The sequence below is a fragment of the Cornus florida genome, unplaced genomic scaffold, assembly GCF_030987335.1.
Source record: "Cornus florida cultivar Cherokee Brave unplaced genomic scaffold, ASM3098733v1 CherokeeBrave_3.0.0_Hap2_Chr03, whole genome shotgun sequence".
NCBI lineage: Eukaryota > Viridiplantae > Streptophyta > Magnoliopsida > Cornales > Cornaceae > Cornus > Cornus florida.
In genome coordinates, this window is record NW_026775573.1 from 56,810,160 (window position 1) to 56,882,248 (window position 72,089).

Below are 72,089 nucleotides of genomic sequence, written 5' to 3' on the forward strand. Positions count from 1 at the left end.
CCTTGGGACGATCCCTACTCACCCTAGCTATATTTAGTAGTTAGAGTTAGTAGTGGCTTTTTATAAATTTAAAACTTGGCCACACTTTATGTTTTGCACAAATTTTTGAGTGTTGCGACGACCGACCACCAATCAGCCGGCTGACAAAGATGGTCAACTGGCTGAAATAACTCCCCAACCATGGTAACTCTCTGGTTTGGCCAAAATGGGCTGTTAGTCAGCTGGTATGAGTCACCAGCCGACTGACACTTCCTGTGAGGTGAAAATTAGTCTATTTCTGGGTATCTAAGGCACCAGATGCCCCCGTGGCATCAAGGGTAACCTCAAACAAGCTCTAAAACTGTCCCAACTCACAACAATCATGATATCAAGTTCCATAATCACCAACATTAATGTAACCATTAAAAAGAGTCAATAATTGTGATACCCCTGGATTTCCAAATGCGGGTTAGCCAGGCCCACGCCTAAATACCCGAGGATATCAAAACAAATCGGCAATAAATGAACACAGAATACAAATATGATAAATAAGAATAATTAAAATGCTGAAAAGAAACTAAAATGATAACCCAATAATTAATCTTCAGAATAAATTTTACAAAAATAATAACATATTCCGATACAACCAATCCTCCAAATTAATACAACTCGAGAATCCATACTATGTGGACCCCTAGAAAATCCCAACTGAACAAGTGACAGTAATAACTGTCTACATTAGAATATGGAAACATTAAGGAAACTCCTATGTAGATAATCCAGAAGAGTGAAGTAGACTGATCCATGCTCAGCACGAACAACCTCTACTCCTGACGAGCACCCGAAAAATAATGGTGGGTCAGGCCCACAAATACGTTTTACTCTACTATAATCCAAACAGAGATCCGATACATGTATACATTCTAATCAATCTAACAATAACTAGTAGTCTGTATATATATATAAATACACATTATAGGAACCTCACTAGACTATAGGGTTGTCTCAACCTGAATATAGGCAACATACAAAACGCACATATAGTGGACATGAGTACTTATACCTACCAGAGTACACAAATACACTATATCTAGCTACACATCCCTGGCGATATACGCACCCTAGCTATGATCCTGAGACTCAAGCTTATATCATGGCATCATAATCATATATATAAAGATCCGTAAGCATAAAACAAATGTCATCCATCTGATACAGTGGTCTGACATGAATAAGGAGTCTTAACTTTATGGTTAATCCATTCTTTTATAGATAAATAGGTATGACTTAACTTATTTGCTTAATCCGTCTCTAGAATGCCACCGTCCAATACTGGTGCATTAAACCATACAGTCTGTCATCCATCTGGTACAGTGGCCTAACACAAATAAGGAGGACTTAACTCTATGATTAATCCAATCCCTTATAAATAAAAGGTAGGACTTAACTTCTTTGGTTAATCCGTCCCTAAAATGCCACCGTCCCATATCGGTGCATTAAACCAAACAGTCCAATAAATGATGCAACAGATAAAATAGTACACCAATTAATCCATATATAGCATGATATAAATCATACAGATAACCATTTGAATTTATTTAAGCAAATACAACAATTTAAATAGCATATACTTAACTTACATTCGAAGTAATTAACCTACATCTCAGATAAATTATATAGAACTTATAATCATATGAATAAAATCATTTAAACATTTATTTCAATCAACTCATTCATTTAAACTACTGCATTTGCATTTATTTAAGCAAATATAACAATTTAAATAGCATGTAGTTAACTTACATTCCATGTAATTAACTTACATATCAGATAAATTATATAAAGGTTCATAATTATGATTAGAAACTTTATAAGCATTTATTTCAATTGTTAAAACAATTTAATAACTAACCATCCATTAAATAATCTATAAAAATTATTTATAAATCAGTATTGTCCAATTCCTTAAGCATATAAAGTGTACTATATATTCTAGAACTTTCCAAAGTCCATTTAACCCATTTAGATTAATTAAAATAGGTTTAAAAAAATTATGGGCAATTAAAACCAAAAATCCAGGTCGTAACCCAACTAAGCAGGCTCAGTTACAACTGAGTCAGCTCGATTGCCAACCGAGTCGGCTCAGTTCCATCTGAGTCGACTCGGATGATGCTGAAGGTCGTCTTCTTCATCAGTTCAGCCTCTGTAAACCCTAAAACTTCATTGTTAAGGCCTCTAAGCTTCAACCTAAGTCCTATACGTCCATATTAAATTATTTTAGATGTTTTAATATGCAAAGATTAGACTTAAACATCAATTATACATAAATAAATAAAAAAATCCAAGAATCATTCAAAACAAGAATATGAAACTAAAATCATACAACCCTCTGTTTTAGTCCAATTAAGCATGCATAATTATTCAGTTTTAATTGTTTAAGTTTCCTGGAATCTCCTTGTGACGACCCAAGTTTTTCAACTCGGTGCGTCAATGATGAACCGAAAGATGACTCTATAACGGATCTGAAATACGGAAGTAAAAGACAAACAACGGTCTCTAGAGATACAACATGACTCTAAGATACCAATGTGACACCCTATGAGGTCACAGAACCCAAAGGAAACAAATGCGGAAACAACGTTTCCAAAACGGATAAGAATGTACCTAGGGGCAAAAATGTCATTTTTAGCTTAAAAGTGGGTACTACCGAGCACACCACTGGAAAGACAACGAAAAATCAATGAACTTAGACTCAAAAATCACTTAATTCGGAGTCCGGATGAAGAAGATATGGCTAACGGAAGAAATAGGGGCAAAACGGTCAAAAAATACCAACTCAAGAACATCTAACCAGTTAGATGACCTATCTAACCGGTTAGAAGGCCAAAAAACACGACCAAGACACTGCCCCAAGTCATCTAACCATTTAGATAACCCCTTCTAACCGGTTAGATGTGAAGAGGGCAGTAAGATGCAACCCAAAAACCTGGCAGCTGGGGTTTTTCGGGAAAAAATAGATTTTTGAAAGCCTAGATGACATTTTCTGGAAAAACACAAAGAAGAAAACCCCCTCAAAATTGAGTTTTCTAATATTAACATAACAGAAATCGAAAAATACTCACAGTGAAATGCCCAAAATGCCCTCCCAAGAAATCTGGTCCAGAGGGTCGAAAAAGCTGCTAAATAGAAAAACAGAAGCTAAACTTCAGAAATGGTTTCCGATGTCAAGACGACATTTTCTAGAAAAACACAAAGAAGAAACCCCCCCTAAAATCACATTTTCTAAGTGACTATATGGAGACCGGAATTTATTTCCCAAAGAAAATTTCCAAAAGAAATTCCCAAAATGCCCTTAAGCAAGATTATGCAACAAAGATGCAAAATGAGTCCGTAGGAAGCTCAAATCACCAAGGATGAGGTTTTTCTTGAAAATGATCATACATGCAAACGTAACTTACCTATTTGGATACGCTACATGGTCCATGGATTAAAAATATCGCCGATACAAAATACAACCCCCCAACGGCTAAAATGACAAAAATGAAGTTTGGAATGAAAACTTGGAATCCAAAATTTTGAAATGACTTCCAAATACCGTTTGGCCTTTGGCCACACCTCATACATGTTAAATGAATTCTAGTTAACGAATTTTATACACAATACACGCTCTGGTGCAAAATAGAATACTAAAACACATGAATTTTCATATAATCTCATTAAAGGCAAAAATCAACATCCATGACATAAATGTGATTCTAAAAGAAGTTTGGCCTTTGGCCTCATGTCATATACATAAAATGAGAATCAAAAGTGTGCTTAGGCACACATTACAAGTTTAGAATCAAATATACACATTTGACAAGTAAGACTATAATTGGCATTCCGAGCCAACCTTCACAAAAATGGAAGTCTCCAAGTCCACAAACCATCCAAGTATAATGAAAACCTCAACTTTGATTCTTGTACCTAAAAAATTTCCCCACTACGTGGGTGAGTAACATAAAGCTACTCCTAGGAAATGAGCATGCATCGACCTACGTTTTACAAGTTTGCATGATTTAATTATTGTGATTCATTCCACCTAACGTCTATGTCAAAGGTGAGACTCAGGGAGCATCCTATCTACCTAAGATCATTTCTAGCATCAATCACCTCATTCATGCAATTTTAACAACATAGGATGATGCTTACACAAAGCAACAAGATAGGAGCACGCTTACACAAAGCAACAATATAGGAGCATGCTTACACAAAGCAACAGCATAGGCGCATGCTTACACAAAGCAACAACATAGGCACATGCTTACATAAAGCAACAACATAGGAGCATGCTTACACAAAGCAACAACATATAGATTCTCAAGGTTATCAACTTGAAGTCTAAAATACAACATCTACTAAATGTAATAATTTAGCATAATTAGAATATCTAATACCACACATCAAGACATAGATTCTCTAGGTTATCAACTAGAAATTTAAAAGTGTGAAATCAACAAAATATATCAATTTAGTATGGATGTACTTAACAACATCAAATCGCCAATAACCAAAATCACAAGTCACAATTAAACATTGGTTGTCAACCTAGAATTGAATGCGAAATCAAATAGTGGAAGACTTAGACATCACGTCTCGGATTTCCGCTGAGAACAAAATGGTTGTTCCGGGCACTAACCCGCAGGGAAAACCACCCTAAGTGCGCACTATCTTAATTGGGGAGAACTCATACCTCCCGCACTAAAGCTGAACTTTAGTCATATCACATGTAACAACAATGTCCCAATACTCCAAAATAAACCAAATAAGTTCATAACTTACACATATTACTACTACATTGTAACAAGTTAGCAATATAACTCTCAATTGTGCATAATAAGCATTTCATATCCATAATGCTATGAAATCACAGGCCAACAATATATTCAGATTAGAAACATACTCTCATGAATATAAATTTAACAACAATGCTCTTCAATGCATATAACACAATCAAGTGAATACATCACAAGTCTAAATCCATGCTCTTAAAATATAAGCAACTTCTAAAACATGATTACATCTATGGATAAACAAAATAGAATTTAATTACATCAAAATAATTAAACTCTCTAGATTTCAAATCATTTCCAAACGGCCTCAATTTAATATATGATAAAAGACATATCATGGTCATTACATATATTCACACAAAAGCTTAATTAGGCCCATGAAACCAAAAAATAGATTTAAATTAATTCTCTTAATTAAAGTCTCTAGATTTTCAAACTCAACCAAATGCTCTCAAATTAAAGTATGTTAAAAAACATGCCATGACTTAATTTAAAAGCATATTACAACTCAATTTCATGCAAGGTACAGCCATGGACTTTAATCTTTCACAAAAGATAAATATTAATTAAAAAGAGCAATTCTTATTTAATTAATCCCAATTTAATATATGTTAACCAACATATTAAAACAAGAGTTTCTACCATGCCACAATTCAAATCCAAATTTCTCATCATCATGAAAATTAAATCTTATACAAAGAATTAAATATTACTAACTTTCTAGATTTGATACAAGGCATACATATATGTTATATAATCATGGTAAACACACAATACAACACACAAATAATCCTAAAACATTCCCTAGCTCCATTTGAGATGAAATCTCAAATCCCTACCAAAATAAATCGGCTTTGAATCCGACGAAACTTCTTGGTTTTGTCGGGGACAACACCACGAACATTAATCCCAAGGAAGCCCCATCAAAATCACATCTTGACCCCAAACCCGAACTCAAGAAATGGCCAAAACAAGATTCCAATCAGTTGGAATCGAAGGCCTCACCAAGGGGAACAACAAACATAAATGCATTACCACTTTTTAATGAAGGGAAGAAGTCCAAAAGAGGAGAGAGAAGGTGGCAGCCATGGGAGAAGCTTGGACCGGCCATGAGAGAGAGGAGAGAGAAAAATCTAATTTTTCATCTATTAACCCCCTATTTATAGAAAAACTCAAAAAGTGCCCCGAATGGGCCCTGCCGGGTTCGGAAAAGTGAAATTCTAGCAGACGCACTCAAACGGCAAAACTCCATGAATGAAAAAGATTCCAAATGATAAAATATGAATAACGGAAGAAACGGCGTCAAAAACTGAGTCCCGAGCAGAGAGTTATGCCCCAAACAAGTTTGGCGCAAACCGGGGCCAGAAACCCTGAAACTGGAAAACATCGACCAGGAGGAAATTCTAAGAGTCCACGACGCGACGAAATGTGAAAATAAATTCTGTACGAGGATCCAGGCTCAAAACAAAGCATTGAGCAATAACTTTCATTAATTGCACAATGGCCCCTCCAAAAAGTGAAAACTACGAAACTGCCCCAGAATGAAAATATCTTGCAAAAGATATTTTCTTAGATACTCCTGAAATAAAATATCTTCAAAAGATATTTACCAAAAATACCCCAAGAAAAGGAAATGTTTCCAAAGAACAATGCATCCATGCCCCTATGGACACCGGGAGCAACCAGAGTACTTTCTCACGAAAGTAAAGATACGTATCTCATAAAAATCATTGAGAATGAAGATACGTGAAGTCAGAAACCAACTCCGAACACAAGAAGTGTGGTTACGCAAACAAAATGCCAAACGGGAAAAAGACAAAATAGGGAAAAGGACGAAAAGTGAATAGTGTCGAAAAATGAAAAATGTGGAAAGGACTCGGTCCTCAAAGGAAGTTGTTAATCCACAGAAAAGAGTCTCGGAAATCACTCCAGAGCACTCAAGATGACACTAAGCGACATGAAACTGAACTCAGAAAGGAAAAAGATCAACGGAAAAAAAGTATCCATGAAAATCTGAGGAAATGGAAAGGAATGAAAATGACCGGGTCATTACACTCCTAGGCATGTATAAAAACACAGATCAAAGAGAGAGAGTAAGAGAAGAACTTGTCTCTTTAAGGTTTCGGAATGAGAACCTTAAACTTTTTATTCTCAAACTCTCATACGACCTTGGCTACCATCACTGACCTCTGCTGCTCGAGCCCTAGCCACGAACAGACTCTCCTTCTTCCTCGTAAGGTTTGGCCTTTAACCCTAGGCCGCACTTCTCTTCCTTCCTCTCTTTCTTTCTCTCGGTTCTCTCTCTTTTCCCTCTCTGTTCTCACGTCCTCTCTCTGTCTGCTCTAAGGGTTTTCCAACCCTTAGCAGACCCCTCATATATATATATATGTGTGTGTGTGTGTGTGTGTGTGTGTGTGTGTGCGCGCTACACTTAAACCCTAATCCAAATTCCTCTACAATTTATATAGCTTAGGGAAAAAGAAAAAGAAAAAGAAAGAAATAAAAGAAAAGGAAAAATTGTATAATATATAAATATTAAGTCTGTAACTAACGTGGTATACATATATATAATAAATATAACTTATAATTATATACAATATAATAACTATTAACTATTATCACTAATTAATAATAATAGCAATAATTATAATAATATCTTTATATACTTATATACCCATATATATATATATATATATATATATATATATATATATACATATCTATGGGTAATATTTGTACCCATCCAACTCCTATCCAAGTAGTCCATGTGACCCATTGGGTTGGTCCATTACTACTATCTATATCCATTCCTTTTAAAAATAAATAACAGAAACAATTAAACATTTACTTAGCACATAACTACAAATAATTACTTAAACAAACCACATAAATCACATCACATAAATACACACCAATTAATACACACAAAACACATCAAACAATTAAATTAGTGAAACACACATTACATGCACATATCCACATAACCACATAATTAAATAAAATGTAATAAAATAAATAATTAAATTACCTTTATATCCTTTTGAAAACTAGAGGTATTACAATAATCATCACATTCAACCAAAATATAAAATATAAGTCTGTTACATCTTCAATGGCCTTTACAATGCCTTAGGTTTCATCAAAATAATACAAAAGATTAAAATTACAATGACAAGGTCCCAAGTTATAAAGTTTATACATGCCAAGCTAAGTTTATACAAAATGAGTCTTGGTTACAAAAGATTTTAAAATAGCCTTCTAATCCCGTCTAAGTCTGTGGAGGAGTATCGTCTGCCACTTCCTTTCCATGTCCTGAAAATGATAAAAATAAAAGGGGTGAACCAACCGCTCAGTAGGAGGTGCCTAAGATAGACCTCTTATGACCCTGTGAATCCATACAACGAATAGAAAATAAAGAGGATGGGATCATGCCATACCAGGGAAAAGCTCATCAACAAAATCAACAACAACAAATTCAAGTCGTAAACAAGCCATGCCATGCTATGGAATGCAATGTCATGCAATGTCGCTTCCCATTTCCAAAACCTTTTTCCGTCATCATTTCCAAACCGTTAGTGTAACCCGTCCCATGGCAACTCCATGGCGGCACGAGGGAAGGATTGGCTAACTGTCCCTAACCTATTGCAACTCCATGGTGTCATTTGAGACCCAAGTAACTCAATCACGCTAGGGCAGTCTCCCTAGTCCCCTCTAGGTCGCACTAACGCCACGGACCCTAGGCAATTCCTAGGCGACCGGGTTTTTCGTAAACCTTTCATCAAAACTTTTCCCAAAACCGTTTTCCATTGCTTTATAAAACAACTTTTCCCATTTCATGCCCAAGGATGAATGCATGAAATGTCTCATGTTATCCATTGCCATGACAATGTAAAATCGCACACACTTCATCTACCTCATGCTTGCATATATATAAAAATATTTAAGGTAACGCTTTGTACAATTTCAACATCAAATTTCATGGCATATACTATTGTAAAGCACAACCCATTTAAAACTAAGCATGCTTTGTTCCTATAATACAATAAGTCATAATCATAAACTCAACTAACATATAACATACATTTATCACTTCAAATACATGCAAACCCTCATTAATATAGACAAATTTTCATAAATTAAGCATGCTAGGTTCAATTTATAGAGAGTAATTCACCAAAGACAAAGGGAATATGCATTAGAAACCCCTACCTCATTGAAGCTAGGCAAAACAAGCCCTAAGGCCTCCCAAAAATGGAAATTCTTCCAAACCCTAGCAACCATGGTCTCAAAATGTAGCCTTTGACATGCTCTTTAACTTTCCTTTCTTTATCATCACCAAAATCATAGCTTAAACCTTCCAAAAATAGCTTGAAAGTATTATGCAATAAAGATACATATAGATATAGAGAGAGAAAATAAAAACTAGAGAGAAAGAGCTTTGGCCAAATGAAGAGGAAGAGAGTTGGGTTGATTTTTACAATTAATTCCATGACCCTAAAAGTGCCATTTGTCAAGCTTTGAGTAAAACTACTTTTGGTCAATTTACCACCTTGTCCTCACTTAAACAATTCCTTCCATTTAAATCCCATAAAATATCTCAATGTATGCTTACATCTATCTATATGTGTGTGAAATTCTCATAATGCACTTCACTTAAATGAGAAAATCGAGAGAAGTTCTCGAACCCGCAAATCGTCCCGACTTTCCAAAATATTTTAAAATCAATCCCATCGCTTCTAAATGACTTAAAACAATTAAAAATAAATTTCTAAAACCCTCGGCTCGAAAAATGATCGAAACGGCCCTCGGGACCTGCATGGCACATAAAACAAGACGCAAAAATAAATGAAATAAAATAAAATAAAAAATCCAGGACATTACAGTCAACTTTCGGGTCATCATAGATGTACCGGGTTTGTAAAACCAGGACCGTCACATAACAACACTTATATATAACTTAGAATATAAATACAATGTATAACTATAGTACCATTTTAGGTGGCAACTATAAAATACTAATAGTGATGCTTACGTGTATTTATATGTATACCTTCATTACTGATGCATTATTTAATTAAACAGATAAGTTACCTTTGGATATCCTATATTTACCTAATTAAAAATACATACAACGCCTTAATTTTTATTTAATCACTTGAAAATCAATTTTATTTGGATCGTAATTCATGAAATATTGTAATTATGTCTACCACTAAAATTAATATCCATCAACCATTATAGCCAACAATGCACTAATCATATTATGTGTGTGTGTGTACATACACTAATCACACCACAGCCACACATTTAAACACAGTTACATAATTATGCATTAAATAAATATGTACAAAATACAATGGTCCCGAAAAATATTTTCCTTGAACAACAATACTAGTTGTAAGTCTCGCCCGGGACCTCCCGGCCCAAAAAACTGAAAAATGCCGAAATGGCCAATAATGCATTTCTAAGAGTCTTGAACTCGAAGAAATATTCCAACCAACTCTTGGAACTCACCCAGCACACCCTACGGTGTTCGACATGGAAAACGAGGCGAAATAAAAATATCCCCGAAAAAGCGAAAAAAATCCCAGAAAGTAGAAAATTGGAAACATTATAATCTACCCTCCTTAAAGAATAAAGAGGTCCACAACCACCAACCTTCCCAAGAAACACCTCATAAGACCACAAAACTACGAGCTCACCAACCTTATTGCCTTTAACACCAAACGTTAGTAGGCAATCACACACCATTGCCACTAAAACATAATGTTCACCACCCTTTAAGGGTACTAATCTCTTACAACATCATAACACAAGATCGGCTGGTACGTCGTCCACTATACCCGACTCAAAACAGGCATCGATCCACCCCACACTGGTACGAAAGGCTGCAAAACCTGAAAGAAAAACGGTCACTAGACCACCGAACATGACGACATCCATTCACGACTCATCCTTTAAAGGATACACAAAACCCCAGACATGGAACCCCGTCCATCTCACAATCAAGCTCAAACTCAAATCTATACATCTAGTCAGACCAAACACTCGTTATCTACCACATTGCTACACTATCGCATAACTGCACCATCGACTATTACCCGCACTATACAACAATTATCATACTAAACAACTTCAGGATAACTAAATAGATCTCCCAACGACTACATAATCATTAGTCACCAAAATAATAAAATGTACTATCTTGTACCTAGGACACAAATCCCAAAAACAAGATATTCAATAATCAATTATCGTACCGCAAACCCTTTATTTTACATATAGACAAGTCAAATTGAATAAGATGATAAATATTAGCTAGAATGTGAATGATAAAACTGGTTTAGGATTTATAAAGGACTTATCTAGTAATCAGGGTAAAACAGTCTTTGTGGAACTTGTTAATTTAAACATGTCTGATCATAATTTGGTTGATCCATTTCATTCTAATATGTCTTATGTGCCTAATGTGTTGCATTGCACTTTTTGTGGTATAACTAGACATAGCCAAACATTATTGTTTTCGAAGGAAAAAGAAAAGTTTTTTTGATATTCATTCTCATGGGTTTCATGTTAAGAACAGGATGCATGCTAAGAAGAGTCAAAATTTTGTTTCACCCAAAAATTATAAAGCAAAGAATTGGCATGAGAAAAAGATTAAAATTGAAAAATCCTTTCAAAAGCCGAATGTGAAAACTGTCTAGATCAAGAAAGAAGAGTTAGTCAAGTATGTGCCGGTTGATACTAGGGAACTAGTTTCTAATAGGTCATTGGGTACAAGACCTCCAAACTAACCCTAAGAAGATTTTGTGATCATGGATTGTGATTGTTGAATATCTTGTTACCATTGGATCATTTTTTGATAGTCTAGGGTTTGGTTGTGTTTTGAGAAATTAATGATCATATTTTTCTTAATGGCATATGTGAAAATTCTTTTTGGTGAATTTATGATCTGTTTTTTAATGCAAGTTGGGACACAAGATGATTTGATGAAATAGATTATTTGTTTGTAATCTATACATTGAAAAACATTTTGTTATGTTTATGTGATTTTTAGATTTGAATCTCTTGAGTTCATATCATAATTATTGTGCACTAGTCTATCTCTGAGAAAATTGATTGAAAATCATTGAAAGATTGACTAGGTTGTATTGCTCATAAAAGTTATAAAGGTTATTGTTTTGAAAAAAAAAAAATCAATATGAAAAAAAAAATGCTGAAAATCTTTACTAAGGAAAAGACTATCTATTGTGTTTGGGTCGAAAGCTCCTATTAAACTTTGAAGTTGAGTTATTTAAGTAAAAAGAAAGGTGGAGACAAGTCGAAATAGAGAATTGTTGTTTGCTCTTTAGAGTGAAAGTCGTCTTGCTTAGAAAATTGCTCAAAAATAATCTTATCTTGATATTTTTCGATCCATATGATTTAGACAATGATTTGATAAAATTTGATTGAAATTTAAGGAGATTAGATTCCACACACACATATCAACTTGTTAGATGAATTTTTAATTTTTCTTTAAAAATTGCAAGTTGAATTTCATGCTGTGATTGCCTTATGAGGGTCGAAAATTATTGAAAATTCTGTCATGCATTTGCATTCATGAATATTCATAAACTTTCTGGAAATTTTGGATCGTGTGTTGACTTGAAATTTATGGGATTGATTCTCTCATTATCTTTAAATTTGCTATAAAAAACAAATATGAAAATTTTCAAAAATTCAAAAAGATTTTGTTTTTCTTTAGGGTTTTAGAATGGGTGTTCTATGCTTGAGATGTTCATTAATGAAATTTTGGGAAAATTTCAATAAGTGTTTCACAAATGATTCTAGTCAGGAAAACTTGAACGGTTGAAGTGCACAAGGTTGCAAGTTCAAGTCCCCGCACCTGGGCACTTAAGTCATGACACATGCGCACTAATGGGTCATTGTAACCCTCCCTGGCCGAGACGTGTTTGCTCTCTCTCTCTCTCTCTCTCTCTCTCTCTCTCTCTCTCTCGCATGCATCTCTATATACATATATCTTCATATCATCTTTCTAGCATCAAATCTCTAAGGTAACTCTCATATTCTTCTTACAATTTATGTTTTGATCTTCATATTATTTCATTAAATTGTTTGAAGAAGAAGATTTGGTGTTTGGGTTGAAAATTTGGAGTTTGGGATTGAGTTTTGAAGATTTGATTAATTTATGTTTGAAAATTCTTGATGGAAATGTGATTGAAGACTTTTGTGGTTGTTGACTTGGGAATTGAAGACCTTCATTGTCTTGTTGCCATTACTTTTGGATTGTAGATGATTAAATAAAGTTTGAGTAAAGTACAAGTTGGGGTTGCACACCAAGTGTTCGATAGTTGCTTCAATTTGAAGAAGTTATGATTCAAAATGCCTCATAGGTTGTCTAAGGAAGCAAAGGGAAAAAGGTGTTGGTATCGGAAGGCCTTCAGAGCGTGCTAGTACCAGGATTCAAATCCGGGAACCTTACATGGGTACAAGCACCCCTCCAGTTGCTCCTACACTTCCCGTAGCTTCCAATACTCCTGCACAAGTGGTACCAGCTGGGTATCCATCTGTTTCTGAGACCGGGAAGGTTGAGTTCCATTTGTTTCCATAAATATAACATTTTGCAGATCCTCAGAAGAATCATACTCTCATATGTTCTTTGATTGCAAATTCTCTAAACCTATTTGGAGATTCATTCAGCTCAAAAGAGGATTCCATATTCTACCCTCCTCATGGAATGAGCTTGTGGCCTGGTCATCTCATAATTGGAAAGACAGCTCAAAGGATTGTTCGTTATGGGTGTGCAAGCTATGTCTCACAGCCTGTGTATATGGCTTATGGAGGGAGCGCAACTACAGGTTATATCAGGGGAAGTGCTCTCATGCAAACAAGGTAATGAATTCATTTCTGGACACTATCAAAGGCAAACTTACAATTGTACGATAAAAATCAACGTCGGCGGCTCTTCGAGTTATGAAGGAGTGGGATCTTCCTCAATCCTACATCCGCAATGAACCACCTCCTTCCTCATTACAGATGACTGATGCTCTGGGTCCTAACCAGAGCAACACTCCTCTGTCTTCATGATTTTTTAATGAATTTTTAAGGATGGGTTTGGGTATCTTTTGTTGGGCTGCTTCACTAGCCATGTTTTGTTTGGGCCAACTTTCGGTTGGGCCTTCTTTTCTCTCGTACAGTTGTTCCATCCAATATATTGCTTTGCATTTCAAAAAAAAAAAAAAATTGAAATGTATATATATGGTCATTCTCTATATATAATAATACACAAAAAATTTAAAAAAAAATCATTGATTCAACCTATATATCAACCATAAACTAATAAAATACAAATATAACAATCTTGGCTCTACCATTTGCGCATCACTGGAGAGGATTTGAGGAAGGACTTGAGAAGATGAACAGAAGGAGCGATGAGAGAGAGGGGAACAGGGAAGAGAGACGTGTGATTGAAAAAGAGGTGAAGAGACAAGAGATAATCTGTTGCGCTTGTTTGGTTACAAGAATAAGACTTGTCTTTTGTGAGTTCTAGTTGTAGTTCCATTGAGCCTGTTGTTGCTTCCATTGGGCTGTTTACATTTTGGGCCCTTACTGTGCGTTAACCAACACACATATAATATTTAACCTTTCATAAAATAAAATAAAAATAAGACTTGTAACCTTTGAAAATAAAGGCATTTTTTTTTTTTTTTTTTTTTGTATTTTAATAAACGTTGGGCATACAAACTTTTATATATTTAAAACATGACACGTATGGCGGGTCTAATTTAAATATGTTAAATTTATGAATATAGATGAGAAATTAAGAGAAAAATAATTTCTTTTATATAATTATGAATATATTATTATTTTATTACCGTGTTCGTGTCTATGTCTATGTCTGTGTTCTATTTTTTTGAAATTTATCATATCACCGTTCTATGTCCCTTGTACGTGCTTCATAGGTGGAAAAACATACTACAATTAACTTGAAAAAATAAAAATAATGATGAGGTAAAAAAAAAAAAAAGTAGCCGCAAACAAGAAGAGAATAAAGGAAACCAAAACGGAAAATGGCACATGGGCATGAAGGAATAATATAAATGAAGCTTCTTCTTACTCCAACTCCTTTCTGTGAAAGAGACATCCTTATAATTGCTTGCAGTTCAAGTCTTTGACTTACTTTCCAACTTGCGGCCCTTGCATGTATACTTGAGTGCAAGCATTTTATGCATATCTATTCTTTAATTTCCCTATGTCATAGGTATAATAATAGCTATAGCTTGTCTCTCTATAATTCAGGTATCCTAATAAGTCTCATCTTGGGTTTACAAATACTGAAATTACAATAACAAGACATGAAGAATTTGATTATCATGTACTCAATTATAATAATTAAACTTGGAATAATGGTTGATAATAAATTACATTTAGTAGTTCTCAAATACATTGATTAGAGGAAATCAATAATGATTGTAATATATATATATATATATATATATATATTTTACTTCTTAATTACAGGAAATATATATATATATATATGAAAGAACAATAATATAGTATACTATTCTAAAAAAGAAGAAGAAAGTAATATAGTATAGAATAAGCAAAGATGCTTTTACTCCCAAGGAAGCAAGCTACCATAATAGTAATAAAAGAGCTCCCTTCAAACTCGGCCGACAAATTTATAGATGGCTTCATGAAAAAATCCTTCTATATAGCTTCATATATATATATATATAATATGTGTGTGTATATATCTTTCTTAATGCATAGGTACCCACTTCATCTGCTGGAGCATTATATGTGATGGCGTCGTTTTTTCAAGTCGTCCTTGGTCTCCATCTACTTTGTCTTCTCTTCTCTTCATCTACTGCAGCAAATCAAAAACCACAGGTACACACAAACACACATACATATATATATATACACACACATACCACCACATTTTTATTTTACTGTTCATTGATCCATGAGTAGTTGTTAATTACCGCTTTTTTTTCCTTTTCTTTTCCAAGCAACCAATTAATTATGGAGCTTTGCTTAGATGATGGATTATCATAACCTTCACTTAACACCTTTGCATTAATATATATTTGCGTGTGTGTGTGTGTGTGTGTGTGTTGCGTTGTCTTGCAGCCTTATGTTGTTTATATGGGAAGTTCATCAAATAGTAATTATGGGACTGACCATGAAGATGCAGTGTTTTCTCATTTGCAGTTATTATCAACCATTATTCCAAGGTTATTATAATTGTTGTTGTTGTTGTTGTTGTTGTTATGGTTATTATAAATTCAAGAAGGAATTAAATATAATTTTTTTCAATTCATTTTATTTTATTTTATTTTATTACTCTTTTGTTACAGTCAAGAGAGTGAGAGGATATCTTTGATTCACTGTTATAATCATGCTTTTAAAGGGTTCTCTGCCATGCTTAAAGAGAATGAAGCATCCATTTTATCTGGTAACTCCTCTTTGTGTATTTTCCCTTCTATTATACTTTCAATTTTTCAATTGATATTTGTATTAAATTGTAAATCTCTTGTTGAGTGACCCCTTCACACAAATCGGCTAAAACTTGGACTATGTCCGCAGTCGTGGCCCCTAAAAAATTGATCGTACTTGAAAATATTCGAACCAGAGACTTAATGCATAAGAGAAGTATTTTTGATATAATTATTCAGCTAATTTGATTTGGAAAATTATGAAAATGTTCAAATTGTGGCATTACACAGTAGGGACTACTGATATTACTTAAAATACTTTTACATATATATATATATATATATATATATATATATTTTCTAGCAAACCAAAAGGATATTATTAAATTAAAATTGTATAGTCTTACAATACTTCTCAACCCTGTTTTTGTTTTGTTTTTTCTATTATTATTATTATTATTATTTTGCCATGTGATGTATTATATATGTGGATGGCCAAAAGGGAAGGTACATGTATGAGGCCTGAGCCTCAAAAACACGGTCGTTTGTCCACAAAAATAGAAGGTAGAACATAGCCCAATACCTAACATGGAGCCCAACTGCCAAGCCCAGCAGGTTCAGAGATAGAACTGTGAGCGGAGGGTATTATTTTGTTCTTATATTTTATTTTATATTTAATAATATTAGGTATATATTAAGCAAATTATAGTTTATTCTTTTATAATCACTAAATATTCTTTTGTATTATTTTTATTTGATGTTCAAACAATAATTTAATCTTAAGTTTCAATTGAGAAGTTGAATTTTATTTCTATTCGCATAAGAGAAAAAAAAAAAAATTATAATCATTGTTAAAAATTTGTTTTATTATTTATTTTTGTTAGATTCCTATTACAATTAAAAAAAAAAAAATACTCTACAAAATTCATAGACGTGTTTTTTTGTCCCAAACCGCCCCATTACCATCCCTAAATATAATTTACTGGGAGCTCCTAGTCCATTACAATATATTGACACAAGGGAGTCAGAGAGCTTCACTAATGAAGGGTATTCTCTGATTAATCTGATGATGAGCTCTAGTTTAGAACACAAAATGCAAATGATTGAGTTCAACGTGCAAAAGGCTATATACGCATAGTTGTGTTCCCTCCAAACATAGGAGACAGAGGATGCTAGGCGAGCTTCCAAACCATGATAGCTAGGGGATCAGGGGATTGGGTCTTTCGTTGGTGGGAAGACAAGAGAATCATATCATATGAGTGATGAAGACAGAATGTGGAAATTAAGTCACTAATGGCAAGCATGATTCGTCGTATCGATCAACACGTTACATTTGACTTGTAACTATTTTTTAAGAATATAATATTATTATACATTTTCATAAATTGACTAATTAAATTAATTTATACTTATATTCATTCGAATCCGCTACATTGCAATTACGATTACGAACCATAATAGCAAGGCATGGAAGAGATATAAGGCCGGATAGAAGAGAAATCAGTCTCAGCTGGGAGATGGAATGGAGAAACTGGCAAACTGGGAACCAATAGTCGAACAAGAATCTGATTTTATTGCCATTACCAATTCTGAACCTAATAGGGGGTGAGCTAAATGTCCAAGTTACAACTACTTCGTCTAGTTCCAAGAACGCAAAGGGTTGAGGTATATATTTCGACTTCTTATAAACTTTTACCTCTCAAAAATATATATATATATAATTATTTGTATATACCTAATAACTATATTATTAAGATTCCACGCCTAGAGACGCGGGATCAATAAAGAATAATGAGAAGAGAGCAAAAAAAAAAAGCGACTCCCACTTAATGACGAAACGCGAGAGGACGACTCACTACAACTCACCGATCTCCCTCTCCCTCTCCGATCACTCCATCGCCAATTCTGACTCAGTCCGATCCCGAGTCCCACCATGGCCCACCCGATCCCAGCACTCCATTACCAAACCCGCCAACGACCGATTCATCTCAGCCTTCTGATCTTCCTCCCAAACCCTCATCGGCCTCCTTCGATTATTGGGACAAAGACGAATGTGAAGGTATCCTTGTTGAAACAATCCCCAAAACTACCAAATCTGATGAAAATAATGCCACTTCCGTTTATTCCAATTATGATTCGACAAAAATTTTGAACCACGATTGTATTACAGTGGCAAGTATATCAAATTTTGGCCGTCGATGGCGGCCCCGCCGCCGTAGACCTCGTCTTTATCGCCGCCGGCAAACATGTTGTGGACGTTCAGGGGCTTGAGAGTGTGTGGTTAGGTGGATTGAATGCTGGAGCGACAGAAGCGAGAGGGACATTTCCATCACATGGGCCAATTCCATATTGATTTGGTGTTCCAAATCTCAGCTCAGAGCTTTGGATTCAAATTGTGTAATTGGGATCTTTGGGATTATAATTCAATCCCAAATCTGTCTTAGCTGCTGGTATCCAAACAGCAGATTTGGGTTTGAAACTCCCGATTCCAATTTCAAAGCTTTAGTACGGTGCTGCCAAACATACTCCTTAGTATATTGGCCTAAGATAGCTTTGTCACTAATCTAATATTTGATTTTGTTTCATACACTAGCAGAGAGAGAATGCCAGGCTTATTGCTGGAGATTTTCCTGAAAAGAAAGCAAAGCTTTTACCCTGATTGATTGATAAACCTGATAGGGCTTGAAATTTATCAAGAGCAAATTTTAGGGATGCCTCTTACCTTTGTAGACGCATTTTGAGATGCTGGATCAGAATGTTGGGTTTTAAGAGAAGTGAGGAGTGATTGTGATGTCCGACCTGGGGAAAAGAAACCCCTAACACTTATAAAGGGATGTCTCCTACCTTTTTGGTATATGGATTTTGAAAATTATGAACAAGAAAAGAATGCAAAGTAAAAAATATCTACACGATGCGAACCAAAACCTGACATAGAGGGTATTAGAACTCTGTTGTACTATGTCAGGTATTAGAACTCTGTTGTAGTCCCATGGCAACCACTATCCAACCAAATATTGATATATCAGCACGTTTTTAAAACAAAAAATGTAAGGGTAACCTGATATTTCTTAATTTTCTTGAATGGCAATTATCTTCTTCGTTTTTTTTTTCCATTGAACTTGAAGTTTATACATAGTTCACTTGAAATTTTTTGAATATAAATATTGGAACAGATGATTCACATGCATTGTATAGATCAATTATTATATATAATCTATTTTAATGACATATATAAATCCACTTACTTGATCGAATTGCAGGGCACCATGAGATTGTATCTATCTTTCCCGATCCGGTTCTTCAACTCCATACTACAAGGTCTTGGGACTTTTTGGAAACTGAATCTACCATCAGATCAGGCATACACCAATATCGCCACTTGTCCGGCGATGTCATAATCGGAATGATAGACTCAGGTATGTGACAGCTTTATAGCAGTGTAATGAAAATTAGAAAAATGACAATTTTGTTTTTTGCACATTGGGATAATCACAAAAACATGAAATTTTGGAGGTCAATTCACAAAGCCATTGTGTTTTACAGTCATTGCTTTTTTTTCTGAAAGAGTGGGATGGACATGACAAAATACAGTTTATTTGTCCAAATTATCCATACTATTTCCAAATACTACTTTTATGTATTTAAATATCACTGTTGTGTATTTAAGTACCATGCACAAAAGTAATAGTTAGGTACACAAAAGTGATATCTGAAAATGTCAAGGGTAATTTGGACAAATAAACAATATATTTTTATATCCATTTCATACTTTCAGGAAAATTCGTGACTCAAAAAAAATGTAGACTTTGACTTCTTGACTTTGTAAATTAACATCCAAAACTCTCCATGACAAATACAGCTGGTTGATGTTTTATACTTCCTGGAGTTCATTTGTGCTCACTTTTATTATTTTTATTTGAATTTGTCTTTGATACCAATTAATTACAATTATTTTTTGGATTAAGGACAGCCATATACAAGTTGGCCTATTTTTGGACAATGACATCCCCTCACGTTTGATAAAATTGACAAAAACACCCTAACAATAGTGAATTGACTTTATTGCCCTTCGATATAAAATTGACAAATATAACTCTTTTTATTGACTTAAATACCCTTTTCTCTCTCCTCATTCTCTTCTTCTTTTTGCCCTCTCAAATCCTTACCCAAACAAGCCTAACAGAGTCACAATCTCTGCTATATAGGAATGACAAAACCTTTCTTTCTTTCTTTCTTTCTCTGTATATATATATATAGACACACACACGTAGAGATACAGATTGAGAGAAAAAAGCTTCAAGCCTAAACCGAAGTGACAAATAATTCAAGTGAAGCATTCAGAGACCCAGCAGACTAAAGCTCCAACAACATGGTGACCGACGAGACCCAGAAGCATTGACGACAGTTCAGTCCGGCACACTATAAGCAACATCGATCCTCCTCGGTGTGAAACCCAATTCATATTGATGAACAAACTGCAACTCCGGTGACAGCAAAACTAAGCTCACACCGGCGACACTTTATACAACAGAACAATGAGCTCCGTGTTGCATCGTCCATAGAAGCCAGTGAGCTCTGAGCTTAAATCTTAGGGAATCGGACGAAACGGCGAGGAGATCCTTTTTTTGTGATCGACGGTGTGGGCCCTCAAGCTATCGTTGATTTGGGCGATGAAGCGTAAGTAATCGGAGCGCTCTTCAATAATGACGTCAGCCTCAGAGACGAATAGTGACGATAGTAACTGGCGTTAGGTTAGAACGGATCCGCCAATGGCGTCGTTTTGATTTCTTTGTCTTGGAAGCGAGGGACTGTTCTTCAACCCTTGGAACTGGCCTCAAAATCGACGTCGCTTCTGCTTGACGGTGGTGGTGGTGGTCGCTTCTGAGGGTAGAACCACAAAATAAGATCAAAGGTAGTCCTCCTCTTGGAAGAAAGTAGGGATCGATCCCTACCCCTCATTGCTTCATATTCTCTGGCCTTGTTGCAAAGAACTCCACGAAGGTGCATGCAGCGCATGCAGGGAAGGCAATCTGGATGAAGAAGATGATTGTCGGTGTGTGGAGTTCTCGCAGTGGGCTTTTGCCTCTGATTCGCGGTTCTCTTCTTCATACTCCATTGGTAGTTTTAGATCGATAGGGGTGGTGGGGGGAAATATAGGTGGTGGTGGTGTAGGGAAGATGGGTTGTGGTGGTGGTGGCGGAGTGAACGCCGTATGTATATATATATATATATATATATATATATATATGGAGAGAGAGGGGGGGAAGATGGGTGGTGGTGGTGGTGGCGGCGGCGGCGCAGTGAACGTCGTATATATATATATATATAGAGAGAGAGAGAGAGAGATTGAGAGAAGGGAAGAGGGTGGTGGCGGCGGATTGGAACTATGTAGTTTGTATAGAGAGAGAGAGATGGAAGAGGGTACTTTGGTCATCTAATTATTTTGATACTTTATAATTAAAAGTAATAAAAGAATGAAGGGTAAAGTAGACTTTTCACATGTTTTTAGGCTTTGTTTGGATTGCAAATCTCACAAGGAGGTGTCATTGTCCAAAAATAGGTCAACTTGTATATGACTGTCCTTACTTCAAACCTCGGGGGTGTCATTGTACTTTACCCTATTTTTTTATATAGACTTCACATGTGCTTTCTTGCTTAATGAATACGCATTTGTTTCATTTGTCAAAGTAGAACTTGAGTACAAATTATTATTATTATTTTATAGCTATATGATATTTAATTTATTATAAATGGCTGGGTTAATTTCACTAACACCCTCTCAAGTTTGACCAAATATCATATTGAAACACCTTTTGAAAATTATCACTTAGGTCCAATTTTGGTTTTCGGTCACTGACACCATTAAATTTATGCAAAAAGACAATTTACCACCATTTATTCCAAAATATCAGCTAATTAAAATGACTATTTTACCCCTCATTCATTACTTCCATCTACCACACTCCTCTATTTATCTCTCTTCTGCTGAAGGCACCAATTAGTTTTTTTTTTTTTTTCATCTATCGAATTCATTTTCATCTTTTTCTCTCTCTCCTCTCAAGTTTGGCCAAATATCATATTGAAACTCCTTTTGAAAATTATTATCACTTAGGTCCAATTTTGTTTTTCGGTCACTGACATCGTTAAATTTGTGCAAAAAGACAATTTTACCACCATTTAGTCCAAAATATCAGCTAATTAAAATGACTATTTTACCCCTTATTCATTACTTCCATCTCCTCTATTTCTCTCTCTTATGCTGAAGGCACCAATTAGTGTTTTTTTTTTTTTTTTTCATCTAATTCTTTTTCATCTCTTTCTCTCTCTATCATACACAACAACATATACCTACACACACCTATACACAACCACAATCACCGACGGCACCACCACCATCCCATCACCGCCAACCACCAACCACCACTTTCTCTATACACTTTCTCTCTCCTCTGCAACACTCAAAATACCACCTAAAAGACTCAATTTTTGGAACCACAACCCACCACCACCACCACGGCCAATAACATCCTCAAGCCAATGATCTGATTTGTCTCTTTTGAAGCGGGCATTGACATCACGGGAGAGAGATAATGAAGTTAGGGTTGTTTGTGAGGGAGAATTTTGTGATTAGATTTTTGTTTGTGATAATGATAAGCATATTATTATATTAAGATGTTGTTCTTGCATGGCGGACTTGGAAACTGCACATGATATGCAGACAAAGTTAGATTATACATTCTTTACTATTTTAATCAGCTCTGAAAGGGGTATGTTGACTCTCTTGCACCACGTATATCTTCTTTATTTTTTGCCCAATTTTCTTTATTCATAATCTATTTTTGGCTTTATTAAAGTTCTCAATCAATAAGGAGATGAAGAACAATAAGGGTTTCGCAATAGACGGTCATGCGTGGGTTTCTTATGCAGGTGGTGGTGGTGGTGATGGGTTTGGGTGTGACCACCACCACTACCTCCTATTCCGCCTTGTAACCCTTTTTTACTGCCTTTTGATTTGGTGTTTTCCTCTTCCATTGATCGATACAAGTCACTGCAGCCGAAACCCTCTTCTACTGCCTCACGAGTTGGTGTGTTTGGTTTTCTTTGTCATTCTCTTAAGCTTCTCTCTCTCTTTCTCTCTCTCTCTCTCTCTCTCTATATATATATATATATATAAGTATGTATATATGTTTGTTTATATATGTAATTATATATTTTTCTAATATATGTGATTATATGTGTAATTTTATCTTTTCTAATATGTGTGTGTGTGTGTGTGTGTGTGTGTGTGTGTGATTGGTGGTGGTGGTAAGGGTGATAGTGGTGATTGATGAAAGTGTAGTGTCAATGGGTATTTTAGTCACTAGGGGCAATTTGAAAGCGATAGTGGTTTTTTCGTCTGGTATGAAATCTTTTTTAGAAATTGCAAGGATTCTAAGAGTTACATTTAGAGGGATATGAAGTCAGCAACTCCTCATCGAGGGCCGTCACTTTACATCGACGGGGGCTCTGTCGGAGAAAGAAGAACATGCTTCTTAGTAAAGGGGAAGAAGGGGTGTTGTAGATCCAGCAATGGATAAAGGACAGAAAGGCACAAAGAGCGGTGAAGTTTGTGGGAGGAAGATCAAGATGCAGTCACGCGCCGGTTATGCGCGTTGACGTTAACAAACAGAAAGCTGCATGTGGCGGTCGTTTAGGCCCCATCCAAATCCTTCCTTATCCTTATCTTTAAGGGTTGGTGAATAGAATGGGATGGCCACAAGTCCAAATGGGCTAAGGGAGATATAAGCCGTAAGGTGGTAGGCCAGGCTAAGCGCGAGGCCTTAAGACATCATGGGCCTGTTAAATACAAACTTTTCAATCCTAAACCATTATGAATTTGGATAGATTTGGGCCTTGGACAGCCTACACCAACGAAGGGTTATAAAAAAACAGATCCAACTCCTTATCCATTTCTTTTTTTAATAACCCAAAATCATTATTGGAACAGACTTAAAAGGACAAGCCCAAGCTCAAGTTCAGGCCCAATCCTCTTCTTCTTCACAGCATGGCATACCTCGTTGGTCGCTGACGGAGAAAACAAAGCGGGATTCGACGACTGCATCAGCCGGTCGACAAGGCTCTAGATAGACACGTAAAGAAAAACAGAAGTGGGTAGCACGCTCTACTACCTCTATCCCAGGTTTGAATTCTGTTGCTTTTCCTCAAAGATCTTTCTCTTCTCCTTCTTCATCTGAGGTGTTGAGAAGGGGTGGTAGTGGTGTGGAAGAGAGTATAGATCAATAAAAGGACTGTTCTGGTGACATTGTTCCACGGATGGAAGGGTTACTATCTTCAAAGAACTTGGTTGGCAGTGGAGACTGCTCCAATGGAGTGACCGTATGTGTAGGAAAGGACCTATATTTCAAGCTAACAGACGATTTAGCTATGTCATTGCTCAACGAACTTAGGCTTTTTGTCTCTCTGAAAGGCCTGAATTGTTTACCATCAAAGTGAATAATGTTCTTGATTTACTAACAACTGCCACAGATGAGACTAGAACGGAGATGGACTTACAGTTGAATGCATCTAGGAACAGTGAAGAGAGTGAAGGGGAAGAGTTTGATGTTCAGGTTCCTTCTCAACAAGTTTATCCTCATGGTTTTCACCCTTGGATGGAAATGGATCATTCTGACATTGATATAATGGAACCTTTGGCAATTGTGCACCCTAATTGTTTAGAAACAACTGATGATTTGGGCATGAACTGAGTGAATGACAATATTGATATGGTTAGTGCTGCTTTGGGTGTTTCTTCGGAGGGTGATGATGATCAAACTTAGTCCATTCTTCATGCTATTGTGATAAGAAACGACATTACAGAGACATATCAAAGCACTAAAGTTAGCAAAAATAGATCACATCGGAATGGGGAACAGGAGGTGAAGAACCTTATTCCTATATCAATTATGAGGGGAATGATGGGGTGACTAAAGAAAGGGGAAGGACTAGAGGTGGGAAATGGGGGGGAAGGTAAGGAGATGATCATCTTTGGTTCTTAATGAAGCTAAGAATTATTATATGGAACATCCGTGGTCTAAATGATCCGGATAAAAGAAGGGTGGTTAAGGTTGCTCTGAGGCAGTGGAACGCTCATGTTATATGCTTATAAGAAACTAAGATGACTGCTATGTCTGATAAGGTGGTAAGGAGTATTTGGGGAGGAAGGTTTGTAGAATGGGAAGCTTTAAATGCTTCTGGCACATCAGGCGGAATTCTTATTTTATGGGATCGAAGATGGTTGTCCAGAACAAATATCTGGAAAGGGCACTATTCTTTGTCATGTGTGTTTCAGATGGAGGATGATAATTTCAAATGGGTCTTTTCTGGAGTTTATGGACCTGTTATTGATTGTGATAGACCAGCCTTTTGGGAAGAGCTCAGCTTTGTTAAGGAATTGTAGTTGCTGCCTTGGTGTTTAGGCGGGGACTTTAATTCTGTTAGGTTTCCGTTTGAGAGATCCACCGGGGGTAGGTGGTCTTTGAAGATTACCCAGTTTTCTGATTTCATCGATAGCCACTTCCTTATTGATATGCCATTGGAAGGGGCGGCCTTTACTTGGTCTAATAGCAGAGATCCAATCATTTTTTCAAGGTTGGATCGGTTCCTGATTTTTGGGGATTGGGAAGAGAAGTTCCCTGATGTTACTCAGGCGGCTTTGGTTAGGGTAACGTCTGACTATATACCCTTAGTTCTTGATTGTGGAGGGATGAGATCCAAACGCACGCCTTTTCGCTTTGAAAATATGTGGTTAAGATTTGAGGATTTTCAAGGGAAAGTCCAGTCTTGGTGGGGGGAAGCATCTTTCATAGGTTTTCTGCTATGTCTTAGCTAGGAATTTTTAGGTTCTCAAATCTGAACTCAAGAAGTGGAACAAAAAGGTGTTTGGGAATCTTGAATGGAAGAAGAATAAAGTTTTGGCTGATATTGTTGAACTTGATCGTCTTGACAAGTTGGGGCAAGATGTAGAGTCTTTACGCTCTAGAAGAGCGTCTTATCAGGCGACTTTTGCGGAGATTGCTGTTATGGAGGAGATTTCATGGCGTCAAAAATCTCGGGCACTGTGGCTTAAAGAAGGTGACCGCAATACAAAATTCTTTCACAGACTTGCTAACGCTCATAGAAGATGTAATCACATCGGGCGTATCTGTGTGAATGGTGTAGAGTTGTGGAGAGAAGACGAGGTGCATGGGGGAATTGTTTCTTTTTATCAGCAGCTTTACACTGAGTCCTTGGAATGGAAACCTAAACTTGATGGGTTACATTCAATTCTATTTCTACGCTGGATAGTGACGGGCTTGAGGTTCCTTTCATTGAAGAGGAAGTTCTCAAGGCATTATCAAGTTGTAATGGGGATAAAGCTCCAGGGCCAGATGGATTTACTATGCAGTTTTTTAAGGAGAGTTGGGAGGTGGTACGCAGTGAGGTGATGAGCACTTTTCAGGTATTTCATTCTCATGGCACATTTGAGAAATCATTGAATGCATCTTTTATTGCCCTCATTCCTAAGAAGGGCAACGCCTTTGATATTAAGGACTTTAGATCAATCAGTTTAGTAGGTTGCATTTACAAGCTTATTGCCAAAGTTCTCGTTCTTAAAATGCGGAGTGCATTGGACGGAATTATTTCAGAGTCACAAAACGCTTTTGTTAAGGGACGGCAGATCTTGGATTCCGTTCTTATTGCAGGGGAATGTGTTGACTCTAGGTTGAAGAGTGGTGTTCCTGGCATCTTATACAAACTTGATATTGAGAAAGCCTATGATCGCGTTAATTGGAAGTTTCTTCTTTACTTGCTTCAGAGGATGGGGTTCGAAGATAGGTGGATTAAATGGATAGAAACTTGTATCTCGTCCGTTATGTTCTCAGTGCTTGTGAACGGATCTCTCGCTAGTTTTTTTGCGAGTTTGCCGGTTTGACACAATGAGACCCCCTATCGTCTTTCTTATTTCTTATTATCATGGAGGGGTTGAGTAGATTAATGAAAAGAGCTGGGGATCTGGGTTTTATCAGGGGGGTTCAGAGTTGGTAGAGAAGCTGCTAATTAGATAGAGATTTCCCATTTGTTGTTCGCAGACGATACCTTGGTTTTTTGTGATGCTGACGTCTCTCAACTCAAATACTTGATGTGCATACTTACTTGTTTCCAAGCGGTGTTCGGTCTTAAAATTAATGTTGGAAAGAGTGTGATTGTCCTAGTGGGACATGTTCCAGATATCTCCTCCTTAGCTGCAGTTCTTGGGTACGGAGTGGGCGTTTTTCCACTTCCTTATTTGGGACTGCCTTTGGGAGTTTCGTACAGGAGAGTGGGGAGTTGGGATCCGGTGATCAATAGGTATGAAAAGAGATTGGCAGGATGGAAAAAACAGTATCTCTCGAAGGGGGGGAAGGTCACTCTTATTAAGAGTACCCTCTCGTCCCTTCCCACTTATTTTTTTTTATCTCTGTTTCAAATTCCATGCTCTGTCGCTGAACGGATTGAAAAAATTCAGCATGACTTTCTTTGAGGTGGAAGAGGAGAGGAATTCAAGTATCATCTTATTAATTGGGAGCAAGTTTGCAATCTTTTAAAATTTGGCAGTTTAGGTATTCGGAAGCTAATCCCTTTCAACAGAGCTTTATTGGGTAAGTGGTTATGGAGATTCGGTAAAGAGCGTCATCATCAGTGGGGAAGAGTTGTCTCTTGTCGATTTGGGGAGGAGAGTGGGGGTTGGTGCTCTTATCCTATTTCTGCCACGGGAGGCCTTGGCATATGGAAATTCATTCGGAAGGGTTAGGATGTGTTTTCTACCCACATCAGATTTAAAGGTCGTAATGGTAGACACGCTCGCTTTTGGGAAGACTTGTGGTGTGGTGATCAGCTACTATTTCTTTCCTTTCCTTGCCTTTTCAGTATTGCTGAAAACAAGCATTCTTACGCAGTTGATTGTTATCATCTTGATAGCAGTGAGATTACATGAGATGTGCGTTTTAGGTGCTCTTTTCAAGATTGGGAAATGCTAGAAGTGTGCGCTCTTTTGGACTTGTTGTATAGACAGAAAGATGTTAGCAGAGGTTGTGATGATATTTTGTGGATCCCTTCCTCTCATGGTAGATATGGAGTACAATCCATGTTCATGTGTTTGTCCAACTTTGATGGCCAAGATTTCCCTTGAAAGTCTATTTGACGCTCTAAAGCTCCTCTTAGAGTTGCATTTTTTGTTTGGACTACCACCTAGGAAAGATTTTGACATTGGATAATTTGAGAAAGAGAGGTAATACCATTGTGAACTGGTGTTGCTTATGCAAAACAGATGGTGAGTCCGTGGATCACATTCTTATACATTGTCCTGCCGCGTATGATTGTTGGAATTTTATTTTCAGCATTTTTTGTGTTCAGTGGGTGATGCCTGAACACCTTTCAATTAATTAATGCATGAAGAAGATGCACAGTTAAAGGTCATGCGTGTGCTTTTTGGAGGATTGTCCCACATTGTGTTTGGTGGTGTATCTGGAGAGAGATAAATAACAGAAATTTTGACGGGAAAGAATCAATTGTAGCTAATTTAAAATCTCATATTCTCTGTTCTCTTTTTTGTTATGTTAGAGGAAGTGCTTGCTCCTCGATTGCTGATTTTTTTGACTCCTTAGGATTTTTGTTCTTCTATATTAGGGACGCATTTCCCTTTTTGAACGCTTTTCTAATATATTTTACTTTTCAAAAAAAAAAAAAAAAAAAAAACATGAGTTCTATGGATAGTTAAGTCTTTTTATACATTAAACAATTTTTTAATAAGTCAGCACATAAAGTCAAAGGGAGTAATAACTCATCAAAAAAAGAAGTCAAAGGGGGTAATAATGTCTTTTATATGTAAAAGTAGTCTGACGCATCTGAAAAGTAACTTTTGAAGTGTAAGTGATAAACGGACCAAACATTTGTAATGTGAGTAATATTAATTTTCGAAAGATTTTTCAATGTAATATTTGGTCAAACCTAAGAGAGTGTCAGCAAAAGTAACCCTAAATGGTTATACATTTAGTTTTACTTTCCTTTCCCCTTGCCAACCAACCAAGCAAAATTATATTACCTTATTCATCAATATTTAACAATTAATATTAGTTAATCACTAACTAAAATTTCTTTCCCGTTTGATTATGTTGCATTAGGAATATGGCCGGAGTCTCCAAGTTTCAGAGACGACGGTATGGGAGAAATCCCTTCAAGATGGAAAGGAACATGCATGGAAGGATCTGACTTCAAGAAGTCTAGTTGTAATAGGTGAACATATTTTCTCCATTTTTAATTAAAATCATTTGAAATCGTTAAATTTTTTCAGCTTATATATACAAACCTATCAGGTTGCTCAAAAGATAGGATCTCATAGTTACTATCTTGAAATCTCAAATTCAAATAAAGCAATGCCAAATAATAAAGATTAATTGCATAAAACCTTCTCAATTGTCATAAAAATAGTAATAATAAATAAGTCTCTGAACCATAAGGTTAGTAAATAACGGACAAGATATTGAGTGAACTGAGCATGCCATGTTGTTGGTATACCTACCAATTAACATGTTGATTGGCATGCCCTCCTCACCCAATATCTATTCCAAACAACGATAGTGAAATACCATATCTTTTGCAAACATTGCCTTCCCCAAGTTACATTTTCACACATTCAATAGTTATGGGGATTAGTCTTATTTCAGAGATTAACATGCTAATTTTTAAAAAGTTTTTAATTTATTTTCTTGGTAATCCAAAGGCTAGCTTGTATTGCCCATGCATTCATGGTTATCTATAAGCCCATTATAGTATATTCCCTCCATTCCATATTTGTTGTCTATCTTTCTATTTTTAGTTGTCGCATTTCAAAAACCTAAGGTACACCCTCGTTACCTTGAAAAGTATAAACATTATTATTGTGGACTCCACCAATTTAAAGCAAAAGGTAAATTTGAAAATTCATTCATTACAATGTAATAAAAAAAATATTAAAAATTATCTCTTAAAAAGTTTGACTTTCAAACATGAACATCTAAAATGGGACAGAGACTAATATGTTGTCTTTATTATTTGTTTGCATATCTTTGTACGTATATGTATGTCGTAGGAAGTTGATAGGTGCAAGATTCTACAACACAGAATTCAAATCTGTTTCCAACAATAAGCGGCCAACTCATGGGTCACCAAGGGATACTGTTGGGCATGGGACACACACCACATCTATTGCAGCTGGTGCACCTGTTGCCAATGCTAGTTACTATGGCCTCGCTCGGGGTACAGCGAGGGGTGGCTCACCTTCTGCAAGGATTGCAGCTTACAAGGCATGCTCGCAACAAGGTTGCTCGGGTTCAACCATACTCAAGGCCATCGATGATTCGATTATGGACGGAGTTGATATCATTTCGATTTCCATTGGAATGAACCTCTTTCAACCAGACTTCTTGGATGACCCCATAGCCATTGGAGCCTTCCATGCTCAACAAAGGGGAGTCATGGTAATTTGCTCGGCCGGTAACGATGGACCTGATCCTTTCACCGTTGTTAACACTGCACCATGGATCTTTACTGTTGCAGCTTCTAGCATTGACCGTGATTTCAGGTCGACTATAGTGCTCGGAAATGGAAAAACATTACAAGTAAGATGAAATAATAACTGCATGTCTTATGACATCATATGAAACCCACGTGACTATATTTATTTATTTATTACTCTTAGTTTGTTAATCGGTATTGAATTTTATTTTGCATTCTTATATAGGGATCTGCTATCAATTTCTCAAACCTTACACGCTCAAAAACCTATCCTCTTGCGTTTGGAGAAAGCATTGCTTCTAAGTTTACCCCTGTATCGGATGCTAGGTATTGTTAAGAATTTATTTATTTATTTATATATTTTTGGGTAAAATATATTGTAAAGATGTTGTGCATTATATATTGTAGCATTTTTTTTTTTTTTTATAATTCGATCAACTTTGCACATATACATGATAGCTAGGAGAACAATTATTCTTGGATGTAATTGTAACTCGCATCATACATTCACTTTCTTAATTGAAGACTCTCGATTTTTTATTTTGAAATATGAACAAATACCATTAGGCTACACTTTTCAATAGAAGAATAATTAGTTAGTGTTACACATATGTTACATATTGCTAGTAAATATATATTCTCAAACTACTAAAACTATCTATTCTTCTACAATGAAAAGTAGAAGATTAAAATTTCTCTAATGCTATAAGTGGGAGCACTAAATCGGTGACTTGAATTTGAAAGTGCAAAAAAATTTATTTAAAATTTTGAATTAATTTTTATCATTTTTTCAAATTCAAGACACCAATTATATGCTTTCAAATGCAAAATAAGATCTTTGCCTTGACAATATATATATATATATATATATATATATATATATATATATAAGTATAGATGTGTCCTAAACCATCTTAGTGGAAAAGGGTTGTGAATTGTTTGTTCTAAAATGCAGGAACTGCTTTCCAGGATCACTAGATTCAAAAAAAGTTGCTGGAAAAATAGTTGTTTGTGTCGATACTGACTTCAACGTTGCAACGAGAATCAAGAAGTTAGTTGTTGAAGATTGTAAAGCCAAAGGATTGATTTTGATTGATGACGTGGAGAAAGATGAGCCGTTTGATTCTGGAGTTTTTCCATTTACAGAAGTTGGGAATATTGCTGGGTCCCAAATTCTAGACTACATTAACTCTACCAGGTAAGAAAAAGTACTTTAACAAAATTAATCATCTGTTATGCCTAGAATTGATAATCTAACCGTTACATGAAGTCGATCAAACTGAACTAAACAACTTACTCTTGAACTTTTTTAATTACACCACCAAAAGGTTGCTAATTGTTGAAAAAATCACTATTTTTTACCTTTTTGGGGCTAATTCTCTTTTTGGGGGAACAGATGGTGTCTAAAAAATCACTCTTTTACATTTATAGGTTAATTGTTAGAGATGTCTCTCATTCGATCCGAATGAAAAGTAAATTGGGTATATATGCTTAAGTTTTTGGGTCAAACTACGAAACATTCAGCCCATTACAATTGTTATAAGAGCCAGACTCAATTCTTGATCCGGGCCGGATGCCCCACCCAAATAGGCAGGGTGGCTCAATTGTAACGAGGGCGTTGTGAGTTCGATTATGAGACAATGTTAGAAGTATCCCACATTAGATCAATATGAGTTAAGTGTTAGTACCACCTAATAGCTTAAATTTTTGAATCTGAATGAAAGACAATGTTAGAGGTGTCCACATTGGATTAGTATGAGTTGAGTGTCACTACCTAATAGGTTTAACTTTTGGGTCAGACCGTGAAACACTCAGCCCAAAGACTTAAAACATACTTTTTTTTCTTTTCTTTTCTTTTTTTATACAATTTTTCATATTCACCTCTCAGAAAATAGAAAAACTATACCCAACAGACCATAAGTATCTTAACAAAGCAATTAAGTCTGAATAAGGTTGTGCATTGACTTATTTACTTCTTATATATGATTAATTAAGTCTGAATAAGGTTGTGCATTGACTTATTTACTTCTTATATATGATTGCATTATATTTTCTCATTTCTCAAAAAAGAAGGCTCAACTATATGATATATATTTTTTTTTTTTAAGCAGGAACCCAACTGCAACTATACTTGCAACAAATGAAATTCGAAGGTTTAGACCAGCTCCTGTTGTTGCTTATTTCTCGTCACGAGGTCCTGGAGGGCTTACAGAAAATATTCTTAAGGTGTGTGCATGTGTATTTGTATGTGTATGTGTGCGTGTGTGTATATATATAGTTACCTTTACATCCTGTGATATATATACACAGGTATATATATGTGAAAATTCTATGATCAAGTTCTTATAATAATTAGGCTAAATTAGACATAATCCCCTTGCTATCATTGTTTGGCACGTACCCTTTGAACTATAAAAAAAAATTATTAAAAAAATTGCACATCACCACCCTTGTCGTTAAACTGCCCAACACTTGGATTGGAGTGTTGGGCGTATATATCATTTACTCATGCTATATTGTTAAGGAAATATGTGTGAACAAATCAGGGATCGTGTGTCACAAAATGATAGTACATGAATATTAAGTAGAATTGAGCCAGCCAAAAAATAAAAAAAAAAGAGGTGATTAATAATATATAATTAATGAATAATGATAGGAAGTTGAATAGTTGGACATATTCAGGGGTGAACAAAGAAGAACCAATGGAACTCTTAGGAATTAGAACCAAAGCACTGCTTCCGGTTCCAAATTTTAGGAACCCTTAAATTCCAGTCCAAGAGTTTGGAACCGAATCATATAATAAATATATATAAATATATATATATATATATAATTTTTCAATTATATAATTACTAATATATATGCCTATATTTACCGAAAAAAAAAATATATATATATATATATATCCCTTGATCCTTGTTTGGATGTAAATGTGGCCCAAGAAATTGCCTTAGTCAAAGTATTACTAAAAAAAAAAAAAAAAAGGTTATTAAAAAAAAGAAACCGGAACCGTGGAAACGGTTCCATTTCCCAACGGTTAAGGTTCCGGTTCTAATTTCTAGGACCCGTTGGAAACGGTTCCGGTTCCGCAAAGAATTATACTGAATCAAACCGTATGCATCATTAAATTCAATTACTTTTACGTGAGTAAGGACTAATGTCATGATAACATTACATATATGGTGAAGACCATCCTTTACATAAATCAGTTGAAATTGTCTGACTTTTAAACTTTAGATTATTATCCGTAATTAATTTGTGCTATAGCCAGATATAACGGCTCCCGGAATTGCCATACTAGGCGCAACAACTTCAGATGGAGAAGATAGTGTTCCAATGAGGTGGAACGAATCATGGTTTGGGTTCAAATCAGGAACCTCAATGGCATGCCCTCATGTCACTGGAGCAGCTGCCTTTATAAAATCAGTGCACCATACATGGACTCCCTCCGTAATCAAGTCAGCACTTATGACTACAGGTACACCCTACTAATTTCAATTTTCAATTTACTTACTTTTGTAAATAAAATAAAAAATAGAGATTATAGCCCCTTAAAAACGAGAAAGTCTATAATATTCCGGGGGTATCGTACCCTAGAGTTCTTAACCGTTGGATCATTCATCAGATGGGTACCACCACCACATCTAACGGCTGAGAACCTTGTGGATATGGTATCCAGAATATTGTAGACTTTCACCTCAAAAACATATTTAAACTCTACAATAATTACATAATTAATCTCAAACTATAATTTTGAAGAGAATTTTAACAATTCATTTATTAAAAAATTAAACATGTGAAGTGCAGATGGAGAAAAAGTGGAGTTATTAATAACATCTCCCTATATTGTTTGAGGTTCAGTTCACAAGTAGCATGAAGAATGTACTAATATAATTAAATAAATAAAATCACTATAAATTCTTTTTAACCAGCTAAAATTGAAACCAAAAATCTGTCACACGAAATATAATATTGTTTCCTTCTTTTCAAAGATTATAGCCTAGGAAGCACACATGCAAACACAGTGTAGTGTCAGTGGTAGGACACGGCGATATGTTAAATTTTTTTTAAATGGGACACGGATACGGCATTGATAGGTCAAAAAGAATTAATCCCTTTGTCACAAAATAAGTGTCTCTTTTTTAAAATCTAACTTTTTAGGAGAATGATTTGTATTGTATTAATAGTGAATAATTTTCTAATTTACCCTTAGCAGGTCCACATTGATGTGATAATTTATTTTTTATAGTCAATGCTAGAATGTTAAATTGGTAATATTACAAAAAAAATAATAATAACAAAATAAAAAATCAAACAGCACATTGACTTTTCAAATGGGACACTTATTTTGAGACGAATGGATTATATAATTAATATTATATATAATGAGTTAGGTTATAGGATCGAATCGAATAAAAAAAAAAACCTAAACCGAAAAGACAGGGTTGGTCATATACTTAAGGAAAAGAAAAGGTTTATACACAATATCAAAATTAATTCACAGAAAATTTCATTTTAATTCTTATATAACACTGACATTATTAACCTTGTTTTTCATATTTGCAGCAAGTGTATCCAACAACATGGGGAAACCATTGACAAATAGCTCAGATTACCTTGCAAATCCACATGAAATTGGGGTTGGAGAAATAAACCCACTCAAAGCGCTTGACCCAGGTCTAGTCTTTGAAACCACAACACAAGATTACCTCTATTTCCTTTGTTACTATGGCTATTCACATAAAAACATAAGAGCAATGTCAAACACAAACTTTGTCTGTCCAAAAGACTCAATTGAAGAACTCATTTCCAATATCAACTACCCATCCATCTCCATAGCAAAACTCACTCGACAAGAAAGTCCCAAAACCGTGGAAAGGACCGTTACGAACGTAGGATCTCCGAATGCGACGTATGTGTCCTCAGTGGGTGCACCAGAGGGCTTAGTGGTTAGGGTTTCTCCAAGAAAGATGGTTTTCAGCAAGGCCAAGGGTGGTGTTGGTTCGATGAGGGCTTCTTTTAAAGTCTCATTTTATGGTAAGAATGCTCGCAAGGGTTATAATTTTGGTGTCATCACTTGGTCTGATGGCTTGCATGTTGTCCGTACGGTATTTGCTGTGAATGTTGAATAATTTCAAAATGTTATTCCAGTGATTTTTTTTTTTATGAATAAATATGTATCCTAATATGTTGAAGAATTAGGAACTTTTTGGAGTGTATTGGTGTTGTTTCTTCTGTTTACTCTTGTGATTATCATTGATTGAATTTTTTTTAGACAATTTACTCAGTTAGAGATGTCAATGCAACTAAGATTCTTAATTTGTTTGAAGTAATGCTATTATGAGGTTAACTTCGAGTTTTTTTTTTATCTTTTTGTTGTAATTATGTATAAATATTGAGATGCACATTTATCCATTTGAAAGAGGATTGTAGGATAGTTTATAGAATTAAAATTTTATATAAAATTCATTTAGATATATCACACAAATTAGTCAAGCTTTATATTATCTTTCTTTTGACTTTTTTTGACCAAATTAAATTATCATTTTCGAGTGTATGATTTTTTTATTAATTTTTTTTTCCTTTTGTGAGACCATTTTAATATTGTTTAGGTGATGGTATAACTTTTGCACTTGTTTTTTAACTGAAGAAGGGGAAATTATGAATGTTCACGAATGAACAAGAGAATAACATTGAATCCACAAAGTTTAAAGAGATTTTCAGAGAAATTTTATATATTATTAATAATTGAATTATTTCTATATTATTCTACTCTTGTAGGTTGTAGATGTATTTATAATAATTAGAAATTTAATCCCTGAGAAACCTATCAGCTTAAAAACTAAAACACAAGAGGGGAAATAATAAGTAAACTAATAGCTCAAAAAACATAAAATATAAATAAACTACATAAAATTAAAATTTTCTAAAAGAAAAAAAAATAAAATTTTCATAAAAAAATTATTAAACTTCCTATAAAGTTGTGAAATAAAAAATATATATGATGAAACCAAATAAAATTATCCTATCTCCCCATTTGGAAAAAAACCTCGTCCTCAAGTTTGGCTACGGATGTAGATACCTCATTTTTGCCCCTCCCCTATTATGATTAAATCGATAGGAAACCACAACCTCCAAGTACTACCTAGGAAATTTCAATCGTTGGATCGATGATCCAAGTTCACCATGACGTCCGAAATATTCCAAAACCTAATGATTCACCTACAGATGCTTGCTCATAAAGCAACTTTTGGCATCCGATCGTCAAAATCACAACCTTGATTTTGCTGTTAGTAATTATATGCCTTGGCATAGCGAATTCTATTTAAATTGGAAAGACGTATGTTCCTTGCGTTATTTAACATCACATACATATAAATCTCTCGTACAATTAAGTGGATAACATTAATTCTATAATGAATCGAAATATAACACATTTCATTCACCAATTGTATAATGCATAAATATAATAGTATATATAAATAGCAATCATAAATGGTTCATAGTCATTACTAAAGGATGGACTCTTATATTGATTAAAATATGAACTAAATTCGCGGTAGGTTAAGATATATTGTGAGATCTGTCGTATACAATTTCTTTTTATCATTGTCATGACATTTGACTTTCAAGTATGAGAGAAGTATAGACTCTAGTTTTAATTAATATATAATTACTTTGATTTGTTCAACAGAACCTTTGGGATCCTGGCTCTTTGGGTAATTATTTAATTAATAGTTAGAGGGTTATATTCTCAATTTTTGCATCGATGCTACTTGTATTTTTTTTGTATTATTGTGGTAGATCACAAATTAGTAAATTCGAAGACCTTCTTATATTTAATTTTGATCGAACTAGAAATAATCAATGAACCAAAATAAATATATTAGTTAAGTGATCGGGTTAATGGCTTTAATTATCCGACAGTTAATTATGCGTGGAGTGGTCAAGTTGCAACAGTAACTTAGTGGTTAGTTACTTTCTGATTGGAGTGCAATTTATTTATTTTAATGAAGTAGAAATTACTTTATGAATTAATTGGATTGGGTTCATAGTTAGTTGATCGGGTCAATTATTAATTAATTGGAGCAAAAAGGATTGTAAGCCCAATATGGATTCTCACCCTTAGCATGTATTTGATATGGAGGCCCATGAGATTGGAGATAACACTTTTGTGTAAAGATTGATATTTCCAAGGCATGTGCGAATATATACTAAAAGGCAATGTAACGAGAATAAGCTTTTGGATATTTCATATTGAAGGCAATACACTTTCTCTCTCTCTACATTAGGGTTTGTTGTGACTCATCTCTTTGGTTCCCACAAACCTAAATCTTCCAAAGTCATCAATGGATGAATATGGGTGAAATCTTGAAGGCAATACCAATAGAGAAGATGAAAAGCTAGCTAGCTAGCTTGAAGGATCATTATAAGAGTGAATATACTCTTTAGATGAAGGTTTTGAGACTTAGTCATTTGTATGTATTTCATACACAATATATGTATATCATCATATAGCTTTTACTTGAAATTAGCTTTTACACATGAATTAAGGCTTGTTACAATGAAAGCCGCCTTTGATTTTTTGAAAATCCCCATTTCCTAACATTTGCAATTTCTCATAATTAAGTTATTGATCTAAAATCCAACTTCGCCATTGCACTTGAGAGGTTAGAGAACCCCCAATTCCACCTTAGGGCACTAAAGCTGAGCATAATGGGAAAATTGAAATTTTGCCATAACTTAAAATCTTATTGTCTGATCGGAGATCTGACTTCACCAATTAACTTAGAAAGTCCGAGAGACTCAAAATTCACTTTAGGCACCCACCATTCCTCACCTAGAATCAAAACTAGGCCTAATGGCAAAATCATAATTCTATATAATAAAAAATCCAATCATCAGATTGGAGATCTGACCACACCATTCTTCTCGGAATGCCTGATGTACATAGAATTAACCTATCAAACGGGTCTAATTCATCCCCGAAACCCATTTTTATTACCATAGGGTAAAATGGCCATTTTAGAAAAATCTGGCTATTTGATCTCAGATTGTACTATGCCACGATGTTTATAACATCCAAATCCTTAAGGATAGGTGGTATCTGGCAATCGGATGTGTCATGCCCAGAATTTTATGATGTGAAAAAAGATATAAAATAAAAATAGCATAAAAACTCACTAAGATGAAATAAATAACTTTCATATATCATTAAAGATAAACCATCCTCAACAATGTTTCAACTTTTCAAAATTAAAATAGACAAACAATTGACAAGAACATTATCATATAGCCATCAACTTCTCTTAGCTCATAATTTTAAAATTTCAAGACACAACTTCTAAGACTCTTTGTGCAACAAGCAAAACTATGTTAGGTAAGTTCCAAGAAATCTAAATTCTTTTGGACTTGAAAATTATTGGGGTGAGCACAACTATCTGTTGGAAATTGGGGCATTAAAAATATAAACTTTGGATGAGATTTGAAATAGATTCCGCTAATAATTTTTTACGGATCTCTAGACAAGCGCGTTTATCTCCGCAAGGAGATAAACGTGGTATATTTACTTTCTGAAATCCGTTTCCAGATGAATGAGAAATTATCTCCAAAGTGTGGTATTTTGATAAGCCTAAATGGGTATGCAAAATGTGGGAAGTGTTTGTCCCATATAGAAAAAATGTTGAAACAAATTGAAATTTCAATAAGCTGAGTTTAGGATTTAGGCTTGGGTTTGGGCTTAATTGTAAAGTTCAGATTATTCTTTTTCGGAATTTTGGATTAGGCCTAATTTTGGGCTGGGCTTATTTAAATGGGTTTCACAAATGAGTGGGTTTTTTGGGTGGTTGGTTTTTTGAATTAAAAAAAAAAAACTACTTTTTAGTTTTTCTAAAAGGTTACACCTTTTAAATTAAAAAACCATATTTTAGTTTTTCTAAAGGGTTACACCTTTTAAATTAAAAAACCATTTTTTAGTTTTTTCAAAGGGTTACACCTTTTTTTGAACCATCATAACCCATGGTTGCACCCACTCGAAAAGGCACATTGCAACCTATTGGAATGGATGTGTCTATTGGTGAACAGACACCATGTAAACCATTGCAACTTATTGGAATAGATGTGTCTAGTGGTGAATAGACACCATGTGAAGCATTGTAACCTATTGCAATGGTTGTGTCCAATAATGAAGAGATACACCCAATCTGAAAAGGCATTTCTGTTTCTATAAATACCCCCCCTTTGGATCATTTGCAAGTGGTTCAATTTTCATTTTCTTCTTTCTCCCTCTCTAGACTTGAACCTAACCCAAGTGGGTTCAAACCATATGTTAAGTGGTCCGAACCACTTAGACCCTAATCTAATTTTATCGAACCATATTAAGATTAGTCCGAACCATTTGGTTCGGATTGCACCAAATTCAGTATTTATATAGTATAGATGCATTTTTGAGTCAGAGAGAGTATTACACGGAGAAGGTTCGCCGTATCCACGAGTTTGTAGTGCTGCTACTGGTGGATGTAGACCGTTGTATCCTGGGAGATAGACGTCACTGAGTCCGTTAGCACCATAGCGGGGCGAATCTGTCTTAAGGACATAGTATCCAATACTAGCCTCGGTCCAGGTTCTTTATTTATTATTATTATTTTATTAATTTATCTTGTATATTTAATTAAATATAGAGTTGCATATTTAATTAATGATTTCTTAGCATATTGTTAATTATCTCATGACATATTAGTATAAGATTTGTTATATCTTAAATGTCACATTAAGCATATATTTTACCAACAATCTTAAGACAGATTCCTTCCTTGCGTAGATTTTATTATATGTTTCTATTTAAGATATAAACAAGTAGATATTATACTAATAGTTGAGATATGATAAAATAATGTTATATACATTATTATATGATAATATGTTAAATATTAATGCATTCAATATTATGTGAAATTGAAGCATGTTATATAAGTAGATTATTGAATTATTCAATATTGGTTGAATTATTTAATTTTGTAATATGATATTATGAAGTATATGACATTACCTTAAACATGTACCAACTAGAGGTGGAAAAAAGTACTTCGTTACTTTTATCATTGGTTGCACAAGATACCGTTATGTGTATTTGCCACGAAGCAAAGATGAAACCTTAGAAATGTGACATCATATGAATTATGGAAAGGTTGAAAACACCTTTCTATAAATTCTTAAAAGTGTGGGGGTGTCTATTTAAGGTTGCAGATCCTACTCCTATGAAAGGTTAGAGTGGACCTAAAATGTGACAACCTTGTAGGTGAATGTGTCGTGGACAGGTGCAAGAGGCACTAACAGGCTACCATACTAGGCGAGCTACAAGTGCGCAGTCCCTACACATAAAACCTTTGATAGGTAATGCTCATAACAGTATTACATATCATTTCCTTGTGCATAAATCATACAATGAAAATAAAGATGAGCTTAGAAGTAGTAAAAAGGCTAGAACGTCTAAATCTTTTATTCCTGATTTTCTAGCATGTTTATTGGAGAATAAGCCACAAAGCTTTAAGGAAGCAAATTCTTCTCTTGATTATTATTATTTCTTATATTAATTATGTGATATAATTAATCATGTGATATAATATGAAACTATATTGTTATGCAAGTTTAATATTATTTTTATAAATGTTTACTTTCATTTGATACTATAATATTGAACTATGTAGTTGAATTACTTAATGTGTATTTTAATTCAAATTTACAACATAATTTATTTAATATGTGATATTATTGAATTTTGTATGAATGGACTAGTCCAACTTTGTCAACTCTTCTGATAGTCAAAGGAAAACGATCTATACTAGTGTTTAAGACACGTATAGCTGTAAATGGGCTGAATCAGAGAAAATTTTCCAATAACTCGAAAGAATTTAATGAAAAATGTTGTGGATACACTAAGCAAGTACACCAAGACAAGCTAAATCAAGCTAGTTAGCTCTAATATACAATTTAGCTAAAAGCTAAAATGTTATTGAGTTGCAAACTAGTTAGCTTAGGTATAAGCTAAAATGATTAATGAGGTACACAGAACCTAAGAGGAAGATGAAAAACTGTCAGTTGGTTCTAGCTCTTAACTTGATAGTAAAAAAAAAATATATGAGGGTGATGAGTAGCCATTTTAGCCATAAGTTATTTGAGTTATACATCATATCTGCTCATGTAGAAGGGAATAATACTATTTGTAAAGTAGTAGTTTTTGAAGAATATTCTTCAAAACAAATTACTCTACTACCAAGATAGACCACTTAGATAAGTATGTACTAAAGGTATGAGCTACTAGAATTGCTAGCTAAACAAACTTAACTTCAAGCTAGCAGTAACAACTGAAAAGTGGGTGCTCATCATAATTTAGTAGTGAGATATGAGAAGAGTGTGTAATAATACTTGAGAAGTGAATGCTCACTCTGTGATGATTGTATCCAAAGCTTAAATAATAAGATAATTATTTGCTTAAATGATTGAGTTATGTGATGTGCAACACATGAAAGGTTATAACATGTTAATATGACTGACTTAACATGAACCTAAACATGAATAACTCAATTTATAAATATAAAAGATGTAAAAACAAATATTAATTAGAGCACATTGTAATTAATATCTTTAGCATTAATTCACGGTAATGTCAGTGAATTATTATAAGAATATGCTAAAGATAAAGTGAGTACATATGCACTTGAGACTGTTATATATACTTGTTGAGAAGCGAATATAGAACCTTGAAAAGGTAGATGAGGTGAAGTATTTAATATATGGTACTTTCATAGATGAAAAATCATAATAAATACATTAGAGATAAAACTTCAGGATTATCTCAAAGTTGTGGGGGGATATTGTCCATAGATAAAATTTGCTATGAGTTACCTCACCAAATAAGAAATACTTATAAATGTAGGGTTCTTAATTCTAAGAAATTTTGGATAGAACCAAAAATCATTTATAGTATTATAACAATAGTGCATGTTGTTTCCTATGAGGAAAATATTATGGAACAACTAGAAAAGTTCTTTTTCCAGCGGAAGAGCCGAGTTATTTGTTCTAGTTGAAGAGTAAAGTGTGCAAGCTTATAAGTCCTTGAGTGGATTAAAGCTAGTACCAAGACAATGACATAAATGTGATGTATAAGTCATTGTATGCCTTAAAAAAAAAAAAATTAATGATATTCTAATTAGTATATTTGATATGAAAGATTTAACATCTAATATCATAGTATATTCTCAATAGAGTGAGATTGAGATAATATTAGTTATGATAAAAAAAGCCTAGCTAACTTTCGTAAATGTAAATCTCAAATATAAATACTAGTCGAAGTATATCATTGGTTGGGATTGCAAGACATCTTAATAACTGTGTTTAATTGCACATTTTCAATCCAGGATCAGATTACTAAAAAACAATAAATTGGGTAGTTGAGATACACCCTAAATCCAATATTGCATAGATCGAGGTATCTAACTAAATTGGAGGTGTAACAGTGATGCAATCTGGATATGGGATATTAAAGACTTCAAATCCACTAGTGGATATGTCTTTTATATTAAAGGTGTAGTTCTATGTTCTTAATATAACTCAAAGTTAGAAACTTTGAATAAATCAAATAGGGAAGTCAATAGATTTCACCTAGAGGACAATTCAAAGTAAGTCTACACTTGTGCCACTAAAAAAAATGATATTGCTAACAATAAGCAATTTTAGGGCACAAAGTATACAGTTGCTCTCACCTGGAGAAATCTCTACAGAGTGTAATATTTCTAAACGTAACCTTGTGGCCACATATAAAATTGAAGGTTGTACTAGAGAGCAATTGTACAGTTCATCGAGGGGAATGGGGTTTAAAGCCGAAAGCTAACAAGTCACCTTAATGGAAACCCAACCTAGTTGACTGGAGATCCCAAGATCTAGGTTCAAAGGGACAACAAAAATTCTGAGTGACTCACCAGAAGCACTAGGAAGATATAAATCTTCTACTCATTTCTATGATGAGGCAGTGCTACCTACAGCGATGATCAGGATAAGCTACGCTTTTAATGACTCTTATACCTTGAAAATTCAAGTGGGGTTTGGTAGGATACTCTTAATAAGAAGTCACCTATATGAGTGTGAAGTGGGGCCGCTTCTATGAGAACTATAAAGGCTAAGTTTTCTAGAGCACTCATTGAATACCAGGACTTGTTCAGGGCCAAAATGAACACAACAATGAGAACCAACTTTGTGAGGAAAGCTACTGTGTGTTTGTTATTGTCTTGGTTTACACAAACGGCTGATCAGTTCAAGACATCGCGTTCACTGGTTAGTCAGTAAATCCGATAGCAATACACTAGGGAAGGTTCAAAGCCAAAAGCCACCTATCCTGATGCAGTAACTTTTCGACTATACTCTCTCTAGTGTCTACATGATCATCTTTTGCATTTTACGCAAATTTCCATTCATGTGGGGGATTGTTGGAAACGGGGGCATTAAAAACATAAACTTTAGATGAGATTTGAAATAGATTCCGCTAATAATTTTTTACGGATCTCTAGACAAGCGCGTTTCTCTCCGCAAGGAGATGAACGTGGTATATTTACTTTCTGAAATCCGTTTCCAGATGAATGAGAAATTATCTCCAAAGTGTGGTGTTTTGATAAGCCTAAATGGGTATGCAAAATGTGGGAAGTGTTTGTCCCATATAGAAAAAATGTTGAAACAAATTGAAATTTCAATAAGCTGAGTTTATGATTTAGGCTTGGGCTTAATTGTAAAGTTCAGATTATTCTTTTTTGGAATTTTGGATTAGGCCTACTTTTGGGTTAGGCTTATTTAAATGGGTTTCACAAATGAATGGGTTTTTTGGGTGGTTGGTTTTTTGAATTAAAAAAAAACTACTTTTTAGTTTTTCTAAAAGGTTACACCTTTTAAATTAAAAAACCATATTTTAGTTTTTCTAAAGGGTTACACCTTTTAAATTAAAAAACCGCTTTTTAGTTTTTTCAAAGGGTTACACCTTTTTTCGAACCATCATAACCCATGGTTGCACCCACTCGAAAAGGCACATTGCAACCTATTGGAATGGATGTGTCTATTAGTGAACAGACACCATGTAAACCATTGCAACTTATTGGAATAGATGTGTCTTGTGGTGAATAGACACCATGTGAAGCATTGTAACCTATTGCAATGGTTGTGTCCAATAATGAAGAGATACACCCAATCTGAAAAGGCATTTCTGTTTCTATAAATATCCTCCTTTGGATCATTTGCAAGTGGTTCAATTTTCATTTTCTTCTTTCTCCCTTTCTAGACTTGAACCCAACCCAAGTGGGTTTAAACCATATGTTAAGTGGTCCAAACCACTTAGACCCTAATCCAATTTTATCGAACCATATTAAGATTAGTCCGAACCATTTGGTTCGGATTGTACCAAATTCAGTATTTATATAGTATAGATGCATTTTTGAGTCAGAGAGAGTATTACACGGAGAAGGTTCGCCGTATCCACGAGTTTGTAGTGCTGCTACTGGTGGATGTAGACCGTTGTATCCTGGGAGATAGACGTCACTGAGTCCGTTAGCACCATAGCGGGGCGAATCTGTCTTAAGGACATAGTATCCAATACTAGCCTCGGTCCAGGTTCTTTATTTATTATTAATATTTTATTAATTTATCTTGTATATTTAATTAAATATAGAGTTGCATATTTAATTAATGATTTCTTAGCATTTTGTTAATTATCTCATGACATATTAGTATAAGATTTGTTATATCTTAAATGTCACATGAAGCATATATTTTACCAACACTATCTAGTAGGAAAAATGCTATAGAATCATATATACAGTAAGATATAATATTCGATACGTAATTATAATATTCAGAACATTTGTTTTAGACATAAACAAAGTATCAAGTATAATAAAAATTTATTAATGAAACAATAATATATATACCTAACATAATCAAATCCGAACAACATCTAATCTCAATACTTAAAGTAAATAAATTAATCATCAACATGTATACCACACACATAAGCAAATTCACTATCATTAATTCTTCAGCGGATCGCTAACCCCCAACTAATTTTTGAAATATTTTATTTCAACCGAAGCACTACCACTCCTTCATATTTTCATCTAGTTATACATGTCGAGCACACACAATCCATAACACAATTCTTTTATAAATATTTCTAAGTAGAATAATGTAACGACCCTCACCCTAGCCAGACACAATATTGCCCGTTTTTGGCTCACTTGGACTAGAGACTTCCCAGGGTCACCCATCCTGATACTATTCTAGGTTAAACACGCTTAACTCTGGAGTTCTGGTTGGTTCACGGCCATCACGACTTTGAAATGCATTGTGTTATAGAAGGGTGTTAAATCTATATATAGCATTTGTCCCATCCACACCTAAACGATGTGGGATTGTGCACATGTAACTCGCCCAGTGTGGTAGCATACTGGTGCCATCTGCACACGCTCACATACCCCTACCCATAAAGTTGCCACAATCAACTCCCCTTTGGGGCCCAACATCCCCGTTGGCCACATTTCTGGCTAGGTGAGGCTTTGATACCATTTGTAACTACCCTTACCCTAGCCAGACACAATATTGTCTACTTTTGACTCACCCGGACCAGAAACTTTTCAAAAGGTCACCTATCCTGGTACTATTCTAGGTTAAGCACGCTTAACTCTGAAGTTCTGGTTGGTTCACAGCCATCACTGCTTTAAAACGTGTTGTGTCATAGAAGGGTGTTGAATCTACATATAGTACTTGCCCCAGACGATATGGGATTGTGCACCTGTAGCTCGTCCAGTATGGTAGCCTACTGTTGCCATCTGCACACACTCGCACACACCCTCCCATAAGGTCACCACAAACAACATTCACAAAATAACAATTTTGGTACCAAAATGTAACCAAGCATGAGAAAATACACATCAACACCTAAAATTCTCATCCGAAAGCACATAAATAGTTATCTTAATCAAATACTACTAAAGTTGTGTCGGCTTAGATTCTCAGAATCTAATACGCCAGCGACTAACCCGAAAATTGACCCGATGACGGATCCCAAATGTGGAAGCAAGAAAAGAGAAGAGGTCTCTAGAGATGAATACCATCTCTAAGACATCAAAATGACCTTCTAAGAGTGACCTTTTAAGAAGTCATGAGACTAAAAAAGAAAACGAAAGCGGAAGCTAAGACTGAAACAAACCGAAAGCAAAGACAGGGGTAAAATGTTCGTTTTACCCTAAAAGAAGGAAATTTGACTCTCAACAAGTCAAATGAAATCAAAATAACTCAATTAGATCCTTTAGTAACTTGACAACAATGTCATAGGCACCATCATGCTTAAGGCCTTAAATCCTCAATACGAAGAAAATTGACAACTCAAAATCATAGAATCTCTAAATCAAGTCACTCTAATCAAATCAAGGACTACTAAAAACGCCATCATCAACAACTCTCAAACATAAATCCAAAGCCTGACGAGTCTATGCCCTCAAGCGACAATGGATTGTACTCCACGAAATCAGAAAAGTAACAATGTCTCCCAAGTCACAATGATCTTTACCACATGACAATACACCGAAATTTCTACACACAAAGTCTTTTTAGAACAACGAGTCTCCATATTGAATATCACACCTCGAATCTATCATTTAAACAAAATCTCTCCACAAGAGAATCAAAGAGAGATATCACCACAAAATAGTCACTTATCGCTAATATGACAACTCCGAACGAACCAAAAATCCTAAGTGTCGACAAGTCTCCCAAAATAGCTCAAAAGCCAAGCTCTCTAAAGAAGCCAACAACGATCACGAAATTAGACTCCACAATAAGGAATCACACCTAAACCCGTACTATCCTCAACCATACTTACTACAAGGCTGCACATGTGATGACCCTGGCTTTTAGGCCAGCGTGTCCTGTGATGAACCGAAGATTTGACCCAATAACGGATCCGATATGCGGAAGCGAAAACAGAAAACAGGACTCTAAGAAGTCAAAGTGACCTTTCATGAGGTCATGGAACTAATGAGAACTGATGCGGAAGCAAAAGGTCAAAATATGACAAATAAGCCCCTAGGGGCAAAATAGTCATTTTTGAAAAATGTGGATTCGGGTGCCACTGAGCACACTGCTGGAAGGACAACGAAAAACTAATTAAGATGGACTCAAGAATCGCATGATTCGGAGTCCGGACGAAGGAGAAACGGCATGACGATGAAAAACGGACACTTAAAGCTTTAAGGGCAAACTGGTAATTATCCAGGAAGAACCGGGTGCAACCGAGCACATCGTTGGAAAGACGGCGAAAAATTGGTCAATTTCAAAAAAAAATTCACTTGAATCGAAGTCCGGATGAAGGAGAAAAGCCCAAAAGAAGAATTGACGTCGCGACGACCTGATGAAGGCCATGGCGCACACGGAGCCCATGCGCGAGCCCACCGGCGCGCATGCTGACGCCCAAAGACATGGCTGGTGGTAGCCCTTGGCTGCTGCTACATTTTTTTTGATCTGCCCAGAACTGAGGCTTGAAACGGAGGTCAAGACGAGTTTTTCTGGAAAAACACGAAAAAGAAACCCCCCCAAAAATCGAGTTTTCTACCCGACATCGCGAGCGGTATCGAAAAAAACTCACTGTGAAATCCCCAAAATGCCTCTAGATCAGAACTGAACAAGAGGGTCATAAAGCTGCTAAATTAAAACTGGAAGCTAAAACTTCATGAGGGATTTCCGGTACCAAGATGACATTTTCTGGAAAAACACGAAGAAGAAACCCCCTCTAAAATCATGTTTTCTATTCAACCATGTCAAAAGAAGAAAATAAAACTAATGTAAAAGGTCCATAATGCCCCTAGATCAGAATATGCAAAAAAAATACGAAATGAATTTACAAGAGGCTCAAAACACAAACGATAAGGTTTTGTCCGGAAACGACCATGCACGCAAACGTAACTTACCTATTTGGACGTGCTACAATGGTCCACGACTTAAAAATACCACCGATACAAAATCCGACCCCCCAACGGGCAAAAAGCCAAAAATGGAACTTGAAATGAAAACTAGGAATCCAAAAATACAAAACGGGATCAAATGACCATTTGGCCCTTGGCCACACTTCAAACATGATTTATGAGACCCTATGAAAGAATGAGAATGGAATTCCCACACCCGATGCAATCATGGTGAAGCAATGACTTGCGATTTTTCAAGATTTTCACAATATTTCATGAAGTTAAAAAGTACATAGAATACAATATAATGTCCATTGGCCTCCAGCCTTATCTCATACATATCAAATACATTGAAAGAAGTGTACTTAAGTACACATTACATACATGGAATCAAATATACATATTTTGACATATAAGTCTACAAAATAACATTTCATGCTAACATTCGCATAAAATGGAAACTTGAAAGCTACACAACATCCAAGGAATGCTAGGCGTCACAAACCAAGTCTTCGTACCTGAAATATGCCCCAGTATCGTAGGGGTGAGTAACATAAAGCTACTCGTAGGAGATGAGCATGCATCGACCTAGCATTTTACAAATTTATCACTTTAAGGTGAAACATGTTAAAGGGGTTCATGCCACCTAACGTCTATATCGAAATGAGACTTAGGGAGCATCCTTAGCTACCTTAGAGTGTCTCTAACATAAATCACATCATCTATGCCATTTAAACAATATGGAAGCACGTTATACAAAGCAACAAGATATAGGTTCTTAAAGGTATTAACTTGCAATCTCGAATACAGAAACAACTAAAGTGATCATGTCACCTAACGTCTATGTTCTAAATAAGTCTAAGGAATCATCCTAGGCCATGCTAAACAATCAAACCGCAATTTACAACTTCAATGCAATCTAACCACATAAAAGCATATTATACAGGGCAACAAAATACAATTTCTTAAAGCTATCAGCTTGAAATCTAAAGCACGAAAACAACAGAAGTGGGTCATGCCACCTAACGTTTAAGTTATAAATGAATCAATAGGATTAATCCTAAGCTTTGTTAGAACGTCAAAACACAATTTTCAATATCGATGCAATTTAACCAACATTGGAACTTCCAATACAATGCATAAAGCACAATTTCGCAAAGTTAACATCATGTAACTTAAAATGGAACGACAAATAAGAAACAACAAGTTACAACATCATCTAGTTATCAACTTGAAAATGAAATGCGAAATCAAACAAAGTGGATACTCGAACGTCACGCCGGATCAAACTGACAACATAGTTACTTTAGGGTTACTAGCCCATGGGTAACCTCCCTATGTGCGCACTAGACCATATAGAGGGACTATCCCCCGTACTAGAACCACGTCCTAGTCATAGTCAAACAACGACATCCCCAAGTTTCCAAAATCAACAAGTTGTGCAACAACGCATATATCAACAGGAATATGCAAGATAATCAACTATCTACTAAGCACAACTAAATTTGGAAACCTATACAATACATGCTCTAAATCCACAACTAATATGATATGATGAATGTCAAATCTTCAGTGTGCGATTCGTTACACGCTATGCATGAAAGATGTTAAACACGAAGTGTGCAAATCATTACACAAGGCAACAATATATTCAATAAGGAAAACATATTATCACGAATACAAACATAGCAACTATGTTATCCAATGTTCAAAACATAACCAAATGAATATACAACAAGTCTAAGTTCATGATTTGAATATAGAAACCACTTCTAAAACACAACTAGATCATGGAGCAAATTGATAGAATTTAAATAGATAAACATAATTAAATTCTCTAGATTCCGATTCAATTCCAAATAACCTCAATTTAATACATGTTAAAGGGCATGGCATGGTCATCACCTATATCCATTCTAAAACTCAATTAGGTTGTTGGAACAACAAAGTAGAACTTTAATTAAATCATGCTAATTTAATTACCAAGGTTCTAAAACAACTTCTAATAGTCCCAAATTAATATATACTAGTAAACAAGTCATGGCCAATACAAATATCAAGTTAAAACCTTAATTAAGCTAATGGGACCACAAAATAGATTTTAATTAATTCTTTTAATTAAAATCTCTTGATTTTCAAACTTAACCAAATGCTCTCCAATTAACCTATGTTGGAAAACATGCCAATGACTAATGTAATATCACATTACAAGTTTATTTTATTCAATTTACGACCATGCGAATTAAACCTTCACTAAAGTTAAATATAAAACAAAAGTTGCAATTCTCATGCAATAAATCCCAATTTAATACATGTGAACAACCATACCAAAACTTAATTTTCTAGCATGCCACAATACAATTCCAAGTTGTATATCACCATGAGGATTAAATCTTAAACATGGAATTTAATTAAATAAAAGGTTTCAAAACCTAACCGAATAATCTAAATCAAATATATGTGAAACTATATGGCATGTAAATCAAGAATATTAAATCAGAATTTAAATAGAGTGAATAGTGCACTCGGGGCAAATTAATTAATAATTACTAATTTTCAAAACACCTCCAATCACTTTCAAATTCAACTATGTTGGAGAGTATGCTAAGGCCTAATTTAATATACTAACACATTGATTTTAAGTTAGTTAAGGCCATGTGAATTAATCTTTCACTTAAGATAAATATTAAATAAAATCTTTAATACTTATTCAAATGTTTCAATTTTAATGCACGACAATGAGCATATCAAAGGGCAATATAAAATCATACTACATGTTTAAACCAAGTCATGAGCAACCGGGAAAATTAGATCCCGTACAAGAAAAATAAATAATAAAATCTCTATATTTTATATTTAATCATGCAAACAAGTAGTATAAGCATCACAAGCATGCTATATAACAAGAATTTAAATCTAGAACATCTCCTACCTCAATTTGAGATGAAAATCCCAAAGGCCCACCAAAATGGAACGGCTCCGAATCCGACGAAACTACTAGGTTTTGTCAAGGACAGCGCCGTGAAAATAACCCCCATGAAAGCCCTATCAAAATCATAACTTGACCTCAAAACTAAACTCAAGAAATGGTCAAAACTAAATTCTAATAAGGGGGAAAGGTAGAGCACGGTGAGGGGAACAACAAACGTTAAGGCCGAAAACTTTCCATCAAGGAAAAGTGAACCAAAAGAGGAGAGAGAAGATGGAAGCACCCCTTGGCCTGCCATGGGAGCTCCAGGTCGTGCATGAAGAGGGGAGAAGATGAAAAATGAAATATCTCACCCCCCTTTTATAAAAATCTCAAAAAGTGCCCTGAACGGGCCCCGTCGGGTCCGAAAAAGTAAAATTTGAGCAGATGCGCTCAAATGGCAAAACTTTGTGAACGAAAAAGATTCAAAATGATAAAATATGAACAACGGAAGAAACGGCGTTGAAACCGAGTCCCGAGCAGAAAGTTATGCCCAAAACAAGTTTAGCGCAAACCGGGGCTAGAAACCCTGAAACTGGAAAACATCGACCAGGAGGAAATTCCAAGAGTACACAACTCGACGAAATGTGAAAATAAATCCGTACGAGGATCCAGGCTCAAACAAGACATTTTGCAATAACTTTCATTAATTACACAATGGCCCCTCCATAAAGTGAAAGCTGCACTTATGGCCCAGAATAAAAATATCTTCCAAAAATATTTTCTTAAAAACTCCTGAAATAAAATATCTTCAAAAGATATTTATGAAAAACACCCCAAGAAAAGAAAATAATTTCAAAGAACTTTGCATCCATGCCCCTATGGACACTAGGAACAACCAGAGTACTTTCTTACAAAAGTAAAGATACGTATTTCGTGGAAACCACTCAAGATGGAGATACATAAAGTCAAAAACCAACTCCGAACACAAGAAGTGTGGTTACTCCAACAAAGTGTCAAACGGGGAAAAGACAAAATAGGAAAAAGGAAGAAATAGGGAAAATGATGAAAAGTGAATAGTGTCGAAAAACGAAAAATGTGAAAATGACTCGGCCCTCAAAGGAAGTTTTCAATCCACGGAAAAGAGTCTCAGGAACCAATTTTGAGCACTCGAGATAACACTAAGCGACACGAAACAGAGCTCAGAAAAGAAAATTAAACGAAAAAATTTCATTCGTAAAATTTCTGGAAAAAGGAAAGAAAGGCAAATGACTGGGTCGTTACAGCACAAGAAAAGTCACGACACCAAATCAAGGTCTCTATCATGGATAACCTAATCCTCAAAAACCCAAGTCTACCACGTAGCTCACACATCAAAATTCCAACAACCAATGTCACAAATCCCCATGCATTAATGTAGGAACAAAATATAACATGAACACCATATAAAGATAAAACTCGTGAATGAAACACCGAAATAGAATGTAAAAATTAAAATGCAAATAGGACCATGTCCCTCATCATAAAACAAACATATATACAGTGGTCATGCCACAATCTCAAAACAATGTACACCATGTATGCAACTCCAATGTAACACAATGTACCCATGTACGCACTCGACACCCACATAGCACATACTCACAATATCAAGTCATATAAACTAAATAACACATTACTAACACATCACATAGTCTACATAAGGCAATCAAATAAGCTACTTATCACATAGGGATCAAGTACACAACAATATGCAATACATCACTAATGATACTAGCATGTTAAATAGATATAGCATATGAAAAACGCATTATCTCTATCATCACACAAACCAATACATAGTCACATATCCTAAACACGTCTCTAGGCATGCTCAAAACAATAAGGCATATAAACATGCAAGGGTGACTACACAAAACAGTGCCACAAAATTATAGGTAAAATGGAATACTTTTCAAAAGGACTATCTCACAGAAAACATGCCCAAAAACATGGATGAGTCCATTCTCTCATTGCGAGGAAAGGAACATCCCTTAAAATGACTACTGAACAACAAAACAACAATGTAATGGATAGTTCCAACACTAACCATCACAAGACATCCACAAGAAAGACATATCTCAAGATGCTGAAGAGTCCAATTAGAACTCTATAGGATTTTACCGGTATCCTAACACACAACCTCAAGTCTCCAATGACAAGGAAGAGTAATTAATTACACCAATGTAATTAATCACACAAAACCACTCACATCCCAACCGTAGCTCGTAAGAGCTATCCAAGGCAAACACAAGAAGGGCCCTAGGTCAACACACCTATCAGTCCCTAAACCATCACTCTAGGAATACACAACATGAGAACCTTACCGTAGAGGCTCACATAAACAAATCTCTTATTTCCGAAGGAAGAACTCAAGTCAATCCTGACTCACTGTTCCAAGACACTAGAATGAAACCCTAAATGATGTCACCATATCAAGATCACCATGAAGCCCTAAGAGATGTTACCAACACCTCAAACACCCCATGACCACATCATGAAGCAACAAAAGAAAATGAAATGAAACAGTGCCTCCGTGGCCCACGTCTCATCCTACCAAACAGAGACTACAACCCTACGCTCATATGAGCCTCACTTGAATCAACCATCAACCTAAAGTCTCAAAACTCTCAAACTGACAAAACAGATAACAAGGTTCCCGTCATAGCAACCGCCCCCAAACTTAGATATTGCTAGTCCTTAGCAATGAACTACAGTATATGAGAATGAAACAAACATATATACAACTATGAACTAATAAAGCAAATAAAGATAACACCACTTTCGTAGGGATCACGGTTGCATTTAGCATATGCAGCAAGCCTTTTAAACCCCTAGGTTACCTTTAGTGGACGAGTGAAGTCTCGTGAGGGTTTCTAGAAATGGTACCCACAAACATCAACAGCTCTTTCTTACTTGAGAAGCAACGACACATATCAAACAAGTGTTGAAAGTAGACTACTTAAAGTATGCAAATTTCTGCCATTTCTAAGCTATTCTCAACATTTCAACATCATGTAAGCAAAAATGATCCTCCACACATCAAGTAAGTTAATCATGCAAATTAAATCAATTCTATCATCTTTTTTAAGTGAACCGGTATCAAAATGTGTTACTATCCTAACAAATCAAAGTAATGGCATAGCCTTACCCTCAAACTAGCATACAGATATAGTACCAGACATCAAGATATTGAATGAACCTTGTTATCCAATCAAACATTTTTTTTTTATTTTTTTTATTTTTTATTTTATTTTATTTTTTTATGTATGACCATGTGCAATGTCTAAGTTCCTTAAGCTCTCTAATCACCCCATGTAACAAGCGTTGAGCCAACGACTCCCAAACCAGATGGTCTTAGGGCATTAAGTGTAAAGACACTCCAAAGGGCGTAATGACTCGGAATGGCTAGGCTACGAACTCAAACTAATCATACATCTTACATTTTTTCCTTGTCTTCCTTTTTAATCAGTTGAAATGTTGAAAGAATGCAGTTTTTTTTTTTTTTCCTCACCTTTGGTGAGTGCTTTTATTTCTTTTCTTTGCAAGGTCATTTTATCAAAAATGAAAACTTTCAAAACATACTAGCTCAATTGGGATAAACCAAGACAATAATCAACTAAGCATGTACCCCACAAATTGAATGCAAGTGTGCGCAAGTGCAAGTGTAGAATTCTAGAATCAACTCTCAAAGCATTTTCAACCAACAAGATGATGTGTACCACAAGAGCAAACATGATATCAAAAATTAAATATTTACCCCTAAATGGCATCCTAGAGCATACAAGAAGTATTAGACTCTAACAACTTGTTTTTCAAATGCACTATACTTCAAAAATTCGAAATCATTACCAAATACATCTCAAATCTCATCATGCATTTGAAACTCAACTTAAAATAGAATGAATCATGATGACCTTACCCCCAAACTTAAACTGTACATTGTTCTCAATGTGCAATGAAAAATGATGGAAAGAGTATACCGTGATGACAAAGACTATGAAGTCCGGCAATAATCCATTAGAAAAGATGTCACCCCCAAACTTAAATGCAAAAACCTAGCTGTATAACAATACTAGCAAACTCACATCAAATATCACATGGGATAAACAATTCATACAGTTCAAAATAATATATAACACAATACAAAGACATATATTATGAAACCCTTGATAAAATCTGAAAACATTCATAACCAGTCATAAAGGCATACCGGTAACACATATTTTTTATTTTTTTATTTTTTTTTGAATTATTATATATATATTTTTTGCTTTTTTTTATTTATTTAATTACAACATAATAAAACAAAAAATGGGCTAAGTTTAACTTCTTTAACAAGGCGGAATGCGACTGAGAATTTTTATTTATTTATTTTTTTTTGGTGTTATTTAAATTTTTTCTTTTTTTATGTATTTTTTTATTATTGAATTATTATTATTATTATTATTATTATTATTTTTGTTATGTATCTTTTTTTATTGAATTTTTTTTATTATTTCTTTCTGTTATTTATTTATTTTTATTTTTTTATTTATTATTATTTTTTTGGTTATGTTTTTTTTTTATTATTTAATTTTTTCTTTTCTTTTCTTCCCTTTTTTTTTTTTTTTTTTAATCAATTGGAAGAAGAACGGCGAATCAAAATCGCCGAAAAAGAACCTAGCCTTGACGCCATTGAACGACCCAGCCTTGACGCCGGAATCGCTGGAGAAACCCAGTCAAAATCGCCGACGAGAAAAAGGCGATTCACAAACTCAAAAACCGTCGGCCAAATTAAAATCACCGAAAGAACAGCCGATTCGCAAACAGCCGCGAATCGCTGGGAAGCTCGCCGGAAGAACAACAAACAACAAACAGCCGCGAATCACTAGGAAGCTCACCAGAAGAACCCAGCTGCGACGCCATTGAAAGAACAGAGATGCGACGCCGGAAAGACGACCCAGATGCGATCGGAGAAGAACTTAACCGTCGACGCTGTTGTTTTTAGGAATGGCAACCCCACCCTTGTAATCGCATCCAACAGCATTTTACAAAGGAAAGCAAAGCCGCTGCGGAAGAGAAGAGCGAACCGTGAGGGTTGGACGATGAAATTGGGTTCAGAGATTTTTGGGAAAAGAAGTAGAATTTTAAGGAACATAAAAGAGAAATGTATTTGTGGTTTCAAGGCTAAGGGGCGATCGATCTGCTTTGATGGGGAATCGACAATTTTAGGCAAAAAATTTCCCCTTCACTGTGTAATGTGAGAAAGTGGAAGGGGATTGATCCACATAGTTGGAGGATCAATCCACTATGGCCTTTTTTTGGTTGCTCACTGCCAAAAGCATGGGATTGATCTCCCATTGTAGGATCAACCCACTGTTATATATATATATATATATATATATATAAGGCAAAACTAAAAAGAAATATATATACACTAAAATGAAAAATAGATAAAAATAAAAATAAAAATAATAATAAAAATAAATAAAATTACTTACCAACCTATACTAACTAGTATTATTATTATTATTATTATTTTAATTTAAGCAATACTAAAAAGGAAAAATATATATACTAAACTGAAATATATATAAAAATTAAAATTAAAATAATAATACTAAAAATTAAAATAAAATTAAATACTAACCTACACTACCCATTACAAATTTTTTTTATTTTGTTATTAATTGATTTTTTTTTCTTTTTGAATTTAAAAATGCATAAATGTACAAAACGAAAAGAAAATAAAATGAATTTTTTTTTTTTTTTTTTTGAAAACTCTACGAAAAACTAGTGTTTAACGTCTCTAGCAAGACGTTGGGGAGACTCACTAGTCGAAAGAATCAAAAACCGGATATGAGATATCCTCATTGATCTGTTTATCTATTTTCTCCAATGGATCTTCTCTCACAACAATGAACACATCTCGTAAAAGAATGATTTGGAAAGAAATGATGGAATATGCAATTTGTTTCCTTTCATCCACGGTCTTAAAAATAAAGTCCATAACGAGCGGCCTTGTACTTGGCAAGGTAATATCTTTCAAAGACTCAGTTGGATTATTAGGAAACTCAATCTCTTCATCATTTTTGTCAACTTCCACATTGATCATTTTCTCTTCATTCACTAAGGTCGCCTCAATGACTTCATGCTCAATATTACAAGGAATGTCCTCATAAATTGGATTGGCCATTGGTGGAATTTCCACTTTTTCCTCTTATTGATATGAAAGAGTACTTGTGATTGGAGGAAGAGTTTCTTTTGAGTTTTTCCATAGCTGGAAGTCTAAGATGGCCATAGAGTCCATTAGAGAATTCACTTCGTATATGGAGCTTTCAATGTCAAATGCGTCCATATTAAAGTGAGAGAGGCAAGCCTCAAGAGGATCTTCAGAAGGAATGGCTTCTTTAACAATTTCATCTAAGACATTCACCATGAAACACTCGCCTTCATGGATGGGATATTGGTTTATGTTGAAAACATTAAGCTTAACCATCATATTGCCAAAAGAGATGTCCATAACGCCGGACCTACAACTGATTGTCGCATTAGCGGTGGCAAGGAATGGCCTCCCTAAGATGATGGGAATGTAAGTGGTAGGATTGGGAACCGGCTCAGTGTTAAGCACAACAAATCCAATCGGGAAATAGAATTTGTCGACTTTGATGAGGATGTCCTTAATAATTCCCCTTGGTTGTTTTGTAGACCTATCGGCGAGTTAAATAACTACCGAAGTTGGCTTAAGGTTTCCCAAACCTAATTGAAGATACACGGAGTAAGGAATAACGTTAACACTAGCCCCTAAGTCAAGAAGAGCCCTTTTGACTTCATGGTTCCCTATGGTACAAGAGATGGTTGGCGCACTGGGGTCTTTGAACTTAAATGGGGTGTTAAGCTTAATGATAGAGCTCACTTACTCCGTGAGAAGCACTTTCTTTGGGCTTGGTCCCTTGTTCTTCCTTTTTTGAGTACACAAGTCCTTCAAGAACTTGGCATATGGTGGAATTTGTCGAATAACATCAAGAAGAGGAAGGTTGATTTTAACTTGTTTAAAAACTTCCATCATGTCATGGATTTTTCCTTCTTGCCTCGAAAATAGAGTAGAGTTTAAAGCTTAAGGAAATGGAGCTTTTGGCTCATACGGCTTCTCTGCATGGGAGGAAGATGATGATGATGGAATTGGCTCCTTACTGTGACCATTTGTCCCTAGTGAAATAGGAATGGAATTGGGAATGGTAAATGGGCTAATACTTGGTTGCACCAGAACACTAACTTCACTAGGTCTCTCAACTTTGTTATCAATTTTTCTCCCACTCCTCAAGGTGGAAATGGAGTATGCCTTTTGATTAAACATGGGTTGCATAGGCCCTTTCCCTTTTATTGATTGAACCATTTGCCCAATTTGAGCTTCAAGCTTTGCAATTGATTGAGAATGCGAATGAAACACTTGATTTTCCTTTCGAAGATTATCCAAAGCTTCTAAAACCTTGTCTTCAAAAGTGGGATTCCTTGGAGGCTCTTGAGGTGGATGAGAGTAAGATTGATGATTTGAAGATTGAGAATTAGAGAGTTGATTCACATTTGGAGGAGGATAAGATGGAGAGTGGTATGCTTGAGACTTTGCAATTCGGAGGTGGGGAGGTACATACTTTTCTTGAGAATTTTTATGAAAAGGAGGAATGATACCTCCTCCTTAATTTCTCCAAGAGAAGTGAGGATCACTCCATCCGGTATTGTAAGAGTTAGAATTTGGATTACTTCCCGGATGAATGAAAACAACATTGACTTGTTCTTAATACTTACTCAGAAAAATTTGTCCAAGAGGACAATTGAAAGTATTGTGGGTATAACTAGAGCAAGTCATGCACATCAACACTTTGAGAATGGAAAGAGTTAGATGATTGAATTGCCGGGTTTTGGCTCGAAAGAAATTTATCAAACATTTGGGTAAGATTTTTGACTTCGGCGGCAATTTCCATCGAACTCTCCACTTGAGAAAGACTGGAGGTTTTCTTCCCTCCTTCATTCAAATTTTGACCAAATCGGGACGATGAAGAACGATGCATTGAATTTTCGCTTATACGATCAAAAAGATACCACACATTGTCTTCATTTTTGTCTAAATAGTCTCCTCCACATGAAGCATCAACCATACTTTTTTGGGTATCGGATAAGCTTTCATAGAAGCAGAGAACTAATTGCCACTTTGGAATGTCGTGATGTGGACACTTCCGTAGCAAATCGTTCAAACGCTCCCATGCTTCATGCAAAGGTTCTCCCTCGTATTGGGAGAATTCACGGATAGAAGCTGTCATAGCATTGGTTCTACTTGCGGGGTAAAATTTTTTTAGGAATTCATATTGTAGTTGATCCCAAGATGTGATTGAATTTGCCCTTAAGTTATTGAACCAATATTTAGCCTTTTCCCGAAGAGTGAAAGGGAAAAACTTCATTTTTGAGACTTCTTCCGGAAGGTCCGTGATTTTAACGGTTGAACAAACATCCAAAAACTCATCCAAATGTTTATGCGGTTCTTCATTGCTTAACCCATAGAAAAGGGGGCACATTTGGATGGTTGCGGGCTTGATTTCATATTGTTGTGCCCGGAAGTTTGGTAACTGGATGCATGGTAATGCATTATATTCATTGGGAGTGTAGTGATCCCGAAGAGATAATTGAGGATTTGGGGGATACACTACATGATCTTGAGGATGGATTGGTATTATTAGAGGTTGTTGCATTTGGTTGGGTTGTGGAAACACATTAGGATGGGGAATTCTCAAGAGTGGATACACACCTTAAGGTGGATGCCCATTAAGAGGGTGATACTCACCTAGATTATCCATGTGCTCTAAATCTTAGAATTGGTTTTCCATTAAGTGTGGAATAATCAAGAATGAGAATAATTCTCCTAGAACTTCCTCCTAACGCTAAATGGATGATTCAAGATTAGACCACAACAACTTCACAACAAACCACAACAACAATCAACAACAATTCACCACCTCCACATACGATGTTCCCATACTCCCATGTTATATCAATGTACAAAATTTAAATGCCTCTACACGGGCCGATGCTTTCTATCAAGAAAGTAATAGCCTCCTTTTGGGCTGATGCTTGGACAAGAATTTAAACAATGTGATAACCTCAACAAGGGCTATCTCGCAAGCATACAGAGAATCGAACAATTATAGTAAAAGAAATTCAAGGAAGCTCACGAAGGTCCCTAGCAACAACGTCATAATGGTGCTAAGATCCAATGCTTGCTCCTCTTCTTTTCAAGTACTTAATTGACCAAGAGGGATTAGTAAGAAAATAGTAATGTAAAGAAAACAATCAAATTAGACCGAATGCCTAATTCAATTCCAACTAAACTGTCAATCCCCGGCAACGGCGCCAAAATTATGATGCAACCCGAGCGTGTGCACAAAATAATGCACAACGCTTTGGTTTTGGAAATGGTATCAAGCGAGCATCATAGTTTTCATTTATAAACCGCTAGACACTTATACTATATAGTATGAAGTGAGAAGGGATCGTTCCTAAGGGATTGAACATGTGTTGAGATTAAACTTGATTTTAGTGCTAATGAGATTACACAAGAGAGAGAGAGAGAGTTTGAGAGAAAAAGATTTGGTCAAATGATTAAACTAGAGTTCAATTGAAAGCATGGAAATGAAAATGACAATGCAAGTAAATTAAACTAAATTAAACTAAGAATTAAAGAGATAAGAAAAGAGTCTTAGGGTTAGGATTCACCACTAGGCTCATGTAATTAACCATATGCTTTCAATTAATGGGGAATTCATTAGTGTAATTATAGATGTGGTCACATTATCATCACAAATCACAATTGTAAGCATAGATTATTAACATCAAGAATGAATTGTCTACCTAATGATAATTAAACTAAAGTGTAGAACCCATTCAAGACTACGTCATAACCCACCATACACATTCACAAATGTATCCGATAAGAGCACACATCATTCAAGAAGATAATACTAATTGTAATTAGAAGTATGGATTAACATAATCAAGCACAAATTGCCTATTTTACTATAGTTAACTAATGACAATAAGCTAATTTGTAGAACAACCAATCAAGATTAAGCCTTTATCCATCAAATTAATTGACAATTGTATCAGCTAAGTATCATGCTATGGCCATCACTAAAAACAACTAAAAGAAGTATCTGGTGTAGAGTATAATTCTAAATCAATCACACATAGACATGTAATTTTCATATAGAATCAATGGAAGAATTAATTTTTAATCATCTAATGAAGACTAAAATACCTAATTAATTATATATAGACATACAATCAACTAGAGATTTTAATGGAAGAATTTATCAATACAAGCCCTAATTTGTCAAATTAAGCATGTATATATAAAGAAATCACAAGGTCATACAGTTAATTATAACATATTAATTCCCCAAGAAAAGAAATTCAAAGGTTTAGGTTACATGAACTTAGGACTCATCCAAGCCTTAAGTGAAGAACTAGCTTATAGAGGAGATGATCGTGGTGTCAACAAGCCCAATCCCCATCTTTTGGCTCCTTTTTCTTCTTCCTTCAATTGTAGATAGAGCCTTCATAAAAAATGTTCTTCCAACCCTAGCTTTCTCCTTTTTCTAGAGAGAACGTAATATCACGGTACAGAAAACTAATAATATCCAATTAATAAATTAAAAACTCACTTAAATAAAATAATAACTAACCCTAAACTAATGGCTCACTGGGCCTTAAGTAACAAACCATATTAAAGCCTATAAGTTACAAAAATAAGCCCAAAATAAGAAAATCCCGTAATGCTGCCAGGTACAAGGGGATTGATCCCACAGCCTTGGGGATTGATCCCCCAAGGGCATTTTTAGTTCTGTGAATAGTGGGGGATCAATCCCTCAAGGCTAATTGGTTTACTTCTTTATCTTTGGGAACATCATCAAAGGCCTGAGATTGACCGTTTTTGAAGAATAAACACATTATACGAGCAATGGGTTGCTACCTCTTTTTGCCATTTTCTGAACTTTTTCTGAATATCTTTGTTTGACTCTAAAAAGGCTTTAGTGAACCAAAATTAGTTCGTTTGAACCTTATTGACCTGAAATTGACAAAAACATAAATTAGAACTAAAATATGAAAATAAGATAGATGCAATGACTAAAATACTCTAGTTTAGGTGCTGAAATGTGCAACATTTAAGCACTTATCAGAGACCTTACAAAATGAATCATTCCTATACAAGGAAGAAGCCCAAGAAGATAAGGACGCTTCTAAGAATACTATGGATCCCAAGAGGCAATGCCCTAGCATTAATCTTGCCCAACTGAGCATAAACAATGCACTAAATTAAATAAGATACAAAATAAACATGGCAACAGAACCGCATACTTATACAAGTAGCAAACAATCCACATACTATGCTCAGTCACTTAGCAAATAGATAAAAATCAAAACAAACAGCGCAATTTGTAACTAGCATGCTCATAACCTAACACTAAGTCAACATACACATTTAACACTTAATCATGCTTAACAGTTAGCATACATCACAAGGCATAAAACATGTAGCATGTAATGGCCAAATAATTAACTAGTATAAAATCATGTCTCATACCTTATACTTTAAAATCGAAAGATGATAAACAAATAACATACACACATAGCATATACAAGTTTCAATTAGCATGTTATTCTACAAAATGCACTTAACAATGCATGAAGACCAAAATGAGAAGCTCACATGCCTCTCTCACGCCCCACTAATCTGTCTAAGTCAAAGACAAATGAGCACCAAGAAATTCGATTAAGTCATCAATCAAATTCAAGTGCTCACGACCCAATGCACCCCACCAATGAATGCACAGATAAACCTCATATGGCAAAACACATAAGCACTTAAATCATACCAAGTCATGCAGTAAAAGCTTTAAACACTTAAGCATGTAAACATGTGAACACATCAAAGCATGTCAGCAAGAAGTATGAAATAAACCTAAACCCGTCGTCTTAAGGTTTTCGAACCTCAAGCTATTATATCACTCATGACGGCCCAGATTCTCAGAACTCGGTGCGTCAACGAGTAACCCGAAAACTGACCCGATAACGGATCCCAAATGCGGAAGCAATAAAAGAGAAGAGGTCTCTAGAGATGAATACCATCTCTAAGACATCAAAGTGACCTTCTAAGAAGTCATGAGACTCAGAAAAGAAACAAAAGTGGAAGCTAAGACTGAAACAAACCGAAAGCAAAGACAGGGGTAAATGGTCATTTTACCTTAAGAGAAGGAAATTTGACTCTCAATAAGTTAAATGAAATCAAAATAACTCAATTAGATCCTTTAGTAACCTCATATTAGGTTTTAAGGTCATTGGGAGCGAAATCCCTCGGAAACCCTAATCCGATTCAAATTAATCCCGACATTGTTCCATTAAAATGATCATAACTCTCTGTAGGAAATGAATCTAAAGACAAGGTTAGCACCATTGGAAATTTGACTCAAAATCCTTGAATTTAGACTCAAGAATCACCTAATTTGGACTTAAAATGAGTACGTTATGGCTGTTACAAAACAAAGTGTCAAAGTTGTCAAAACTGCAGGTTACATTGCATTGCGGGCAGATGTCAAAACCTGCGGGCGCCCGCCACTTTGCTGAGTTGCTGCCCAAGGAATGAAAATAGGACTTCGGAAGGTTTCCTAAGACCTAAATTGATTATGCAACCTACAAATATGCCTTATAGACCCCCGGAAGTCCCGAAATGGTCGGCACGGTTCTCAAAAAAAATGCAATGAATAGTGACCATGGCATCAAAATGAACACTTGAAATAAAAACCCTAACTTGCATACATTCAAGTGGTTGGCCCTTGGCCTCATTACATACATGTTAAAACAACATCAAAACAAGACACTTAAGTTTAAAATACATGCCCAAAAGGAAGCAAGCTATGCTTCTAAATAAGTTATACTTTACAACAACAAAAGGTAAACCAAAAGCATACTAACAATTGCATGATATATACATAAAAGATATCCAATGCAACCAAGCCAAGCTATGGATGTTGAGCACCTAAGAACAATGTCTCCTTACCTGAAAAAAGACCCCATCAACTAAGGTGAGTAACTTGCATTACTCGTAGGAAGAAGCATATGGATATACCCTAAAGTTTCAATAATTCTTTGCAACGTAATATAAACGGCTACATGTGGTTCATGCCACCTAACATCTATATTCCATGGGAGAGGTAAAGGATTATCCTAAGCTATAATTGAAACAATTTGAAAGTAATACACAACAGAAAAATAATCTATTACAATGGTAATATTCCATAAGATACAACAAGTTACAAACCCCAGGTTATATCAACTTGTAAATGAACACAAAATCAAACAATGTGGGAAACTTAGAGGTGGCGTCCAGTTATGAACTCATAACACAAGACAATACAAGTTATTTCGGGCATTAACCCTCAAGGAACTACCTAAGTGCGCACTACATTGTAGAGAGGGCTCATATCCCCCGTACTAAGGCATTAACCTAGTCATGTCACATTTTCATTGCCCCATGTATTTCCAAAAATCAATCAAGTAAGTTACAACTATCAAGTAATGTGAACAATGCAAGTAATCAACTTCCATACACATCCAATTTCGGACTACACACAAGATATGCCCTAAGTCCTCAAGCTATGATGGCATACTCAATGTCAAGTCCACAATGAATATCAATTCAAGCCATTACAACATTATCAATATATGAAATCAATTCAAGCTAATATGAAATGAGCTTTAATTCCATGAATTTAACAACAACATAGTGTTAATTACTCAATTAAATCATTGGCAATAGATAAATAAAATCTTTAAAGTTACACTAACTAAATCATAAGATTTCAATCATCACCAAATGAAACAAGGTAAATACAATTACAAGGTAATCAACATAGAGATTTTTATCATGCTAACATGATATTCATTAAATCCCTAACTTAATAATGACATAGTCCAATATCACAATACAAATAATGATAATAATAATTTTAGAACAATATAGTAACAACAACAAGTGACACTAGAATTTCATTATCCACTAAGTAAAACAATTACAATACAAGAGAATAATCACATATCAAGTTTATATAAAAATGACACCCTAAGTTAGATATAATCAATATTCATCTAATACAACCCTAGAACATCATATTACATGCATACAATGTATATTAGCAATGAAGGAAACAAGAAATATCAACAAGAGTATAAACATAGGATAACCCCTACCTCACTAGAGAATTGTTCCTCTAGAATCCAAGGCAAATGAGCTCAAAATGAAAAAATGAGAAAATGTGCTCTAGATCAAGAAGAGAGGAAGATTCGGTCTTCAAAGTGGAAGACCAAATTCCTCAAGGAAGGGGGTCAAATTTCAAAAATGGTGGCTGAGGTTTCTGGTTTTTCTCAAACTGCTCACTGGAGGTTTGTCCCTCTATAATCCAAGGCAAACAAGGTCAAAATGAAAAAGTGGAAAAAGGTATTCTAGATATGGAAGATAGAAAGATTTGATCTTTAAAGTGGAAGACCAAATTCCTATGGAAGAGGGTTCGAAATTAAGAAATGGCAGCAAGGGTTTTGTGCCTCAACAATGGTGACTTTGAGAGGATGCAACAAATTTCTCTAACTTTTCCACTAACAATGGCTTTGTTAGCCAAACATACACACACCAACACCACCTCTCTTTCCCACACACACATCCACCCTCCACTTGTCACCCACCTAAGCCTCCTCACAAGGTTTGATCCAAGCCTTACACTTGTCACCATCCTAGGCTTCCAAGTGTATTTAAAGGTAAGTCAACAAATGGTCCAATGGGAGAGTGACACTTGTCACTCTTTTTTTTCCCCTATTTGCAACATAGTCCCTCATCTAAATATCTATCAAAAGTATTTACAAAAAGGTCCTTAGGCAAAAATATCTCAAAAACTTAATTACACAAAACACCCCGAAAAACGAAAATGTTTCCGAAGAAACTATGCATTCATACCCCTATAAATAAAATAAACGAACATGCTTTTCTAGGAAATTAAAGACCTATGCAGATAGTAAAAGATAATATAATATAATGCACGTGGTGCCGAAAATCGTTTTCGAACACCGAAGCCTACCTCAGGGCAACAAAACCCTAAGGCAAGTCGGAAATAGAATAAATCAAGTAATTAAACAATTAAATAAATAATTAAACTATTAAATAAATAAAAATGAGTGCCAGAAAAAAAAAAAAAAAAAAAAAAAAAAAAAAGGACAAAAATGACACGGTCATCACAAAAGTGGGGTTAAAGATATTATCTGTCTATAATTCAATACTCTTTCTCGACTATTCGTTACCTCTTTTATATAACAATTGTTGATGCGAAAATTCTCGCGATTCAGAACGACAACGTTTACCAGCAAAACAAAGGGACGTCACCTTAAATGGCACCGGTGCCAACCGAGGACCCTCCAATGATCAAGTTAGTACTAGCAATCGTATCACATAATAATTATGTATTTTTGTTTAGGGGTTTTTTCTCGTACCTTCTTTAACGGCTTGGCGTCCAATTTATGGTTGTCAATTGGAATCAAATTCATTCAGCCAATGTCGATGATTAAGGTCTCTGATGAGCGTTGAAAAGTACACTTTTAAACCCCTTAAGCTTGAGTGTTCTAGGACCTTTATCTATCTTATTTACCCGTTTTATTACTTATTTGTGTTTTTGTCTATTTCAGGTCAATAATGTTAAAATGGGCTAAAAATGGATTCTTAAGACCTTTTTGGAGTCAAACTAAGTCTTAGTGATGATCCGGAGCAAAAAGAGGCTGATTTGGAGCAAAAGGAGGCCAATGCTGAAAAACTGCCAAGTTGGATCGATCCAACTTTTTCTCTGATCTATCTGTAATACCCCGTATTTTATTAAAGAGCTTAGTTTATTTAAATTCATTTATGTGTAGATTTCTTTACCTATTATTGTGCATGCTATATTATTATATTAAGTTCCTTTAATTGTGCATGTAAATTAATTGTGTATGTTAAAATAGTAAATTTATTCATTTAATTGTGCATGTATTATTATTAATAATTTTATTTGTTGGTTATGTTTATATTAAGCAATATTAGTTAATTAAAGTTTTATATTTGTATTATAAAGTATTATTATGATTATAATGTATTCTTATGTAATAATAATAATAATATAATAATAATAATTTATTAATAATAATATAATAATGATAATAGTGATAAATTAATCATAATAGTAATAATAAGAATAGTATTATTAAAACAAGTTATGATGCCAACTTAGTCTTAAGATAGAATTTCCACTATCTTGGTTGAATGAGATGATTTCAAAGAGGACTTAGGGGCATGGCATTAAAGGAATGTGGTTAGGGAAGTTTAGGAATATTAATAATAATAATACTAATAATAATTGTAATAATCATAATAATAATCAAATGATCAAATGTCATGATGGGAACTTGACATAATGGTAGCATTTTGGTTAAGTCAATGTACTTGACTTGGATTGCATGCTTTAAGTAAATATAGGTGGGAAGTTAGATGGTTAGTAAAAAGATATTTGTAATATTTAAATTATATAAGTTATTTATATATAGAAGTTAGCCCTTTGGTTAAGGATTCACGTAGGTTGAAGAAGGAAATAATAAAAGTGAGTTCTTGTATAAGACTGAAAGGAAGAGAGAGAAAGAAAGGAGCTTGGACCGGTGTAGGGAATTTACCCGACTACGCGCAGACCGGCAGATTTATTTTAAATCCATAAGGCAAGTTATTATCTATTTTTCCCCTTTGAATTAATAAATTAATTGTTTAGTTTATTTATATTATTTTAGGGCTTAGAGACCATGTAAGGAGTTTAATAAATTAGGAATTTTAGTTTATTAAATTTGTGAAATTTTAATTATATAGGATGGTATATATTTATTTAATATCCTATGAAATTAATAATGGCTAAAAATAATTAAATAAGGCTTTAGGGATTTTTCTAGAATTTTCTAGAATTTTTCGGGATTTTTCTGTAATTTTCGGCGAGGCTCCGGTGAGATTTCCGGCCACCGGCAACGAGGAAGGTGACCGAAGTGATCCCATGTGGTGCGGCGCACAAGGCTTACTATGCACGCGCATCAATAGCAGTTAGATTGGATTTTAAATCACAGATTGATTCGGTATAGCGCAACACATAATATCATGGCGCACGCAAGTCAGGAGCCGTTGGATTAAAGGATGAGCCTTAGATCAATTCAATGCAGCGCACCCACAACAAAGTCCATGCAACCACTGAATCAGGCGCCGCCGCGTCAGCAAGAAGCATTAGAGGGCGCGTGGGAGCGCGTGCACGTGCGTGGCAGGTTCTAGACGCACGTGATGGCGCGTGCGCGTGTGGGAATGAGTTGGCTGCGCGTGGGGAAGCTTAGGGCAGTGCGTGGGGGCGCGTGAAGGGCCCTTTCAGCTACTGGAAATTACCAGAATACCCCTAGGGCCTGTTTTGTCAATTCCAGAACCTTAAACTTGGAGTTTTAGGGCCTGTGTTGGTAGTTACGGGTTTAACGGGCCACGAAATTATTATTTTATTACCCGTTAAGTATTATAATGGCCGATTAATCTATTCTAAACATTTATTGGCGCGTTCCAGTACGGATATGACTGTGATTCATTTAACGACATTATTAAATATAGATGGTGTTATTATTTTATTAAATGGTATTTGACGACGGCCGTTCCAATACGCCAAACTAAATGTAGTGAATGTGTGGTTCAAGAAAAGCCTTTTATGTCAAATTTAAATTTATAAAAATCACTACCAACACCACTACTAACGTAACAAGAGTGAGTAGGGATCGTCCCAAGGGATTATACGTGTTGGAATTTCAACTTTGACTCTAGCGTACCAAATGATTGCAAAAGAGAGTTGGGTTGGTTGATTACTTCTAGAAAAGAATTAATTAAAATGCAATAAAAATAAAACTAAGTAGAGATAGGGATTTAAGAGATGAGAAGAGAGGACTTAGGGTGTTGGAATCACCACTAAGCTCATGTAATTAACCACTTGCTTTCCATTAATGGGGAATAAATTGTTGTGAACAAAATTGGTTCGACTAGCAAAGGTGACTCAACAAGTGTATAATGTCTAAACAACATGTGAAAGGCTACAATATATCTATTTGAAGAGGAATATATTGTCTAGACAACATGTGAAGAGAACAAAATATCAAATCAAGTCATTAAACCTTTCATTAAGCTCATAGTCCAAATAATTCACAAGGATGACTTAGTTAAACCTGTATTGTCTAAACATCATGTGAGAGGCCACAATATATCTATTGGGAGAGGAATATATTGTCTAAACACGTGTGAAAGATACAATATATCATAACAAGTCATTAATCCTTCATTAAGCTCAAAATTTCATTACACCACAATATTAGAGCATATGCTTCTTGCATTCAAAAACATGGAACATCAAAGAACAAGCATGAATTGTCTCCCCCATCTAACACTACACTACAACTACACTACTAGCATGAAAATAAACTAAGGGAGAGGTACAATCCATCAAGGAATAAGTATGAACCATCAAGAGACATAATAAGAGCATTCCATTAAGCACTAATGTCTAGCCATCACTAGATTTTCAATCAATCATACATAGACATGCAATTAATATAGAAAAACTAATGTAGAGATCAATTCCCCAAATAATCACACATAAGATAACATGTAATTAAAATAGAGAATCAATGGAAGAATTAACCCATATGAATCATGTGAGACATAATTCCTAATTTAATCACACATAGACATGTAAATAAACTCGAGAATTAATAGGAAGACTTAGACCATGGAAATCATAGAAATATACCAAGATTCATGACATTCACAAGGCTAGAACACTAATCACAACAATATATATAAAAATCCCCAAAAACTAGAAATACAAGGGTTTAGATTATACAAGACTTAGGGCTCATCCAAGCCCTAAGTGTAGATCTAGTCAATCATGGAGGAGGTGGATGTAGTCATGGAATCAAGCTCCAAACATGGCTCCATCTTCTTCTTCCTCTTCTTCTTCTTCTTCTTTGAAGCTCTAGAGATGGAGAGATAGTGGATTTAGAGATGTGTTCTTGAGATGTGCCTCCATTTCTCTCTTTTCTTCTAACCCCAATCTCTAACTTTTCTAGAGAGAGAAATAAAAATTACAATGTAGAAAATAAAAATGATAAAAAGCCTAAAGAATCTCCTTTTACAAATGGGTTGCTTCCCTTTATATAGAAGGTCCTTTTCTTAGTCACTAAGTCTAGAATATATGCCCAAAAATATCTAATCCCGCAACTTTTTGGTAGGTGAACTTTTGGGCGCGCACGGAAAAAGTGACAGCTTGCTGCCAGCATGTCCAGTTCGATCGATCTAACTTATTTTCGATCGATCCAACTTTTTCGATCGATCCAATTTTTTTCGATCGATCGAACTTATTTTTCGATCGATCCAACTTTTCTGATTTTCAGTATCAGCTTCTTTTTGCTCCAAATCAGCCTCTTTTTGCTCCGGATCATCGCTAAGACTTAGTTTGACTCCAAAAAGGCCTTAAGAACTCATTTTTAGCCCATTTTAACATTATTGACCTGAAATAGACAAAAACACAAATAAGTACTAAAACAGGTAAATAAGATAGATAAAGGTCCTAGAATACTCAAGCTTAAGGGGTTTAAATGTGTACTTTTCAGCGCTCATCAGTATTAATCATTACTTTTAAATTAAATAATGCCATGGTTTTAGTCATATAAATTATCCATTTTATATTATGGGATGTTTATACTGTTAATCATATATAAACCATGATTATTATGCTGTGTGCATTTCAGAGAATAAATGGACTGTTTAAATTATGTCACATTTATATTATATGGATGTGTTGCCCTATAGAACTATGTGAGCTGGCTAATAAGTTGAGACTCATTTATACCTTATGCATTCATTGCGATAGACAGGTGTGTGGCTGTCGGGGTATGTAGTTTAATATTATTGGCATGTATTGCCTAATTGACATACTCAGTATATTTATTCATATTATTGGCATGTGTTGCCCATTTGATATGCTCAGTATATTCATTAGTACATTGAGATGTGTTATCACTGTGTAGTTCTTTACAGTCTGTGTTGTCAATACCGTGCACCATGTATAATAGCTGATTTCCCGGGTAGGGAAAGGCGACACTTAACCACCTAGTGTGAGTCTAAGTGATCACCGTCTATTCTGGTTGAGGTCATGTTATACATTGGATAGTTCCATTAGGATGT

At 35.1% G+C, this 72,089-nt stretch overlaps 1 protein-coding gene across 1 annotated transcript; it reads left to right on the forward strand.

Annotated features, from left to right (window-relative positions):
- The first annotated feature begins 15,518 nt into the window (after window positions 1–15,518).
- LOC132300586 (CO(2)-response secreted protease-like) lies at window positions 15,519–36,176 on the forward strand. The gene is made up of 11 exons (XM_059797745.1): window positions 15,519–15,707; window positions 15,951–16,054; window positions 16,178–16,275; window positions 19,516–19,671; window positions 29,437–29,548; window positions 30,384–30,912; window positions 31,035–31,135; window positions 31,764–32,006; window positions 32,920–33,034; window positions 34,076–34,286; window positions 35,375–36,176. The coding sequence occupies exons 1-11, from the start codon at window positions 15,621–15,623 to the stop codon at window positions 35,938–35,940; spliced, it is 2,322 nt and encodes a 773-aa protein (XP_059653728.1). The 5' UTR covers window positions 15,519–15,620; the 3' UTR covers window positions 35,941–36,176.
- The last annotated feature ends 35,913 nt before the right edge of the window (window positions 36,177–72,089 follow it).

Excerpts from the sequence above, each read along its gene's own strand:
- LOC132300586 (XM_059797745.1), top strand. The coding sequence starts at position 15,621 with ATGGCGTCGTTTTTTCAAGTCGTCCTTGGTCTCCATCTACTTTGTCTT. Across the intron at positions 15,708-15,950 it reads CAGCAAATCAAAAACCACAG|CCTTATGTTGTTTATATGGG; the intron begins GTACACACAAAC and ends GTTGTCTTGCAG. Across the intron at positions 31,136-31,763 it reads ACCCCTGTATCGGATGCTAG|GAACTGCTTTCCAGGATCAC; the intron begins GTATTGTTAAGA and ends TCTAAAATGCAG.